The following is a 72,089-nucleotide window of genomic DNA, read 5'->3' on the forward strand; positions in this document are numbered from 1 at the left end:
CATCCTCTAGCCTACCTGTTTCACAATGTCCTCCTCTACAACGAGGTCCCTCTCAGTTGTGAATACTGAAGAAAAGTATTCATTAAGGACCCCTCCTATCTCTTTCGGCTCTGTGCACAAATTCCCTTTACAATTCTTGATCGGCCCTACCATTCCTCTGTTCATTCTCTTGTTCTGCACATACGTGTAAAAAGCCTTGGGGTTTTACTTGATGCTATCCACCAAGGGTTTCTCATGCCCCATTATAGCTCTCCTAAGCCTTTCCTTCAGCTCCTTCCTGGCTAAATTGTATATACCGTCCTGTGATGAAGGCATTCAGTTCTTGGAGGAGTAACAGTTTAGGCCTGAGAACGAGAAATGTTCTTGACTATGTAAGAGCTTGAGGTGAGTGTAAATGGTGAAGACCTGACTGATATTTCCTCTTGTATGGGAGAATAAAACTGGGGAAATAATTTTAAAAATAAAACCGTTTCTGAGGAAGGATCACTTAACCTGAAACATTAATTCTCATTTCTCTTCATGGATGCCGCCAGGCTGCTGAGCTTTTCCAGTAATTTTTGTATTTCTTTACGAATAAGACACATTCTTGTTAACACAGATTATATATGTATTAAACATATATTAAACATGTTATTTTTATATTATGCAGGCACATATAAACATACCTTTATAACGAGTGCGGTCATATGTGGCTCTGTGTATTACAGCAGCAATGATACATCTACATGGAGCAGGGAATGTGATGTACGCATATAATGGAGACAATGTTCAAGGAGACCTCACATGTTCCAGTTTGTGGGTTGGATAGTGTTATTGTGCGATTCAACTCAGAGGGAAAAAAAGTAACCTGCCTCGAAAGCAACAGCCTGTTGCTCCGTCTCTATTTCCTTGTTCCTCATCACATCAATGAATGAAAGCTGAAAACGCGCCAATCATCTTTAACACTCATGGAGGATTCATGATGAGGATTCATTGTAATCTCCCACCAGCTGTAGCAAAGGGAAGTCAGCCAAATCTAAGGGCTGCAGGAAGTAATCCCATTGCCAACAACTTGTACGAACAGAATAAATTTTGAACCAGAATAACATTTGTGAGAATTGATCACATTTCTTTGTGTGTGTGTGTGTGTGTGTGTGTGTGTGTGTGTGTATGTGTGTGTGTGTGTGTGTGTGTGTGTGTGTGTGTGTGTGTGTGTGTTTGTGAACTGCATGTGTCATTCTTCATTCCATCATAGTTTGAGTAAATTTGTTTTGATCATAAACATGTTGTTTTCGCAGATCAAAGAAAACTGCCTGACTTGCTCCTTACACTGACGCTGACACAGTCTGAGCCCTAAATCATCGGCCACATCACCAACCAGGTTGCATTTAAAATTTGCTGTGACCAGTGGAGGAGCGGGACTGGAAAAGGAAACAGTGACCAGCCAAGCCAGGGAACCATAGACCAGTGAGGCTGACATGAGAGCTGGGTAAGTTGTTGGAGGGGGTTCTGAGGGATAGGATTTACATGCAATTGGAAAGGCAAGTATTGATTAGGGATAGTAAACATTGCTTTGTGCAGTGAAAATCGTGTCTCACTAACTTGCTTATTTTGAAGAGGTGATAAAGAAGTTTGATGAAGGCAGTGTGGCAGACATTTTCTATATGGGCTTCAGGAAGGTGTTCGGTAACGTTCCGAATGGTAGACAGATTAGTAATGGGTAATCACATGGGATCCAGGGGGAGCTAGCCAATTGAATTCAAAATTGGCTTGAAGGTAGAGGATTGTTTGACAGACTGGAGACCAGTGACCAGCCGTGTGCTGCAAGTATCAGTGCTGAGTTCCCTGCTGTCCATCATTAATATAAAGGGTTTGGGTGTGAATATCAGAGGCATGGTTAGTAAGTTTACAGATGATATTAAAATGTGATGCAGTGGACATTGGTGAAGATTATCTCAGAGGGCAAATGGACATTGATCAAATGGGCCAATGGGCCAAGGAATGGCTGATGGAGTTTAATTTAGATAAATGAGAGGCTTTGCATTTGGTAAGGTGATGCTGGGCAGGACTTACACAGCCCTGGGGACTGTTGCTGAATAAAGAGACCTTTAATGCACACACATAGTTCCTTGAAGGTGGAGTAGCATGTGAGACAGGGTAGGGAAGGACAGTGATAGTGGGAACTGCAGATGCTGGAGAATCCAAGATAATAAAATGTGAGGCTGGATGAACACAGCAGGCCCAGCAGCATCTCAGGAGCACAAAAGCTGACGTTTCGGGCCTAGACCCTTCATCAGAGAGGGGGATGGGGTGAGGGTTCTGGAATAAATAGGGAGAGGGGGGAGGCGGACCGAAGATGGAGATAAAGAAGATAGGTGGAGAGGAGAGTATAGGTGGGGAGGTAGGGAGGGGATAGGTCAGTCCAGGGAAGATGGACAGGTCAAGGAGGTGGGATGAGGTTAGTAGATAGGAGATGGGGGTGCGGCTTGGGGTGAGAGGAACGGATGGGTGAGAGGAAGAACAGGTTAGGGAGGCAGAGACAGGTTGGACTGGTTTTGGGATGCAGTGGGTGGAGGGGAAGAGCCGGGCTGGTTGTGTGGTGCAGTGTGGGGAGGGGACGAACTGGGCTGGTTTTGGGATGCAGTGGGGGAGGGGAGATTTTGAAGCTGGTGAAGTCCACATTGATACCATTGGGCTGCAGGGTTCCCAAGCGGAATATGAGTTGCTGTTACTGCAATCTTCGGGTGGCATCATTGTGGCACTGCAGGAGGCCCATGATGGACATGTCATCTAAAGAATGGGAGGGGGAGTGGAAATGGTTCGCGAGTGGGAGGTGCAGTTGTTTATTGCGAACCGAGTGGAGGTGTTCTGCAAAGCGGTCCCCAAGCCTGCGCTTGGTTTCCCCAATGTAGAGGAAGCCACACTGGGTACAGTGGATGCAGTATACCACATTGGCACATATGCAGGTGAACCTCTGCTTAGTATAGAAAGTCATCCTGGGGCCTGGGATAGGGTTGAGGGAGGAGGTGTGGGGGCAAGTGTAGCATTTCCTGCTGTTGCAGGGGAAGGTGCTGGGTGTGGTGGGGTTGGAGGGCAGTGTGGATCGAACAATGGAGTCATGGAGAGAGTGGTCTCTCCGGAAAGCAGACAGGGGTGGGGATGGAAAAATGTCTCACATTTGTCATGGTTGCCTAATCAGTCAGAGCATTGGGTATAGGGGTTGGGATGGCATGTTGCTTCTGTACAGGACATTGATGAGGCCACTTTAAGAATACTGCGCACATATCAGTTGGCTCTGCTAAAGGAAAGATGTTGTTAACCTTGAGAGGCGCAGAAAAAACAGATTTACAAGGTTGTTCAAGGACAGGAGGGTCTGAACTGTAGGGAGAGGCTGAACAATTTGAAGTGTTTTCCCCGGAGTGTGGAGGCTGAGGGGTGACATGACAGATGTTTATAAGATCGTGAGGGGCATGAATAGCCTGAATAGCCAAGGTCGGTTTCCCAGGAGAGGGGAGGCCAAAAGCAAAGTGCTTGTGTTGAAGGTGAGAGGGGAACGACTTAGAAGGGAACTTCGGGCAACGTTTTCACGCAGAGAGAGGTGTGTGATCAGAAAGTGCTGTCAGAAGTGGTGAAGGTGTGTGCAATTACACAGCTAAAAAAGTAGCTTGGATTGGTACATGAATAGGAAAAGTTGAGGGGGATATGGACCAAATATTGGCAAATGGGAATAGATCAGATTACATATCAAGTCAGTGTGGGAAAGTTGTACTAAATGATCTGTTTCTGGGCTGTGTGACTTTCTGATTCCATCAGGTAGATGAGAAGAAATTTGAAAAGGGCATTTGGAGTGGGAATTCTCTTCCCTAGAGGTCTGCGGTGCCTTTGTGTTGACATTTATTCAGAGATGCATTAATGAAATAGTTGACAGATGTTAAACAAAACATGATTTATTTCAACACTGTGGTCAAAGTAGAACCAAAAAAAAAGGAATTTAGAATAACCTCGCTGTGGTGGATAAACTTATAGTATAATAGCTACAGCAAATATGACTACTTAACAGTTCCAGCATAGTAGCAGCCCATAAACAGACACTTTGGTCAGAAATAAAATTCAATGAAGGTTCTCACATGCGGTTCTCCAATTCAGGAGGAGAAAATAATCATCCAAAGAAAATTCTGCAGTCAGGAGACATTCACTGAAGCTTCCAACTCCATTGAGACACCAATAGCTTCTGATGCAACAGAAAAGCAAAACTCAGAAATTCTGATCTGTGAGAGCTCGTCGCACTCATTCAGGCTGCATTAAAAAAAACCCAAACCCTCTCAAGACTGTTTACTCAATGTTCTTAACTAGACAGATTTGTGCCTCTCGTTCAATCCTTCTCTTAAAAGAAACCAAAATAAAATAATATCTTGCAGTTACAGCAATGTCACATGAACACATCGAACTGTTCCTCAGGAGCCCAGGGTGGATCAATTCAGCATTTGGCCCTGCTGTACAGCCCCTTGAGTCCCTACATATGAAAAGGAGAAGGCCATTGAGACCCTACAGTCACTTACATGTAAACAGGCTGAGGTAACATGACAAGCAAATGGAGCTAGGCTGTACAGATAGTCTACTTCACGCTATTCAACATGCCTCCGTTGTTCATGGTACACATGCAGTACTTTAATGCAGTTTTACAGTAGTGTGGTGGGAAGACTAATGTTTTGTGCAAAATCACAAGTGGCATCCTCTGAAAAGACATGCTTCCGTTCTCTATGGAGATCAGAATCTGGTTGGTCCGGCTAATGTCACAAAGAGGGTATTTGGGCTGCTGTCAGGATTGTGAACAACATAGGGTTCAGTGTAGGGTCACAGATTAATGTGGGAAGAGTTCATTCACAGCCTGTGCTTCTCTCTGAATCACTGTGGGGCTCTATGTCATTTTACATGTAAAATCCACATGTATTTACATGGGTCACGTATGGGCTTTCTCACCCTATCAATTTCTTTTGTGGATATAAGAGTTCATCACCAACTTTGTAATTTTAATGCAGTAATCTCTGATTCTCTCACAGCACAACATATTAAACACTCACTTTCTTCACTCGCTCCTCATGGTACCATCATCTCAGGGATTAGACTGGTGATGACCATTTGTACCGTGTCTGTGGCAAGGAGTTCTTTCATTACAAAAGGGATCAAGCCTATGCACAGTGCCCATAAATAGTCTTTTATCAAGGCTGTACATGTGCAGACATATGGTTTTATTCATGTACATGAATCATCTTACAATGAAGGACAACATACCATTTACTTCCCACACGACTGATAGCGCTGCATGTACTAATTTTGGTGACCTTTGATCAAGGACATGCAGGCCCTTTCGTGACCACAACACTTCCCAACCTCACATCATTTAATCATTACAAAATGAGATGTATGCTGTTGCTGGCCACATCCAAATTGTTTGTATGCCTTTTAAATTACTGTGGTCCAAACACTGATTCATGTGATACCCCATAACTAGCAGCATTCAGCCTGGATAAGGGCTCCACTCTCTGAATTGCCTCAACTAAACAATTCTCAATCCATGTAGTATATTCCACCTTACCTCTCAACTCTAATTTTATTCACTCACCTGTGTGCAACCATATCAAAAGTATTCTGTAAATTCAAATACACCGCTCTCCCTGGTTCTCATGTGTGGATACTTCAACTATTACGTACATATTACTCAGTCGTACATGCACTGGGCAAAGGATCACAACACACAGGAATTGCCAAAACAAGTTGGAAAGTACATCAACTTCAGTCGATAATGCAGTTTTCTCTATTTTTACATCTCATCACCCATATTCTCTCTCTCTCTATCTCATACATGAATGACATAAATCAAGTTAATGAATACTCCAATCTTTCTCCATGTTTTATCTCTCAAAGCTCCCTCTTTCAGTTTAAATGTATTGTTTGCATTTGGATGTGACACAATTACAACTGAGTGATGAAACTAAAAAAACATCATGAGGAAGGAACTGGCTAGAGTTAATAGGAATACAATCTCAGGGAAGATGGTGGAGTAGCAATGGAAGACATTTCTGGGGATAATTTGGACACACAACTGAAATTTTTGGATGTTTCAATTAACATAAACTGCACAGGTTTACCAAAGATAACTTCCATTTCCTGAATCGAAGTTGATTCTGCCAAGTCATATCATGATTTCCCAAGTGTCTAGTTTTTACAGCCCTCAAAAAAGGTTCCATATTTTCCTCGTAACAGATATCAAGTTGTCCAAAATTTATTTTTATTTTGATTTCCCTCTCACTCCAGTTTTTTTTTGAATGTGCGTTACAACAGCTACTTCCATTCTGCAGGAACTGGCAATTCCTGAATCTGAAGAATTCTGAATGGTAATCAATAATTCTTTCTCGTAGTTACAAGTTTTAAATGACATTTGGACAAGTTCATGAACAGGAAACATTTGGAGAGATATGGGCCAAGCCCAGGCAGGTGGGACTGGGATAGTTTGGGATTATGTTTGACATGGACTGGTTGGACTGAAGAGCTGTCTGACCCTGTAACTCTTTCACAAGCACTATTCCCACCTCCATGTAGTCTCTGGGACATACCAGAGCAAAGTACCAAACTTCAGTTCAATTAGTTTTGAGCAGTTCCGCTTTATTAATTCTAATCTCCCACAGTTTCTCATTTTCACAGTCACGGTCCTGTAGAATTTCTGGAAGATTTCCTATATCTTATTCTGTGGAGACAGAGTAATGTATCCCACTCAGCAGTGGGTCAGTGGGGGTTGGGGTGAAGAGACACGGCCTCTGTCAACAAGTGAACACATCGGAACGCTGCACTGAGGAGATAATGGACATGGCACCACTGCTACTTGGAAAGTTCTAGAATCTAAACAGTTCAATGAACTGTCATTTGATGGCCATCGACGGGTTACGCTGAAACCACTGACATAAAGCTGTAACCTCCTCATTTTAGAATAAAACTGGCTTCACACTTTGCAACTGGCATAGGTCGAGGTAGAGATAAAAATAAGAATACAATCAAAATATTAGTAACTCCAAGTGTGGCCAGAAGAGAGCTGCAACTGGAAAGGAGCAGATTATGATTTAATCAGAAACAGCACTGAAGCGGAAGTGAAAACTGAGGATATTATTGGTGATAAAGGGAATATTGTGATATAAATCAGATCAGGACAAAATGGGCCAATGGTGGTTACGAACACTTTTCTTCCTCCTCGGGTGTTTGTAAGTGAAGGTGAAAAAAACCCTGGAATAAGAGTTGAGTTTGTAACTGAAAGTGAATACAATAGTTTCCTTCGTTGCCAAATACAGAGCTTAGAAATTGAGTCGCTGGTCACAGAATAAATGAATGGACAGAGATAGAGAGACTTACCGGGAACACCAACAATAGCAAGGATGGGATAGTAACCAGCCTGAATAATCATCAGGACAGCTTCTATCCACAATGTTAATGGTAACCAATTGATAGAAAGATAGTAAAGGCCAGAGGATAAACTCCTGTCCATTGTTGGAACATTCCAATCTATTCCTCTCAGTTTCTTATACATTGTTGTCACATTCCCGGCTGTGGTTCTGAGATTCTGATCCATAATTTGGAACATCCCAATCTGCTGTTCACAGATTCTGATCTCTCCACATCTCTGGAGCTGCTGATCCCAATTGTGTTGAATATGCCACAGCCACAGATACTGTGGGATAACGCATTGGGAGAAACCCCTTATTAATAGAAGAGGGAAACCCTCCAGTGACACAGTTAGTATCCATGGAGACTGACATTAATTCGAGTCACTGAACAAACAGCTCCCGTTAACCCCTTCCACTCTGACACTTTTAATGTAACAACAATACCTGGTTTGGGTGACATTGCCTGCTATTGGACTCAATGCCCATCTCCAATTCATCTCACAATGATAGAGACAGAGGAGAAAGTTGATACTTTCTCTGCACAGGCTCGATGATTCTGCCGTGTTATCCACATGTGATGACGTATGTAACCATTTTCCTGAGAGCCAAATGAGAGGTTGTTATTTCACCGAAGTCTCCTCCACCACAACAACTGCCAATCTAAACACTGTCTCTGGCCACAAGTGCCTGGAGAAAGGCAGGAAATGTGGGTTTTGCTGAACTTTCCTCTCACTGCACTAATAAATGAACATTTTATCTTTAACACAATATTTTCAATAATTTGCTTCTAAAGTTGCAAACAAATTTTTTGCAGTTTATACAGCCTTTCCTGACCAATTTTTTAGCCTGAGCCCAAAAGTAAACATTACATCTCCAATAGCTTTGCTTATTGGGAGGAAAGGGTCAGAGACAATATCTATGTGAGTGATTAAGAAACAGTAAGGAAGAGGGGACAGTGTCTGTGCAGACTGGACAGGACGAACTTGATATCGCCCAGTAGGCAATTTCTTCTTCATAGATGGAATAAAATAAAATGCAGAGAAAGAGACGGAATAAATTTGGCTGAAGGAATGGCGACTGACAAGGTGAACAAAACACGATAGGTTGCAACGGAACGGAGGAGAAATGATTTTATATACACTGTTTAATCAGCGTATGTGTGTAGACATATAAGATTGTTCACATATGCTCAACACATTCAGGGTTATTAATGGAGATATGATGAACACAATATGGCACAGATGATGTGACCTTGTCTTGTTTGTGTCTTGTTAACATTGCATTCAGTGGAGGGAACCCATCTCCCCCATTCACAACCTTATTTACTCTCATTGTATATCTGCTTCTCTTTCAACACAATTAAAAGCCCATTTGTATTTTGCACCGCACCCCAACACCCTCTGTTTTCTGTTAGCCCTCCTCCACCTCTGGAAAGGTATTAAAAAGGCCATTTTCCGAACCTGTTCATTTCTGAAGAAGGGCCTCACTGGACTTAAAGCCTTAACTCTGTTTCTCTGTCTCCAAAGATGCATCTAGATCTGCTGAGTTTCTCCAGAAATGAATCAGCACTGACTGAATTGTCAGCAAAACAAAGAACCGTGCATGCTGGAAATCTGAAAAATGAAAAATTGCTGGAGAAACTGGGAGCTTTGAAAAGGCATCACTGGATCCAACAGCTTAACTTTGCTTTCACTCTATAGACGCTGCCAGACCTGCTGAGTTTCTTAAGCAAATTGTGTTTTCGAATAAATCCCAAAATCGTGTGTCAAAGTTGCTCAAACACCCTGTCCAACATGGATCCCCAAACACTGAGAAGTGAGTGACAGCGCAAGGTGCACAAATGCATTGGTTCCAAACGACATAACGCTGGCATCACTGACACTGCAGAGCTCTTAATCATGGTCAGGGAGAGAAACGTTCACTTTAAAAACCTTCCTACAGAGTGGAAACAAGCCCACCAGCCTAACAAGTCCACACCGACCCTCAGAGCACCCCATCCAGACCCGGCCCCTATTACTCACCTAATCCACACAATGGGCAATTTAGAATGGCCAATTCACCTAGCCTGCACAGCTTAGGTCTGTGGGTGGAAAGTGGACGACCTGGAGGAAACCCACGCAAACACCAGAGAATATGCAAACACCACACAGACAGTCACCTGAGGGTAGAATTGAGCCGACATCACAGGGGCTGTGAGGCAGCAGTGTTAACCACTGAGCCACTGTGCCACCCAAAGATGTCCCTACTGGAAAGGAAAAGGTTCAGATGAATATGTTAAAGGGTTTTGAGCAATGTGACAAGTTGGAGACATGACACCATGGAGAGACTGTCAGAAGAATGTGAATATTAAAATGGAAGTGTTACCACATCAGAAAATAGAGTAGGTCACTGCATACAAGGGCAATGGGGACTCAGTCTGAACTGGGGAACATTACATTGCACTTATTGCAGCTCAAAACTGGGCATCCATGTGGTGAAGTAAACCACAGCAGCAGCAGCAGAATTGTATTCCACCAGAATCTGTGACTCTTTGTCCCGGATAATCCCTCAGTCTATGATTCCCATGAAGCTGATCAATGGCTCAGTGACGAGTGCGGGCAAACATGCCGGGGTCAGAATCATGTGTACTTGAAACTGATGCCAACCCGTTATAGCTACTGCATTCAACTGCTTGCATTACAGACAGCAGAACTGACACGTTACAGACAGGGTGGAATGATTGCAAGATCAACAGACCAACTATCCTGCTACAGCCAGTCATAAATGGTGATGGGGGCAGCAGGAACTGCTGATGCTGAAGGCTGAGATAACAAGCTGTGGAGTTGGATGAACACAGCAGGCCAGGCAGCACCAAAGGAGCAGGAAAGCTGATGTTTCAGGTCTGGACCCTTCTTCAGAAAATAAGTAGGGGAACAGAGCTCTGAAATAGAGAGAGGGGGAGGCAGTGATAGAAGGTAGATAGTGGAGCAGATAGGTGGAGAGAGGATGGACAGGTCAAGGAGTTGGGGATGAAGCCAGTAAAGGTGAGCTAGGTAGGGAGATTTGACGGGGGTTGGTCAGTGAGGAGGGAGGGGCGGGTAGTGGGATGGAAGACGGACAGGTCGAGGAGGCAGGAATGAGACTAGTAGAGGTGAGGTTAGTGTAGGTGGGAAGCGGGGGTGGGGGTTGGTCAGTGAGGGGGGATTGTAGGTGCTCCACAAAGCAGTCTCCAAGCATCTGAGATAACACGGTGTGAAGCTGGATGAACACAGCAGGCCAAGCAGATTCAGGGGAGCAGGAAATTTTGACGTTTCAGGTCGGGACCCTTATTCAAAAATGGGTGAGAGGAAGGGGATTCTTAAATAAATAGGGAGATAGGGAGGCGGATAGAAGATGGATAAAGGAGAAGATAGGGTGAAAGGAGACAGACAGGTCAAAGAGTTGGGCTTAGAACCAGTGAAGGTGACTGTTGGTGTGGCGTTAAGGGGAGATAGGTCAGTCCAGGGAGGATGGATAGGTCGGGAGGGTGTTGGGTGAGGAGAGTGGATCGGGGATGGTGGTGGGGCTTGAGATGGGAGGAATAGTTAGGGAGGCAGGGACTAGCTGGGCTGGTTTTGGCATGTGGTCGAGTGAGGGGAGATTTTGAAGCTTGTGAAATCCACATTGATACCCTTGGGCTGCAGGGTTCCCAAGCGAAATATGAGATGCTGTTCCTGCATCTTTCAGGTGGCATCATTGTGGCAATGCAGGAGGCCCAGGATGGACATGCCATCCGAGGAGTTTGTGGGCGGGGGGCGGGGGTGGAAATTGAAATGGTTCGCGACTGGAAGGTGTAGTTGTTTGTTGCGAACAGAGCATAGGTGTTCCGCAAAGTGGTCCCCAAGCCTCCGTTTGGTTTCCCCGATGTAGAGGAGGCCACAACGGGAACAGCGGATACAGTACATAACATTGACAGATGCGCAGTTGAACAACTGTTTGATGTGAAAAGTCTTCCTCGGGCCTGGGATGGGGGTGAAGGGGGAGATATAGGGGCAGGCATGGCACTTGCTTCAGTTGCAGGGAAACATGCCAGGGGTGGTGGGGCTGGAGAGCAGTGTGGAGCGGACAAGGGAGTCACAGAGAGAGTGGTCCTTCCGGAAAGCAGACAAGGGTACGAACGGAAAAATATCTTTGGTGGTGAGGTCGGATTGCAGATGGCAGAAATGTCAGACGAAGATGCGTTGGATTTGGAGGTTGGTCAGGTGGTATGTGAGGACGATGGGTATTTAATTTTGGTTATTATTGCGAATAGCGGGTGTGAGGGATGAGTTGGGGGAAATGCGGGATACACGGTCGAGGGTATTTTTGATCACTGTGGAGGGGAAGTTGCGGTTTTTGAAAAAAGACGACATCTGGGATGTTTGGGAGTATCATAGACCGAGACATCTTTGTCAAAGATCATCAGTCTCCTTTGCTTTGCGCAGAACATCTTCTGTTTCTCCAACCTGACCTTACAATTAATATCCCTCAGTTCCTGAATCAATCTGATCAATCTCCTTTCAATCACTCCACAGACCCTCACATCCTTTGTGCACACCACCTGTTTGTGCGGACCCGAATGCTCTGTGTTCAAGTGGGTGATGTTATCACACACGGGCAATTGCTCAGTGACATCACCCTGAATCCTGGGCATTTCATGAACTGTGGGTTTCCTCTGACCCCAGTGGTTCTGATATCTTTTGAGCTGCAGACTCCAGCATTTGATTTTAAAGTTGAAGACAATGTAATTATTTCATTATTTTTAACCAGTAATGTACACATTTTGTATCAGAGATAATAGGAACTGCAGATGCTGGAGAATCCGAGATAACAAAGTGTGGAGCTGGATGAACACAGAAGGCGAAGCAACATCTTAGAAGCACAAAATCTGACGTTTCGGGCTTAGACCCTTCATCAGAAAAGCGGAATGGGGAGAGGGTTCTGATATAAATAGGGAGCGAGGGAGAGGCAGATCAAAGATGGATAGAGGAGAAGATAGCTGGAGAGGCAAAGGCGGCAGAAAAAACTGCTCAATGTCCTAACGTGACTGCCATTCGTGGATGTGTGGGTGAATGAGGACAAAGGTGAGCCCCTTACTGAGGACTAACCGTTTGACCTCAGTCAGTGGGAGGTCTGGGGAGATGGTGGAAATTCGGCAGGGCTCAGCGTGGCTGTGTCCTCTGGGGCTGCTGACTGTGGACTGCTTGGCCTGCTGTGTTCATCCAGCTCCACGCTTTGTTATCTCATGTACATATTTTGCTTCACGTGCTGTTCTCAGTTATCTGACTCCGGTACTGGTGTGATGTAAATCACGTCCCACTAACTTGAGTATTTTGCAGAGGTGACAAAGAAGGTTGATGAAGGCAGAGAGGGTAAACATTGTTTGGATGCACTTCGGAAAGGTGTTCGAAAAGGTTCCTCATGGTAGACTGGTTAGATCACATGGAATCCAGTGGAAGCTAGTGGTTTGGATCCAAGTCTGGCTTGAAGGCAGGAGGCACAGAGTGACGGTAGAGTGTTATATTTCGGACTGGAGACCTGTGACCTGTGGTGTGTCACAAGAATCAGTGCTGGGACACTGCTTATCCATAACTTTATATAAATCATTTAGATGGAAGCATAGGAGGGATGGTTAGTAAGTTTGCAGATGGCCCCAAAATTCATGTTGTTGTGGACAGTGAGGAATGTTATCTCAGAGTACAACGGGACCTTGATCAGATGGGCCAATGGGCCAAGGAGTGGCAGAGTTCAGATAAATGTGATGTGATGCGATTTGGTAAGGCAAGCTCGGGCAGGACTTATAAGTTAATGGGAGGGCCTTGGGGAGTGTCACCAAACAGAGACATTGGGGTGCAGATGCATAGTTCCTTGAAAGCGGAGTCACAGTTCGACAGGGTGGCGAAGGCGGCATTTGGCATGCTTGCTTTTATTCATCAATGTATTGTGTATCGGGGTTTGGGTGTTACGATGCAGATGTACAGAACATTGCCACCTTTAGAATACTGCACTCAGTTATAATATCCCTGCTACAGGAAAGTTGTTTAACTGAAAGGTTTCAGAAAAAAAAAGACTTACAAGGATGGTGCTTTGAATGAATGGTTTGAGCTACTGGGAGAGGAGGCTGAATAGGCCGGAACTGATTCCCTGGAACGTTATAGGCTGAGGCGTGACCTTACAGAGGTTTATAAAATCATGAGGGGCTTGGATGGGGTGAATTGTCAATATCTTTTCCTCAAGGAAAGGAATCCAAACCTGAGAGCATGGGTTTAAGTTGATAGGCGAAAGATTTAAAAGGGACCTGAGGGACAGTTTTACATGTAGAGAATGCTGCATGTATTGAGGAGGTGGTACAATCACAGCTCTTAAACAGCATCAGGATTGGGAAATGAATGGGAAGGGAACAGAGGGATACGGGCCAAATGCTGGCAAATGGGACTAAAATAATTTAGGATATCTGGTTCGAATAGACAAGTTGCAGCAATCAGCCTGTTTCCATCCTTTATATCTCTACAGCTCTTGGATCTTAATTTGCAATTCGAAATTACCAGATTGTAATTGGAATGTTTGGAGTCGAAGCCAAACCATTTGTGACTTATTCAATGTACTGAACTTAATATCCAGCATCACGCTGCTCATTTCCATGAAGGGCGGGGAGTGACGTTCAGGATGTTGGAGTGGTTTGGGGACCAGAGTTCATATATTCCAGGTCAGATGGATTAGTCTAAGAAATTCTGTTTGTAACTGTGACCCAGTACTTCCTGACAGGGATATTACTTGATCAGAATTAGAATTTGTTTCAAGTATTTGATTTGATTTGAGAAGAGGCAGGCATTTATTGCTTTGCAAACAGTTCAGTTTGCTTAGTGCACAGAATAGAACAGCACAAAAATCAGACCCTTTTAGCAACTGCAGGCACATTGACACTGCAGGCAGTTACACATTCCAAAGAAACAGACAGGGTGGGATGGGTTTGGAGGGCAGGGGATGGTGATTCGCCTGTTTTTTGTGACAAAGAGTCACATTTATCAAGGGAGGTAGACCCACCATCTTCAGCGGGTGGTTCCTTGCGGCCGTGCACTGCCTGAGAGGGCGCTGGAAGCAGAATCATTCATGGCCCTCAGGAGAGAGTTGAATGATGAGAGATTTACAGGGCATCGGGAAGGACGGGTGAAATTACCCGGACAAACAGCTGATGCAGACAGTGACAGGCTGAAGCACCTTCCTCTGTGCTGGGACATTCTCTGAGTGTGCAGTTCTGTCCCGATTGTTGCTGCAATCTCACTGACCCGCTGCTAGTCATGGAGCTGGTTGATGAGGCTTGTTATTGACGTCAGCTCTGCCCTATCTCATCTGATTGGTACATTTCCGATGATCGACATTCACTACGAAGATTTTTTCACAGAAAAGTGATGCAAAAGCACTGGTGCAAACTGACTTGTTTGCCCTGGTTAAGAGGCCCAGGTAACCATCCCAACACCCACAAACGAAGCTGCATTAGAACATTATTCCAACGAGCCACCACACACTGCAGCACAAAGGAACTATGCAGAGCAGAGGAAAATCACCCACACAGCGTATTCAAAAAGAATGTGTACCCTATGAACACAGTCCGCCGATTTCTCAGCAACAAACCCAAACAAACAGACAAAACGGGCTCAGAAACCAGAACCACTCTCCCCTACATCAAAGACATTTCCGAAATGACTGCCAGACTACTCGGACCCCTTGGCATCAATCTAGCCCACAAACCCACCAACACACTAAAACAGCAGCTAATGAACTTAAAAGACCCTATACAGATAACAAATAAAACGAACGTCATCTACAAAATACCTTGCAAGAACTGTGACAAACACGACATTGGACAAACTGGCAGGAAGCGAGCCACCAGGGTACATGAACATCAACTAGCCACAAAACGACATGACCCACTATCACTCGTATCCTTCCATACAGATAAGGAAGGACACCACTTTGACTGGGACAACACATCCATCCTAGGACAAGCCAAACAGAGACATGCACGAGAATTCCTAGAAGCATGGCATTCCAACCGGAACTCCATCAACAAACACATTGATTTGGAGCCAATCTACCATCCCCTGAGAAAAAGAACAGGAAATGACATCACCAACCCAAGGAAACCTAACCAGATAAATAGAAAGCGGGACATAACACCAGCGCTTCGTCGGAGGCTCACTGATGATGTTACTAGAAAGGTGACGAAACGTCTGAAAACTAACCTTCCAGCTCAGCGAGCAAACTCACATCCAGGAGCTTTCTCCATCCTCTCCATGCATTGTTGTGGTATTGCAGTGTTCCCAGGAATGGTGCAATCTTATTAAACCAATTTTAAAAGCAGACTGATCAAAACTTTCAAAATTCTAGGCGTAAACACCTTGTTATCTCAGATTCTCCAGCATTTGAAGTTCCTACAATCCTTGAAGAACTATATGCTGGGATATGCTCAATGCTCTGGAACCATAATCATGGAATTCCTACAGTGTGGAAACAGGCTCTTCAGCCCAACAAGTCCACACCAAACCTCACAGCATCCCAGCCAGACCTATAACCCTCCTAATGTACCCCTCCCTGAATACAACAGGCAATTTAGCACAGCCAATCCACCTAACCTGCACATCTTTGGACTGTGGGAGGAAACCCACGCAGACACGGGGAGAATGTGCAGACTCCACACAGGCAGTCACCCAAGGCTGAAATTGAACCCGGGTCCGAGTGCTGTGAGGCAGCAGTGCTAAACACTGAGCCACCATGCCACTAAAATGCTTTCTCTCAGTACTTTCACCCAACTTTCTCTAAATATGCTTGTTTCAAGGTAAATGTTAATCTCTCCTTTTATGTATGTTCAGCACTTGCTCTGAATGTTATCACCTCATCCCTGGTACATACTGCACCTTCCCACCAACACCCTCCCTGAATATTCACACAGGGCATCAGAAGTAAAAGAAAATCACCTGCTAACACTACCTCACTACAAATAGCATTTCAGAAAAAAATGCTATCGAAGTATTCACTAGTTTTGAATTTGATGATGATGACTTGGATGTATTGAACGAGAGATTTTGGGAACACTGTGAGCCAGGAAAGGAAATGGTGCATACAATGCACATTTTTCATTTGAGTGCAAGAACAACCAATCAGTCAGGTGTGCATGTGACTGCTTCATTTTTCTCAAGTCGAGGCCTGTGAGTTTAATCAGATTACTGACTCACTGATGTGGGACACAACTGCGAATGACCAAGTCAGGTGGCATATTACGCCAAAAGCCAATTCTCACATTAGCCAGACCAATAGATATTTGCACATCTTGCAGAGTGAAATAAAAATGCTACATCAAGATGCAGAATTGCCTGTCCACAAAGTACATTCTTGCTGTCAGAACTCTACATGCTTTTCAGCACCTGAGACATGTTCTGCTCAGGGCCTGGCACAATATCTCTGCCTTACCCTGGCATTTTTGCACTTTGATGTCTCAACTAGAATTTAATGTCTCACAGTGCTCCTGTCTTGCCTGGTTGCTTATCACAGACATAAGTCAGGCAGCTTAGCATCGTTATTACCAGCAGTCAGTCAAGGGCTGGTCAGCAGCTGTGGCAACTAATGCATTTTTTTTCACCAAATGGTCACGTCTCCAAGTCTCAGGGAAACAGTTCTCAGTCAGGGCAAGGGAGACAGGATTCAGTCAGGGGATCCTGACACAGCATGTCCAAGGAATCATTCGATATCAGCCCAGGGACTTTGACACTGTCAGTCAGCCATTTGGGGCAATCAGGATCAGGGAATCTGTATCACTACAGTACAGAGAGGTGGCCACACTCACTACTAATTATTCTCAAAATGCTGCAATAGACTTGTTGAGCCTGAATTATGTTCATCAATCCAAGCTGACCCTCTCCATTCCTGCCATTGGAGGTCAGTTTGATGAAATTCTCAAGGTTTTCGGGAGTTTGGGAGGTTCAAGTCCATAGCTCCCTGAAATAGCAACACAAGTAGATAAGATGGTGAAGAATTTCGCTTTCATGGTACACAGCATCAGGATATGGTCAACTTGGATGCCTGGTTCATAAGTGGCATGTCAGAGCATGCACTGTTTGTACGAGAATAACTATGGTTTCAACCATGAAATGGCCACAACTTGATCAAAAGAGAAAGTGACCATCAAGCAGTTTGAACAGTCAGCTGTCAAATAAATTAAGAGAGAGTTAAACGTATTTGCAGGAGTTTTTGAAAATTTTTTTAAAAAATCATTCATGGGATGATCACATCACTGTATAAGAATGGCAGTTTCCTTCCCTAAAGGCCATCAGTGAACAGATGGGTTTTTCCAAGAAAGACAATGGATTGACAGTCATCATCAAATTCTTATTTCCAGATGGATTCACACCTAGGTCCCCGGACCAGTATCTCAGCCTCTAGGGAAGTGATGGACAGAATAAATAGAAAATATGTACTAGGAATCACACAATGTCTTGGTTTATGTTTCCATAATGAGATCCATCGCTGCTATGGACACCAGGTAAAGAGCTGAGGAGACTGCAATGCCCCCAGGCAGAGTCACAGCAGTCACCAGGTTTCACAGCCGACTGGGAAAATGCAATCAGGGATTATAGGACATGACACATCCCAATCCTATGTTTGGATTTAAAACTTTCCTTTGATTTTTATCTACAAAATGAAAGATTACCTTGTTTCCAATAAACAAACGTCTGTGGAGAGCAACAGAATCCGTCACTGTAAAGGTGCGCAGACCTATCTAACAAATAAAGGGCCATCGAGATCATCACAGAATTCCTGCAGTGTGGAAGATGGCCATTCAGTCAATACCAACCCTCCAAAGAGCATCCCAACCAGTCTCACACCCTACCCTATCCCTGCATTTTGCACACAAGATACTGTGGGCAATTTAGCATAGTCAATCTACATAATTTGCACATTTTTGGAGTGTGGGAGGAAACCAGAGCATCTGGAGGAAACTCACGCAGACAGTGTCTGGGTAAAACACTCTTCGTCAGGTCAGTGCGGACTTGATGGGCTAAGTGGTCTGCTCCCACAGTGGAGGGATTCTCTGATCTCCAGAAACAAGCCCAAAACACATGGTTTTTGAATCTACTATAACAATGTGTGGAGCTGGGTGAACACAGCAGGCCAAGCAGCATCTCAGGAGCACAAAAGTTGACCTTTCAGGCCTTGTCCCTTCTCTAGGCGCGAAAAGTCAGCTTTTGTGCTCCTGAGATGCTGCTTGGCCTGCTGTGTTCATCCAGCTCCACACTTTTTGTTATCTTGGATTCTCCAGCATCTGCAGTTCCCATTATCACTGATACTATTTTTGATTCTACTGTTAGCTATATTCAAACCAATCAACTTATTCAGAAATTTGCTGGTAGTTAACCAGTCCTGATGAACCGGGAAATCCCTTTTCACATATCGTGCAGGTGGATAGTCTTTAGTCAGTGTGAATGTGTCGATGTGTTGTGACAACGTGACTATTTCCAAGCTCTACCTTACACAACTGTTAGTGTGACATTTTATTCACAATACCAGCACCTTTAATTGAGCAGGGATCAGTAATATCTGTACAAACAGCCCAAAACCATGGTTCATTTGCTAGTGAGAGTGACAGCAAAGTCCGTCAACTGTGGTTGTCTGTGAACTCGCTGGTGTGTTAACAGTTTGGATGACAATGAATCCCTTCCCACACTCAGAGCTCATGAAAGGTCTCTCCCCAGAGTGAACTCGCTGGTGCATCAGTGGGGAATTCCAGTCAGCAAAGCCTTTCCCTCACGCAGAACAGGTCAATGGTCTCTCTCCAGTGTGACTCTGGTGGTCAGTTTCTAGCTCGGATCGATGAAGAAATTCCTTCTTGCAATCTGCACATTTCCACACTCTCTCTCAGTGTCACTGCACTGGTGTTCGGACATTTCAGATGAATCTTCACAGACTCTTCAACATACACACCATGTGCTTTTCTCCCCAATATGAGTGCTGCTTTTTCCTTCAATGTTCAAAATCCTGAGAAAATTGGGTTTGTGATAAACAAAGTGACTGTCAGACCTGGATGTGGAACAGTTTGAATTCTCCGACGGCAGACTATACTTTCAAACAGAAAGTAAGTGTAGCGAGTAAGAAACCAGAAGGGGACACACATTGTGAAACTGAGAAATTCTCTGGACATGTGTGGAGCAACACTTGGGGAATATGCTAGATCACCATTAGAACACATTCATTCACAAATATCCTCCAGGTAAGGGATCCAGTCAGTGTTTGCATCAAACTACCAAAAGAGAGAGGTGGGAGAGCCAGGGAGGAAGGACAGTCATGGTATAGATCTGTAACTCAACCTTTCGATCCCTCTGAAAGACTAAGAATAGTGCAGAAGTAAAATTGTGGAAATCTGAAATGAAAACAAAAAAAAATGCTTCGTCAGAGTTGTACAGCACAAAACAATCCCTTTGGTCCCAGTTGTCCACGCTGACCAGATATCCCAAATTAATCTAATCCCATTTGCAAGCATTTGACCTATATTCTGCTACACCTTTCCTATTCACATACCCATCCAGATACCTTTTAAATGTTGTAACTGTACCAGCTTCCACCAGTCCCTCTGGCAGCTCATTCTACACAAGCACCACCCACTTTCCCTTTAAAAAAAAACAAATTTGCTGGAAAAGCTCAGCAGGTCTGGTAGCATCTGTGGAGGAGGGAAAAAAAAAGTTCACATTTTGGGACTGGTGACCCTTCCTCGGAACCCGAAACTCTTCTCTCCTCCAGAGATGCTGCCAAACCTGCTGAGCTTTTCCAGCAACTTTGTTTTTTTTTCAGATTTACAACATCTGCAGTTCTTTTGGTTCTCGGCTTACCCTCTCAGCTTAAGCCAGTGTTATTAGTTCTAGTCTCCCCTAACCTGGGAAAACAATCTTGGCCATTCACCCTCCGCCCACCATAATTTTAACAACGTCTATAAGGTCACCAGTCAGCCTTCAAAACTTCAGGGAAAATAGACCCAGCATATTCAACTTCTCCCTACAGCTCAAAACTTCCACCTCTTGCAACATTCTTGTAAATCTTTTCTGCACCCTGCTAAGTTTAACAGCATCATTCCTATAGCAGGGAGACCAGAACTGAACACAGTATTCCAAAAGCAGCATCATCAATGCCTTGTTCAGCCTATAACATTGACCTCCCAACTCCTACGCTCAATGCACTGACCAATAAATGCAAGCAGAGCAAATATCATCTTCACTACCTTCTGTACCTGCAATCCACCTTCAAGGAACTGTGCACATGCACCCCAAGGAGTTTCTGTTACATAACAATCCCCAGGGCCTCATCATTAACTGTTTAAGTCCTGCGCTGATCGTCATTACCATAATGCAATCGCTCACATTTATCTGAACTAAACTTATTTCTATCACTCCTTAGCCCATCAACCCATCTGATTACGTTCCCATTGCACTTGGAGGTAAACTCCTTTGCTGTCTTCTACAACAATTTTAGTGTCATCTGCAAACTTACTAACCATTCCTCCAATATTCATTCCACATGATTTGCATCAATGATAAAAAAAGCAGTGGACCCAGCACCGATCCTTGCAGCACACTGCTGTTCATAGTCCTCTAGAATGAATCTGCTCCCCCCGACCCCACCATGATCCTGTTTCCTACCTTCAAGCCAATTTTGTTTCAAATAGCTAACTCTCCCTGGATCCCATTTGATCTAATCTTGCTAACCAGTCCATCATGTGGAGCTTTGGTGAATGCCTTGCTGAAGTCCATATAGACAGTGTCCACTGCTTTGTCTTCTTCAATCTTCTTTGTCACTTCTTCAAAAAAACTCAATCAATTAAGTGAGACAAGATTTCCTACTCACAAAGCCATGTTGACTATCCCTAATCAGTCTTTTCTTCTCTAAACACATGCAAATCCAGTCCCTCAGAATCCCCTCCAGCAATTTACCCACCACTGACATCAGGCTCAACGGTCGATGGTCCTCTGGCTTTTCCTTAAAGAATGGCACCACATTAGCCACCCGGCCTTCTGGCACTTCACTAGTGTCAGTGATACAAATACCGCAGCAAGGGGCCAGCAATTATTTCCCCAGCTTCTCCCAGAGTTTGTGGGTAACACCTGATCAGGAGCCAGGAACCTAACCACCTTTGTGCATTTTAAGACGTCCAGCACCTAGACCTCTGTAATATGGCCACTTTTCGCAACTCATTATTTATGTTTCCAAGTTCTCTCACTTTCATATCCTTCTCTGCAGTAAATATTAATGCAAAATACTTACTTACTATCTCAGCCTGCAGTTGGACACAGGCAGCCTTGTTGATCTTTAAAGGGGCCATATTTTCTCCCTAGTTGTTTTTTTTGTCCCAAATGAAGTTTCAGAATCTCTTGGGATTTCCCTTAACTCAATTTGCCAAAGATAGCTCATGTCTCCTTTTTGCCGTCCTGATTTCTCTTGAGTATACTCCTACTGCCCCTATACTTCGAGGGATTGACCCAATTCCTGTTGTCAATACCTGACATGTGCTGCCTTCTTTTTCTTGACCAGAGCCTCAACTTCTCCAGTCATCCAGTATCCCCTACATTTACCAGCCTTGCCCTTCACATGAACAGAAACATTGTGCCTGGGCTCTCCTTATTTTAGTTTTGAGGGCCTCCCACTTTCCAAGCATTCCTTGACCTGCATATTACCTCTCCCGATCATCTTTTGGAAGTTCCTGCCCAATAATGTCAAAGTTAGCCTTACTTCAATTTAATACATACTTAGAATTTTGAAATGTATCAGTTTTATATTTAAACTGATCACATCTGCCTGCATCTGGCATATACTCCTCTAAACCTCTCCTATCTATGTCTTTATTCAAATGTCTTTTAAACAACGTGACTGTACCTGTATCTACCACCTCCTGAAAGTTCGTTCCACACATGGGCAACTCCATAAGAATAAAAATATCCGTCATGTCTTTTTCAATATGTCTTTCTCCTCTCACCTTACACACATGTCCCCTTGTCTTGAAATCACCCAACCTTGGGAATAAACCCTTGCTATTCGCATAATCTGTGCCCTCATGATTTTATGAACCTCTAAGGTCACTCCTTAACCCGTTATGCTGCAGTGAGAAACGTCCTAGCTTTGGCTGTCTATGTGAGAATCAAGCCCTCCAATCCTGGCAACATCCCAGCAAGTCTATTCTGAACTGTCTCCAGTTTAATAATAACGTCCTTCCTGTAACATGGCAACCAGAGCTGCACACAATACCTCAAATGAAGCCTAAACAATGTTGTATACAACCTCAACACAACATCCCAACTCTGAGACTCAGAGGTCTGAGCAATGAAGGCAAGTGTGCTAAACAACATATTAACCAGCCTGACTACTTGTCTACATAAACTTCAAAGAATTATGTACCTGAATCTCAGCATTTCTCTGTTTCACAACTCTACCCTGGGTGCAACCATCAATTGTGCAAGTCCTACCCTGTTCATTTTACCGAAATACAATGTCTCACATTTATTCAAATTGAACTTCATCCTCCACTCAACTCATTGACATAATTCATCAAGATCTCGCTGTCATCTTAGATAACCTTCACTAACCACTAATTCTAGTATCATCTGCAAACTTACTAATCTTGTCCCTTAAATTCTCATCCAAATATTTAATCTAAATGAGAAACAAAAGTGGCCCCTGCACTGATTGCTGTGGAACACACTGGTCACAGAACTCCACTCTGAAAAATCCCACAACACCACATTCTCTCTGACAACTAAGCCAATTCCGCTTCCAATTAGCGAGCTCTTCCTGAATCACGTGTGATCTAACTTTACTCATCAGTCTACCATGTGGAACCCTGTCAAAGGCTTCACTCTCACTCTGGGAGGTGCTGCAAATCTGACCCAATTCCCCCGCCATTTGTCCATCATTCCTTGAAAAGTTAAATCCCAACTTTTTCTGAGAATAACTGCTAAATCTGCATCCAGCTGCCATTCAGGCTGTTCGAGATCCTGGGAACTTGCTGAGCCAAACAAACAATCTTCACATTTTCCCCCTGCATTATTTGCCAATTAGCTGAATGTTGTATTCTACGGTTACCAAACATTGCTACTACAATGGAAAATTATCTCAGCTTCTGTTAGCTCTCTCCAAACCAGAGACCCACCATAATTTTAATTGACTTATGGGATGTGGTCTATGCTGCACAGACAAATATTGATTGCCCATTTTTATTGGATATGGAGAAAGTGGTACTTTCTCTGACTGCTGCACTCCATGTGCTGTAAGTACACCACTGTGCTGTTTGGATGATAATCCACCCTGGAGCCTCACTACCCTCCCTACTGCAGGAATCATACCTCAGACCTCACTACCCACCCAATCATGCCCTCAAGCCTCACTTACCTGCATTACTGCAGGCATCACCCTCGAGCCTCAACACGCTTCACATCCCTGGAATCCCTCTCCAGCCTCACGACCTGCCTATCGCTAGAATCCCCCAGTAGCCTCATAACTCACACCATCTATTCAGATTCCTCCAGTCTCACAAACCACCTTATCTCTAATCTCCTCCAGCCCACAAACTGATCCCACGATGAAGCATTCCACTCTCGCACATCCCAGATGTCCAAGTTCTTCAAGGGCCGCAACGTTCCCCCGACAGTGGTCGAGAACGCCCTTGACTGCGTCTCCCGCATTTCCCGCAACACATCCCTCACACCCCGCCCCCGCCACAACCGCCCCAAGAGGATCCCCCTCGTTCTCACACACCACCCCACCAACCTCTGGATACAACGCATCATCCTCCGACACTTCCGCTATCTACAATCCGACCCCACCGCCCAAGACATCAGCACCACCCCTGTCTGCTTTCCAGAGAGACCACTCTCTCCGTGACTCCCTTGTTCGCTCCACACTGCCCTCCAAACCCACCACACCCAGCACCTTCCCCTGCAACCACAGGAAATGCTACACTTGCCCCCACACCTCCTCCCTCAACCCTATCCCAGGCCCCAAGATGACTTTCCACATTAAGCAGAGGTTCACCTGCACATCTGCCAATGTGGTATACTGCATCCACTGTACCCGGTGTGGCTTCCTCTACATTGGGGAAACCAAGCAGAGGCTTGGGGACCGCTTTACAGAACACCTCCGCTCGTTTCGCAATAAACAACTGCACCTCCCAGTCGCAAACCATTTCCACTCCCCCTCCCATTCCTTAGATGACATGTCCATCATGGGCCTCCTGCAGTGCCACAATGATGCCACCCGAAGGTTGCAGGAACAGCAACTCATATTCCGCTTGGGAACCCTGCAGCCCAATGGTATCAATGTGGATTTCACCAGCTTCAAAATCTCCCCTTCCCCCACCGCATCCCAAAACCAGCCCAGTTCGTCCCCTCCCCCCACTGCGTCACACAACCAGCCCAGCTCTTCCCCTCCACCCACTGCATCCCATAACCAGTCCAACCTGTCTCTGCCTCCCTAAACTGTTCTTCCTCTCACCCGTCCCTTCCTCCCCCCCCAAGCCGCACCTCCATCTCCTACCTACCAACCTCATCCCACCTCCTTGACCTGTCCGTCTTCCCTGGACTGACCTATCCCCTCCCTAACTCCCCACCTATACTTTCCTCTCCATCTTCGGTCCGCCTCCCCCTCTCTCCCTATTTATTCCAAAACCCTCACCCCATCCCCCTCTCTGAAGAAGGGTCTAGGCCCGAAACGTCAGCTTTTGTGATCCTGAGATGCTGCTGGGCCTGCCGTGTTCATCCAGCCTCACATTTCATTATCTTGGATTCTCCAGCATCTGCAGTTCCCATTATCACAAACTTCTTTAGCTCTATAATTGTCTTCAGCCTCACAAACCTCCCTTTGTCTGAGGTCTCCTCCAGCCTCACAATCTTCCCCATTTCTGTAATCTCTTCCAAGCTCACTTTTCCCTATTTTTGTAGTCTTCTCCAGTCTCAGAACCCTTCCTGCCTCTAATATCGTCCGGCCTCACAAATGGATGATACAAGAACGATATTTCTTTCCTCTAATACAATCCTTATTTTTATACACCCACTTGATGGCGGTGCTTTCACTTTCCTGGGCTTCAGGCCCCAGAATTGAGGTAAACCGCATTACGTCTATACCTCCCTTTTCTCCCGAAAATACTGACCAATCATGAGTCATTTATTCTAATAGCTCATATTCTGAAATGACTTGAAATATTGCTGGGTATCTTCCTATGTGAACTGCCTCGGAGGTCTACAGTACAGAAAAAGGCTTTGTGGCCCATCCAGCCAGTGCCGGTTAAAAACCACCTAACCGTTCTAATCTAATTTTCCAGAACTTGGCCCATAGACTGGCCTGTGTTGGCATCACAAGTGTGCATCTAAATATGCCTTAAACGCTATGAGGATCTCTGTGCCTACCACCCTCACAGACAGTGAGGTTCAGTGCCATTGTCACAGCATGATGACATCACAGACAGGAACAGAGACGAGCTGAGTCTGTGCAAACCAAAGATCCCCCACACACTGAAGGACGGGAGGGTCCCTGATAGGGGGCAGAGGAGATTTAACAGAATGGTTTGTAGGGAGAGGGTTTTTAGTTGCATGGTTAGGGCTGTTATTATAATTTCATGTGACTTAGACATTGCTGGTACATATTGAGAATAACCATCTACAATAGATGGACTCTCCTTCTCAACCTCTCCCCTCGCCTGGGGTGCAGTAATCTTCAGGTTAAACCAGCCCTATAGTCAGGTAGGACAATGGTGACTTTACCTTAGGCATAGTGATGCCACTGTGCCTCGGTGGTGCAGAGGGGAATGTTGCATGTGGTGGATGGGACACCACTCTGACACTGCTTCACCTGGAGGATGTTACCTTTCTTTAATATTGTTGGGGCTGTACTCATGCAGGGAAGTGGAAAATGTGCCAACACAATCCGGATGATCCACACACAGGAAACAAACAAACAGTCATTGGGGAATCAGGTGCTTGGAGAAAAAAAGATTGATCTCCTTTTAACAAAGGATTTTGAGGGGACCTTAATAGGCGGTGTTTCCAAAAGATAAACATTAGGACGGCAAAACGCACACTCAACTGGCCATAAGAAAGGACTACAGGACATATGTTGAAAGTCGTAGGAAAGATCTATTGAGAGAATGGAGTAATAAGAGAGAAATTTTACACGGCAAATGGGAACGAGCTGGAACACAATACTCACACACAATGCGAATATCCAGGTGCTGATGAATTAAGTAATTCTGTCAGTTTCGTGTTACAATTATTGAGCTTCCCAACTGAAAGTCCACTTGTAATATTCTGTAACACAAATTCATAAAATACATCACTGACAGTCAGGTTAGAAATTCACAACATCCCCTCCTCCTGGCCAAGGATAACTGTGCATTGTTCCTGCTGCACATTATTCCTTGTGGGGGTCCACAGTTGATTCAGGGGAATAGCACAGTGCTATTCCGACCAGATTATTTGACCTGGGAGTACTCAGCATTGACTCTGACGCCTGGAAGTCTCATGGCTCCTGCTGATTACGATGTACCATCCTCCCTCTGTTGATAAATCGGCAGCAGTATTATCGCTAGATTATTGATCCAGAGACCGAGATAACATTCTGGGGACCTGGGATCGAATCCTGCCATGGCAGATGGTGAAAATTGAATTAAATAATGATCTGAAATTAAGAGTCTACTGATGACCATGAAACTATTGCCAATTATCAGGAAAGACCCATCTGGTTCGCTTTTGTCCTTTCAGGAAATTTGCCATCCTTACCTGGTCTGGATGACATGTGACTCCAAAACATAGCGATGTGGTTGACTCTTTATTGCCTTCCAGGTAATAAATGCTGGTGCAGCCAGCAATTTCCACATCCCAAGAGTGAATTTTAATAAACAAAAAACTCCTCCATGTTGAACAGCTCTTGGAGAAAGCACTGAGAGTGTGAACAGCACTAAATGTACTCAATGTCCACCTTCAGGAGTAATTTGCAGGAGGATTACCAATCAGGCTAGTCGGGTCCTAAAGGACAAAGCTGCCTGGCTGGGACTGCAGCAGGTGGTGACGCACCAAACGGGGAAAACATAGCTGATCTCATCATCACCAATTTCCCAGCTGCAGAGGCATCTGTCCGTGACAGAACTGATAACAGCGACCACCGCACACTCCTGTGGAAACAAAGCCTCATCTTAAACTTGATAATACCCCCCCATTGCGTTGGGTGGCACGAACTTTGGCTGAAAGGAACAGACTTGGAACAGACACAGGAACTCCAAACCTGATATCTATGAGGCTTTGAGAGAGACTACAACAGTAGCAGACCTTCTCCAGCTAAATCTGTAACCTCATGGCCCAGCATACCCTACAGTCAGCCATTCCCAATGACCCAGGAGACAAACACTGGTTGAATGGAATAGTATCGGAGTACATGCCAAGAACAGCACAAGTCAGACTTAAAAATAAGGTGCCAACCTGGTAAAACTACCAAACAGGACTACCTGCATGGCAAATACCATAAGCAGCAAGAGTTAGAGCTAAGCCACCCCATAACCAATAGATGAGATGTAAGCTCTGCAGTTCTGTCACACCCAGTCGTGAATGGTGACGAACAATTAAACAACTCACTGGAGGAAGCATGCCAAAAATCCCCATCCTTACTGACAGAGGAGCCCAACCTATCCATGCAAAAGGTAAGAGTGCAGCAATCTTAAGCCAGAAGTGTCAACTGGATGATCCATCTCAGCCTTCTCCAGAGGTCCCCAACATCAGAGATGTGAGTTTTCATCCAATTTGATTCATTTCAAATAATATCAATAAACGGAAGAATTGTGCAAAGGTTATGGGTCCTGACAACACTGGCAATAGTACCGATGACTAGTGCTCTAGAGCTTGCTAGCCACCAAGCCAAACTGTTTCAGTCCTGCTACAGCGCTGGCATCTACTGCCAATTTGGAAAACCGCCCAGGTCTGTTCAGCACAAAAACACAGCAAATCCAACCCGACCAATTTCCCCTCAAGCAGTCTACTCTCTATCGTCAGTAAAGTGATGGAAGGTGTTGTCAACAGCAGTATTCAGCAGCACTTACTCAGCAGTAACCTGCTCAGTGATACCCAGTTTGGGCCACGGCGGGCACTCGGTTCCTGATTTTATTACAGACTTGATCCACAAATTCACAAGCAGCTGAATCCCCGACGTGAGGTGAGGGTAAACAGCAGAGCCCTGCACAAAAACCACTTATTTCCACTTCAGTGACAATGACCCAACAACAACACCTCAGTTTCAGCTCATTTGCTGAACCTCTCATCTATTCCTGTGTTACCTCTTGACTGAACTATCCAAACACACTGCCAGTCAGCCTCCCACATTCAACGGCCCGGAAACCTCAAGAATACCTAAAATTCTGCTGCACACAAGTTCATTTGTACCAAGACCTGTTCACCATCACTGCTGTGCTCCCTGACCCACAAAGGCTCCTATTTATAAGCAACAATTTAAAATTCTCATCTTTGATTTAATTCCTGGCTGTGATGAGCCCTATCTCCCTGCACCACACAACGTTCAAGACTTCGACAATTCATTTAGTTTCAGCTCCAACAATGCGCTTTGTCATTGCTTCACGACTGGAGGCTGTTTCCACAGTTGCCAGGCAACGTGGTCTGGAATTCCCATGATAAACCTCTTAAGTTTGCTTTCCTTCTTTAAGGAGTCAGGAAAACCTGCAAATTTGGTAACTTTTTGGTCACCTGATCTAATGTGGCCTTATGTCAAAAGTTTCTGGATAATATTTTTGTGAAATTCTAAAACAGGATAAAAATACAAATTGTTTGTTGATTTGGACACACCATCAGCTCTTCAGTATCGCTTGATGACCGATCTGTAACTTCTCAAATGACCGCATTGTGGGAGCACCTTCATCATACGAACTGCAGCAGCACACGAAAGTTAAATATCACCTTCTCCACAGGGAACAGGGCTTTGGCAACGATCGCTGGTATCTGTGGAAGGAGAAACAGTAAATGTTGCAGAAGTGCAAAATGAATGACAGAATAAAAATGCTGTCGAATTTGGTGGTCTGAAATGGAAGAAAAATGCACTCTCTTTCTGGGAAATATTTCCTGGCTGTGAAAGATACCGTTCAAAAATTAATCTGGTAAGAGAGCAGCACATGGTGAGCGGGTGGGGAGCAGTGGAAAATTTATTTACAAAAAAGGTATAAGGAATTAACAATAAAATACTGCAGAGATCAAATATACCCATCATTAGAGACCAACACCGACAAAAGTGATCAGGAAGCACAGAAGCGACTAAGAGCAGTGCGAGCTGCTACTATCCCACACTCTGGGAAAGAAATCCAGAAGAAACAAACACTTGGATAAGAGAAAATGGGAACTGCAGATGCTGGAGAATCTGAGATAACAAAGTGTGGAGCTGGATGAACGCAGCAGGCCAAGCAGCATCTTAGGAGCAGGAAAGCTGACGTTTCGGGCCTGGACCCTTTATCAGAAATGGGGGAGGGGAAAAGGATTCTGAACTAAATAGCGAGAGAGGGGGAGACAGATCGAAGATGGAGAGAGAAGATAGGTGGAGAGGAGACAGACAAGTCAAAGAGGCAGGCCAGGGAGGACTGATAGGTCAAGGCGGTGAGATGAGATTAGTAGGCAGGAAACAGGGATGCAGCTTGAGGTGGGAGGAGGATATACAAGAGAGGAAGAACAGGTTAGGGAGGTGGGGACAAGCTGGGCTAGTTTTGGGACGCGGTTGGAGGAGCGGAGATTTTGAAGCTTGTGAAATCCACATTGGCACCAATGGGCTGCAGGGTTCCCAGGCAGAATATGAGTTGCCGTTCCTGCAACCTTCGGGTGGCATCGCTGTGGCCCTGCAGGAGGCCCAGGATGGACACGTCGTCTGAGGAATAGGATGGGGTGTTGAAATGGTTCGCGACTGGGAGGTGCAGTTGTTTATTGCGAACCGAGCGGAGGTGTTCTGCAAAGCGGTCCCCAAGCCTCCGCTTGGTTTCCCCGATGTAGAGGAGGCCACAACAGGTACAGCGGATGCAGTATACCACATTAGCAGATGTGTAGTTGAACATCTGCTTGATGTGAAAAGTCTTCTTCGGGCCTGGTTTGGGGGTGAGGGAGGTGGTGTGGGTGCGGGTGCAGCACTTCCTACAGTTGCGGTTGAAAGTGCCAGGTGTGGTGGGGCTGGAGGGGAGTGTGGAGTGGACAAGGGAGTCATGTACAGAGCGGTCCTTCTGGAATGTCGACAAGGGTGGGGAGGGGAAAGTGTCTTTGATGGTGGGGTCGGATTGCTGATGGCGGAAGTGTCAGAGGATGATGCGTTCGATCCGGAGATTGGAGGAGTGATGTGTGAGGATGAGGAGGATTCTTTTTCGGTTGTTATTACAGGGACGGGCTGTGAGGGAGGAGTTGTTGAAAAATGCAGGAGACACAGTGAAGGGTGTTCTCGATTACTGCGGGGGGGGGGGGAGGGGAAGTGGGGGCTGGGGTTGCGGTCCTTAAAAAACAAGGACATCTGAGATGTACAGGAGTGGAACCCTGGGAGCAGATGCGGAGGTGAAGGAATTGGGAATAGGAGATGTCATTTTTGCAGGACGGTGGGTGGGAGGAGTTGTATACTCGCTAGCTGTGGGAGTCAGTGGGCTTGAAATGGATATCGGCTTCTATATGGTTGCCCAAGATGGAAACAGAGGTCCAGGAATGAGAGAGAGGTGTTAGAGATGGTCCAGGTGAACTTAAGTTTGGGGTGATAGGTACTGGTGAAGTGGACGAACTGCTCGAGCTCCCCATGGGAGCACAAGGCAGCGCCGATACAGTCATCCGTGTACTGGAGGAAGAGGCGGGGCTCAGGGCCAGTGTAGGTACGGAAGAGGAATTGTTCCAACAAAGAAGCAGGCATAGCTTGGGCTCATGCAGGTACCCATGGCCACCCTCTTTGTCTGTAGGGTGTGGGAGGAGTTGATAGAGAAGTTGTTGAGGGTGAAAATGAGTTTGGCAAAGCACCTAAGGTGGGGGAGGTGGGGGTGGTCAGTGGAGGGGTACTGATCAGACCGGCAGGACGGGAAATAGCGTAGGGCTTTTAGGCCATCTGTATGGGGAATGCAGGTGCTCATGTGGTAAACTACATACGCTCTACCCTTTCTGGCCTCCTCTACATCAGGGAAACCAAGCGGAGGCTTGGGGACCACATTACAGAACTTCTACGCTCAGGTCGCACGAAACAACTGCTCATCCCCACTTCCCTAACCTGTTCTTCCTCTCACCTATCCCCTCCTCTCAACTCAAGCTGCACCCCCATTTCCTACCTGCTAACCTCATCCCAACCACTTGACCTGTTGGTCCTCCCTGGACTGACCTATCCCCTCCACACCTACACTCACTTTTACCTGCTCCATCCCCATCTCTTTAACTTGTCTGTCTCCTCTCCACCTGCCTCCCCCTCTCTCCCTATTTATTTCAGTATCCCCTTCCCCTCCCGCATTTCTGAAGGGTGTAGGCCCGAAAACGCCAGCTTTCCTGCCCCTCTGATGCTGCCTGTCCTGCTGTGGTCCTCCACCCCCACACCTTGTTCTCTCACTTTCAGCCAGATGCGGCTGCGCATGCGCCCAGCTTGAGCTTGGCCCTTCGAAAGTTTCAAAGCTACCGCGCATGCGCCTCGCGGATCTTGCCCCCAATAAAGATGGTGGCGGTCACACAGGCCTATCGCCATCTGAGGCATTGATTTGTTTTCTGCAAACGTGAGTCTGGGAGTTTCAAACGTGTGTGTTTTCCGACGTGCACTAAGTGTTTGTAAAACTTCCAAACCCATACGAATATCACTCCCCTCCCGCTTTCTGCTGTTTTGCTTTCTTTACCGTGTCCTGCTCTTACCTCAATTGCACAAATCTTGGTCTCAGCGAAGGAGCTAGGCCCGAAACGTCAGCTTTCCTGCTCCTCTGATGCTGCTTGACCTGCTGTGTTCATCCAGCTGCACACCATGTTATCTCAGAGTCTGTGGTATCTGCAGTTCTGGTTATCTCAGCGACTCTGGACCGCTCTCGTGGATGATCACGTGGTTTTCACCGATCCCGCCCCATCTTCATTCCGATTGGCTAGAAGGGCAGGGACTTTCGCCCGGCCCTGCACTGCATCTCTGTGCTCATATTGGTCGCGCACTGACATCAATCACCCAGACGCCATTGTCAGCTGGAGCATGCGCAGTGCTTTGTGTTGTCATTGTCAGAAGCAAATGATCGTCGTCACAATGTTGCATTTTGAGACAAATGAGACTGAGAACCGGATGAGAAAGATTGTTACATTAGCGATCCTGGGATTTTAATAAGTCGCTCTGAGGAAGGGGCACTGCACCCGAAACGTTAACTCTGTCTTTTTACCCTCACAGATGCTGCCAGACCTGCTGAGCTTTTCCAGCAACTTTGTTTTTGTTCCTGATTGACAACATCCCAGTTCTTTTGTTATTTTTTAATAAGTCGCGATTGAAAATGCTTCCTGCAGCTCAAAGCTAAAGATAGCTCTTGATACCGCTCTGCCAGCGAATAGGGAAATGGCGGTGAAATAAGGGTAATAAATACAGGTATAACAGTCCTCAGGTAAGATGAAAGAGAATAATTATGAATATGAAGAACACCACGTGGTGAAGTGAGGTGAGTGTTGTTCATATGAACTGTGATTGGGCAGAGAGGGATGTTAATCAAAAAAGAACAAGCATAAAAGAGATTCTTAAGAAAGGTCTGTGCAATAGAAAACAAGGAGAATCAGAAGGTAAAAGCCCAAGACGGAGGAAACAGTTTGAAGACCGAGGCTGCAAAAACTTCAATAAGTTGTTTCACTGCTAGTTATTGACACTAGCAGTATAACCCACATTCAACTGGAAATACCTGTCTGAGTTGTCACTATAGTTTACTTCATAACAGATAAACTTCTCCACACTTTGTCTCAATAAGGCTGACAGTTGGTTCATAAATCAGTTCTTCTGCCAAGTCCATTCCTGTTTGAAAAGGGATGTAGATCACATTTAAATCGACAATGCTAAATGTCAGTCCAGGCTGGCAGCCAAACTCCACTCCCTCACCACTGACTCCATCCCTGCCCCTGGTAACTGGCTGGTAACACACTGCTCACAGTCATGGTGCAATATTTCACCCCAAGATGAGCTTCCAACCACATTTCTCACCCCCACGCCCATTACCACAAAGACCACGTATAATTTCAACCTCAACAAGATCTCAGTTCATCTGTTGCTGAAACTCTCATGCATTCCTTTGTTACCTCTCGACTTAACTCCCCAAACACACTCCCGGCCGGCTTCTTAATTCTACTGCCCTGAAATCTTGAAATGACCCAAAAATCTACTGCCTGTGTGTTTACTCTCACCAATTTCAACATCTTCGGGTTTTGCCATCCGGTGCTCATTAACATACACATTTTCTGGGTGGCAAAGCACCAAGGTATTGAAATTCATATCCTTATTTTGAAATTTTGTCATCAAACCTCCTTCTTTTGATAGTGCCTCCAGCTGCAAAACCCGCTGAGATATATCTGAAGAAGGGTCACTGGACACAAAACAATAATGCTGTTCTCTCTCCACAAGCACTGCCAGATATGCTGAGTTTTTCATGAATTTCTGTTTGTGTTACTACTTTCAAGCATCTACTGTTCTTTTTATTTTTCCGTCAAGATATTTGTTCTCCCTGACTTCCAACCTCCTGTGGATTTCTGGCTTTAACTTTCCCACCTTTTTCATGGCCTCAGTTTCCAAGGCCATAAACTCTTGAATTTACTCCCTAAACATCCCTGGTTTTCAAAGTCCCTTTGTTTGTTCAGGATATTCCTTGAAACCTACTTCATTGGCCAGTTTTGGGTCACTTGTCCTAATAAGTGCCTGGTATCAAATACTGTTTTGTGACAACCTTGTGTAATATGTCAGATCATTGGATTGAATCAAAAATGTGAAAACATTTAAATTGTTCTTTTGGAAAACATCACTAATCCTTCACGATCATTTGGTAACTCCTTACCTAATATTGTTGCAAGTGCGACTTCATTACATGGACTGCAATCGTCGAGAAAGGTCAAACATCAAATTCTCCAGAGGTAACTGAGGATTGGCAATAGTTACTGATACCTGTGGAGAGTGATCCAAAGTTCATTTATCAGGAAATGTTGAATGAATGACATGGTGCAGAACTTGTTGGTTAATATAAGCTCAGAACAGAAAAGAAAAGGACTGCATTAAGAATAATTCCTGACTACAAAACATACTGTGGGAAGACAAAGCTTCTGAAACCATAGGGTTCAATGAAAGAAATGTGGTGGAAAGCTCATCTGGACGTCATCTGATAGAGTAACAGAAGCATTCAACAGACAGGTACTTCCACATTATTAGAGACAGAGGTAAGGCAGAAGTGAAACAGAGCAATATACTGAAATGGATTCAGATCCATACTAAAGGAGACACACCAGCCCTAAAGCTACAGCACATCTCACAGGTAACAGGCACAGCACTAAAACTCAACATTGTTGACGAATGGTCAAAAATACTCCACCACGTCACTGTTGACAATTTGAGATTCTCCTGTTGCACCTGCAGCTGGAAAGATATCAGAAATACTGGAGTTAGAGAAAATTCTGTCAGTTGAGGAAATCCCTAAGGAACAGGTGGTCTCACTGTGCTACTGTTGCTGCAGTAGGATCTTCAGAGGAGATAGATTCATTCATAAACCAGAAAGTTTCAGGACTGACGGAGTTGTGAAGCGATGGACCACCTGGAGTTGGAGGGAGATTTTATGAATGCATCTATCTCCTCTGATGATCCTCCCCTCCTTCACAATGTATGACAATGTCTGTTCTGAGTATACCTGGTCATCCTCGGCCAGGAGGAGGGATGTCGTGAATTCCTGAAATAAAAGAGAGGTGTTGGAGCACCCCATAAGCCTGGCAACATCTAGGGAGAGAGAAATAGTGCTAATGTTTAGAACCAGTTATTGTACTTTTATCTCTGCACTGATAGTGATTGATTTTTGAAGCTTCTTTCACTGAGGCTCATTTGAGGACCTACATATAAAATATTAAATCAAACAAAAGGAATAATTTGTGTGTCTGATTTCCAACCGAGACTGACAGTGTCCTTACGAAACTTCTTTTACAGAATATATTAAAACAAATCACAGACAGGAAACTTTAAACAAACATCAAATCAAAATTTGGCATGATCAATCGATTAATCAGAAACTGGACATTATTGGCCTTTTGAGTGTAAGTATTCGGGTCCCTGTCATTACCATTCACTGCAGGTAATTTAACCGTTATAACCTTCATGTTGATCTAAATCTGACATTTGTATCCCATGATCCATTTCTTTTCAGTTAATGTGAACCCCTTGTTTTGTCTACGTTGCCTCAACCAACAGTAAACATTATAGTTCCGTCAAATCTCCCTTCAGCTTCAGTTAATCCCTGACATCGTAAGCCTTTCCATTTTTAACCTTCCTGGCAAAGGAACACGTCTGCTCCCTCTCAGCGACCTACGTCCTTCCCAATGTGTGGGTGATCTCTGGTTTGCACAAACCCAGATGCCCTGTGTTCCCATGTGTGATGTCATCATGCAGCAACAGTAGCACAGTGACATCGCCTGTTCCTTCAGTATTCCCTCAATTGAGAGATTTTTCTCTAACTCCAGTATTTCTGATATCTTTCCAGCTGCAGGTGGAACAGGAGAATCTCAAATTGTCAACAGTGACGTGGCGGAGTATTTTTGACCATTCATCAACAAGATCTTGGACAAAATCGATAAGGAAGATCTGACGAAGAAGCTATGTGAAAGGGCTTCTATAGCCTGGCTGCAGTAATTGTTTGTAGATAGTTTGACAGAGTGGTCAAAATCACTACATTTAAGCTCTAGTCTCTATCGAGTCATGGGTATGAATCTTACCGGTAACCAAAATCACGAGTGATCTACCTCAGGCAGTCACATTGAAGGAGCTGGGCAACTTCAAGTTTGCAATGTTTACATTTCTTCTGGGTAACTGTGGCTGCTTGGGCCTCTGATACTGTCGGTGCTGCAAGTGGGAAAATGGGCAACAGACTCCGAAAACAGCAAGAGCTCTGGCTTCACAACGGCCCTTCAGAACTCCGCTAACACCCTGCTTCAGCGGATTTTGCATGGCTTGTTGATGCCAGTTTTTATGGCTCAACCGGTCAGCATTAGGTGTAAACTGAAAAGTCGGGTGTTTGAGACCATCCAGGCACACAACTTTAGTTATTTTGGATCAAGCAATTTGAGTGACCACCGACCTGCATTTAACCCATGAAAAAGCTACAACAAGATTGGATTCAAAACACATCCATCAATGATTCTCTCTTCCCCAGCTCCACACAGCGTGAGACTGGGGCAAGCAGAGGGTTTGACTTCGCTCTCCAATCTCCATTGCCAGATTTTATGGGCAGAGAGATCAAAAGATCGTACAAATGGTTTGAGTGCAGTCTCCTATAAACAGTCTCTGCAGGTGATCTAAAGTGTTAAACGGTGTGAGTAAAGTGTCAACAGCTGAATAACAGGTGAAGGGATGACCTGTGTTCTGATTAAATGAGGCAGAGAGATAATTACAAAAACAAACTAAAAATAAGGTTGTGGTTGGCACAAACCAATTTCTGATGAAGGGTCTAGGCCCAAAACATCAGCTTTCCTTCTCCTAAGATGCTGCTTGGCCTGCTGTGTTCATCCAGCTCCACACCTTGTTATGGCTGGAATTATGTGATAGGTATAAGAATCACTTGCTGATAGTCTAACCAAAGTAATAAATAATCCAAAATTGTACTAACTAATCAAGAGAGAGATGTCATAACAATTTATCAAGGTGATGGTGTTGAAATAGGACAATAAGGAAGATTTTATAGATGCAGAACAGTACAGGGGGATCACATGTAGACATGAACTTAAGATCATGATTGAGGCTGTCTTCATGGGCATGGAATTTGGCTATCAGTTTCTGCTCGGTGATTCTGCTTTGTCGTGTATCTCAAAGGTCACGTTGCATGTTTTCCCGAAGATTGGACGCTTAATGTACTTTACTGCTGAAGTGTTCCCCAACTGGGAGGGAACATTCTTGTCTGGCAATTGTTGCACAGAGTCCATTCATCCGTTGTCATAGCGTCTGCATGTTCTCACTAATATACTAAGCCCGGGGCATTCTTACCTGCACTGTGTGAGGTCGATAATGTTGGCCCAGTCACATAAGTATCTCCCTTTATGTGGTGGGTGGTGGCTGCATGTGTGATGCTAGTATCCATGTCAATGATCTGACATCTTTCAGAGGTGCCAGTGGCAGGGTTGTGTGGTGTTGTGGTCGAATTTGTCCTGAAGGTTGAGTAGCTGGCTGCGAACGACAGCCTGATTAAGGTTTGGAGGTTGTTTGAACAGAGAAGTGAAGGTGTATGGATGATCTTGGTGAGATGCTGGTCATCATCATTGACATGTTGAAGGCTGTGGAGAACATGGTGCAATGTCTCCGCTCTGGGGAATTCTTTATGATGAAGGGCGCTCTCTAGGTTGCATCCTGTGTCTGTCTTCTGAGGAGGCCATTGTGGGTTTTTGCTGTGGCACGTCGGAACTGATGAGCCTCTGTCCAAAAATAAGTCTCTGTCAGTGATCAAAAAGTGTTAGATGGTGTGAGTAAAATGTTAACAGCTGAATAGCAAGGGAAGGGTTGACCTATGATCCAAGTAGAGGAGGAAGAGAGATAATTACAAGAAAATTTTAAAAAGACGGTGCTGGAGAGAAACAAAATGACTTTGTTTTTCCTGCAGAACATTAAAATCAATTTTGAGCACTTATTCCAGGATTTTAAATGAATATTTTAAAGCTATTGCCCTCATCTTTGAGCAGCCCACATGACTGCAAATTACACTGTCAGACGCTGGATAAATTTGGGAAATTGCTTCAATAAACCCATTCATTTCTGTTACAGATCGTAAGGAATTCTCATTCGGCTGAAGAGACACGATCAACACTTTGTTTGTTCTGCGTGCAGGGTCTCAGCGAAGATCTGAAGAGACTTTATACAACTGTTTCAGAAACTGTCGCCAATTTGACTTCTTACATCAGCCAGTGCATCGAAGGCCTGCAAAGCTGGCAACTGATCGAATTGGGGGGAGCTGGTTACATTGAAAATACATTTAAACTCTCTCCCAAATGAGAAAGGCCTCAAATATTTATCACAGTTTCAAGCAAACTACAAAACACATATAGAATCGTGAATTAAATTATTGATAATGTATAATCCATGTGTTAGGATTACAGAACGAAAGAACACTGCTGATGGTTCAAATCTGAAAGACTAAAAGTGAATGTGAGAGACACCCAGCAGGACAGAATCTAATCTATCAGCAGGGAATCTCTCCGCCCCCAGAGACTGGGGTTAGATTCTTTCGAGCAGCATAGACTGAGGAAGGGTCACCAGACCCAAAAGGTTAACACTTTTTTTCTTCACAGATGCTGCCAGACCTGCTGAGCTTTTCTTGCAACTTCTGTTTTTGTTATACACTGAGAGACGGGGGGCAGGGGAGGGTGGCGAGGACATGAGTGTGATGTGTACATTTATGAGGGAAACAGACAGAGTAAACAAGATGAATCTTTGTGCTTGGCGGTGGAATCAGTATCGGGGAGGGGGGGCCTAGGACAGACACATTAGATGAGATGTAAGGATTTTTTTTCACTCAGATAGTGGGAATCTGAAACTCACAGCCTGGAAATGTGGGAGAGGTGAAAACCATCATCACATTGCACTGGTCTTTAGCTGTAAAAAATAAGCGCTGAAAGAACTGTGGATGTTGTATATCAGAAACAAAGCAGATATTGTTGACAAAGTTCATAATAATAAAGTGTGAAGCTGGATGAACACAGCAGGCCAAGCAGCATCTCAGGAGCACAAAAGCTGACGTTTCAGGCCTAGACCCTTCATCTGAGAGGGGGATGGGGTGAGGGTTTTGGAATAAACAGGGAGAGATGGGGAGGCAGAAAGAAGATGGAGAGAAAAGAAGATAGGTGGAGAGGATGGTATAGCTGGGGAGGTCAGGAGGGGATAGGTCAGTCCAGGGAAGACGGACAGATCAAGGACGTCGGATGAGGTTCGTCGGTCGGAGGTGGAGGTGCGGCTTGGGGTCGGAGGAAGGGATGGGTGAGAGGAAGAACAGGGTAGGGAGGCAGAGACAGGCTGGGCTGGTTTTGGGATGCCGTGGGGGGAGGGGATGAGCTGAGCTGGTTGTGTGATGCAGTGGGGGGAGGGGACGAACTGGGCTGGTTTTGGGATGCGGTGGAGGAAGGGGAGATTTTGAAGCTGGTGAAGTCCACATTGATACCATTGGGCTGCAGGGTTCGCAAGCGGAATGTGAGTTGCTGTTCCTGCAACCTTTGGGTGGCATCATTGTGGCACTGCAGGAGGCCCATGATGGACATGTCATCTAAAGAATGGGAGTGGGAGTGGAAATGGTTCGCGACTGGGAGGTGCAGTTGTTTATTGCGAACTGAGCGGAGGTGTTCTGCAAAGCGGTCCTCAAGCCTCCGCTTGGTTTCCCCAATGTAGAGGAGGCCTCACCGGGTACAATGGATACAGTATATCACATTGGCAGATGTGCAGGTGAACCTCTGCTTAATATGGAAAGTCATCTTGAGGCCTGGGATAGGCGTGAGAAAGGAGGTGTGGGGGCAAGTGTAGCACTTCCTGCGGTTGCAGGGGAAGGTGCCGGGTGTGGTGGGGTTGGAGGGCAGTGTGGAGCGAACAAGGGAGTCACGGAGAGAGTGGTTTCTCCGGAAAGCAGACAAGGGTGGGGATGGAAAAATGCCTTGGGTGTTGGCATCAGATTGTAGATGGTGGAAGTGTCGGAGGATGATGCGTTGTATCTGGAGGATGGTGGGGTGATGTGTGAGAAGGAGGGGGAGCGTCTTTGGGCGGTTTTGGCAGGGGCGGGGTGTGAGGGATGTGTTGCGGGAAACGCGGGAGAAGCGGTCAAGGGCGTTCTTGACCACTTTGGGGTTAAAGTTGCGGTCCTTGAAGAACTTGGACATCTGGGATGTGCGGGAGTGGAATGCCTCATCCTGGGAGCAGATGCAGCGGAGGCGGAGGAATTGGGAATAGGGGATGGAATTTTTGCAGTAAGGTGGGTGGGAGGAGGTGTATTCTAGGTAGCTGTGGGAGTTGGTGTGCTTGAAATGGACATCAGTTACAAGCTGGTTGCCTGAGATGGATGCTGAGAGGTCCAGGAAGGTGAGGGATGTTTTGGAGATGGCCCAGGTGAACAGGAGGTTGGGGCGGAAGGTGATAGTGAAGTGGATGAACTGTTCGAGCATCTCTGGGGAGCAAGAGGTGGCTCTGATACAGTCATCAATGTAACGGAGGAAGAGGTGGGGTTTGGGGCCTGTGTAGGTGCGGAAGAGGGACTGTTCCACGGAACCGACAAAGAGGCAGGCATAGCTGGGGCCCATGCGGGTGCCCATGGCCACCCACGTTGTCTGTAGGAAGTGGGAGGAATCAAAAGAGAAGTTATTGAGGGTGAGGACGAGTTCGGCTAGGCGGACGATGGTGTCGGTGGAGGGGGACTAGTCGGGCCTGCGGGACTGGAAGAAGCGGAGGGCCTTGAGGCCATCTGCATGTGGAATACAGGTGTATAGGGACTGGACGTCCATCGTGAAAATGATGTGTTGGGGGCCAGGGAATTGGAAGTTCTGGAGGAGTTGGAGGGCACGGGTGGTGTCACGGACGTAGGTGGGGAGTTCCTGGACCAAAGGGGAGAAAATGGAGTCCAGATAGGTGGAGATGAGTTCGGTGGGGCAGGAACAGGCTGAGACAATGGGTCGACCAGGGCAGGCAGGTTTGTGGATTTTGGGAAGGGGATAGAAACGGGCCGTCCAAAAATCCACACCCCAAACCCGCACTGGCCCGTTTCTATCTCCTTTTCAAAACCCACAAACCTGCCTGCCCTGGTTGACCCATTGTCTCAGCCTGTTCCTGCCCCACCGAACTCATCTCCACCTATCTGGACTCCATTTTCTCCCCTTTGGTCCAGGAACTCCCCACCTACGTCCGTGACACCACCCGTGCCGTCCAACTCCTCCAGACCTTCCAATTCCCTGGCCCCCAACACCTCATTTTCACAATGGACATCCAGTCCCTATACACGTATATTCCACATGCAGATGGCCTCAAGGCCCTCCGCCTCTTCCTGTCCCGGAGGCCCAACCTGTCCCCCTCCAGCGACACCCTCATCCGCCCAGCCGAACTCGTCCTCACCCTCAACAACTTCTCTTCTGATTCCTCCCACTTCCTACAGACAAAGTGGGTGGCCAGAAGCAACCGAATGGGCCCCAGGGATGCCTGGCTCTTTTTAGGTTATGTGGAACAGTCCTTCTTCTGCACCTACACAGGCCCCAAACCCCACCTCTTCCTCCGTTACATTGATGACTGTATTGTTGCCGCCTCTTGCTCCCCAGAGGAGCTCGAACAGTTCATCCACTTCACCAACACCTTCCACACCAACCTCCAGTTCACCTGGGCCATCTCGAACACATCCCTCACCTTCCTGGACCTCTCAGTTTCCATCTCAGGCAACCAGCTTGTAACTGATGTCCATTTCAAGCCCACCGACTCCCACGGCTACCTGGAATACACCTCCTCCCACCCACCTCCCTGCAAAAATTCCATGCCCTATTCCCAATTCCTCCGCTTCCGCTGCGTCTGCTCCCAGAATGAGGCATTCCACTCCCGATCACCCCAGATATCCACGCTCTTCAAGGACCGCAACTTTACCGCACAGTGGTCGAGAACGCCCTTGACCGCTTCTCCCGCATTTCCCGCAACACATCCCTCACACCCCGCACCCGCCACAACCGCCCAAAGACGATCCTCCTCGTTCTCACACACCACCCGACTAATCTCCGGATACAACGCATCATCCTCTGACACTTCCGCCATCTACAATCCGGCCCCACCACTAAAGACATTTTTCCATCCCCACCCATGTCTGCTTTCCGGAGAGACCACTCTCTCCATGACTCCCTTGTTCGCTCCACACTGCCCTCCAACCCCACCATACCCAGCACCTTCCCCTGCAACTGTAGGAAATGCTACAATTTCCCCCACACCTCCTCCCTCACCCCTATCCCTGGCCCCAAGATCACTTTCGATATTCAGCAGAGGTTCACCTGCACATCTACCAATGTGGTATACTGCATCCATTGTACCCGGTGTGGCCTCCTCTACATTGGGCAAACCAAGCGGAGGCTTGAGGACCGCTTTGCAGAACACCTCCTCTCTGTTCGTAATAAGCAACTGCACCTCCCAGTCGCGAACCATTTCTACTGCCCCTCCCATTCTTTAGATGACATCTCCATCATGGGCCTCCTGCAGTGCCACAATGATGCCACCCGAAGGATGCAGGAACAGCAACTCATATTCCGCTTGCGAACCCTGCAGCCCAATGGTATCAATGTGGACTTCACCAGCTTCAAAATCTCCCCTTCCCCCACCGCATCCCAAAACCAGCCCAGTTCGTCCCCTCCCCCCACTGCATCACACAACCAGCTCAGCTCATCCCCTCCCCCCACTGCATCCCAAAACCAGCCCAGCCTGTCTGTGCCTCCCTAACCTGTTCTTCCTCTCACCCATCCCTTCCTCCCACCTCAAGCCGCACCTCCAGTTCCTACCTACTAACCTCACCCCACCTGCTTGTCCTCTCCATCTTCTCTGGACTGACCTCACCCCTCCCTACCTCCCCACCTATACTGTCCTCTCCACCTATCTTCTTTTCTCTCCATCTTCGGTCCGCCTCCCCCTCTCTCCCTGTATATTCCACACCCTCACCCCAACCCCTCTCTGATGAAGGGTCCAGGCTCGAAACGTCAGCTTTTGTGCTCCTAAGAAGCTGCTTGGCCTGCTGTGTTCATCCAGCTTCACACTTTATTTTCTTGGATTCTCCAGCATCTGCAGTTCCCATTATCTCTGATACAATTGCTGACAAAGTTCTGCAGGTCTGGCAGTATCTGTGAACAGAAATCAGAGTTAACATTTTGTGTCAAGTTTCCCTTCCTTAGATCTATTCTCTCCGCAGATGGTGCCAGACATACAGAGTTTTTTCAGCAATTTCTGTTGAATTGTGATGACATTTCGGACACATCTCTGGGAAAAGTGCTGGAAATGACACTTGAATAGTTATTTGACCAGCAATAATTCGATGGTCCAAAGGGCCTTTTTCTCTGCTGTGGACTCCGAAACTGGGAGATTGGTTCAGATCAGTGAGCAAGGGCATAGAAAGTGGGCGGGGGGGGGGGTGTGGACGGTGAACAGAGGGAATGAGCGGGTGAAGGCTGGGAGAATTTCGCCGATAAAAGCTGTCAAGTGAAGGGGATTGGTGATGGAGAAGAAGAGACAAAAGAAGTGTCTGATATAACAAGGTGTGGAGCTGGGTGAACACAGCAGGCCGGGCGGCAATGGAGTATCAGGAAACTTGACGTTTCAGGTCTGGGCCCTTCTTCAGAAATGGGGAGGGTGAGGGGTCTCTGAAATAAATGGGTGGACAGTGATAGCAGGTAGATAGTTGAGTGGATAGGGTGGGAAAGAAGATAGACAGGTCAATGAGGCGGGTATGAAGCTTGAAGAGGTGAGTGTAGGAAGGGAGTGGGGATGTGGGTTGTTCAGTGAGGAGGGAGAGGTGAATATGTTCGAGAGAAGATGGGCAAGTCAAGGGGCAGGGATGAGCGGGCGCTGATCTTGGGATGAGGTCAGGGTTTGGGAGATTTTGAAGCTTGTGAAGTCCACATTAATACCACAGGGCTGCAGGGTTCCCAGGCCGAATATGAGGTCCTGTTCCTCCAACCTTCGGGTGGCATCGTCGTGACACTGGAGGAGGCCCGGGATGGTCATGTCATCAAGGGACAAGGGAGCAGGAGGGGGAGTTGAAGTGGTTTTACGACTGGGAGTTGTTGTTTGTCACAAACTGAGTGTAAATGCTCCCTGTGATCTCTCAGCCTGCGTTTGGTCTCCCTGATGTAGAGGAAGCCACATTGGGAACAGAGGGTGCAAAAGACCTCATCAGCAGATGTACAGGTGAACATCTGTTTAGTGTGGAAGGTTTTCTTGGCGCCTGGAATGGAAGTGAGGAGGGAGGTGTAGGGGCAGGTGTAGCACTTCCTGCGGTTGCAGGGAAAGGTGCCAGGGCTGGTGGGGCTCGTGGGAAGTGTGGAGTGGAAGAGGGAGCCATGGAGAGCGTGGTCCCTCCAGAAAGCTGATCAGGGTGGGGAGGGAAAAATGTCTTTGGTGGTGGGGTCAGATTGTGGGTGGTGAAAGTGATGGAGAATGATGTGTTAGATCCGGAGATTGATGGGGTGATACGTGAGGACAAGGGGAATTCTCTATTTGTTTTGATTGTGGGGAGGGAGTGTAAGGGCTGAGGTGTGGGAAATGCAAAAGATGGGGTCAAGGATATTTGCAACCACTGTTGCGGGGGGGTTGTGCGTGTGTGTGTGTGTGAGTGTGTGTGTGTGTGTGTGTGTGTGTGTGTGTGTGTGTGTGTGTGTGTGTGCGGCCATTGCCGTCCTTGAAAAACAAAGACACCTCAGATGTCCGGGAGTAGATCACCTCATTTTGGGAGCAGAGAGGTCTAGGAAGGACAAACAGGTATCAGAAATGGCCCAGGTGAACGTCAGGTTGGGGTGGAAGGTGTTGGAAAGGTAGATGAAATGTGCAAGCTCCTCGTGCGAGAATGGAGCAGCATTGATACAGTCATCGATGTAACAGAAGAAGAGGTTGGGGGATAGGGCCAGTGTAACTGTGGAAAAGGGACTGTTCCATATTTCCCACAAAGAGGCAGGTACAGTTTGTGCCACTGTGGCCACCCGGTTCATCTGCAGGAAGTGGCTGGAGTTAAAGGAGAAGTTGCTCAGATTAAGGACGAGTTCAGTTTGGTGTCTATCGGTGAAGGGGGACTGGTCTGGCTTGCGGGACAGGAAGAAGCAGAGAGCTTTTTAGGAGAATGCAAGTATACAGGTATTGGACATCCATGATGAAGATGAGGTGTTGACGGCCAAGGATTCAAATGTTTTGGAGGAGGTGGAGGGATTGGGTGGTGTCCTGGATGTAGGTGGGGAGCACCTGGACCGGGGGGAGGAAAAAGAGTCGAGATAAGTGGAGATAAGTTCGGTGGGGCAGGAGCAGGGACGCTGGGTCGATCAGGGCAGTCAGGTTTATGGATTTTGGGAAGTGCGTAGAAGCGGGCCGTGAGGGGTTGGCGAACGCTGAGGCATGAGGCTGCTGGTGATGAGGTTATGGGCGGTCTGGGAGATGCTGTTTTGGTGGTTGCGGTGGGGTTATGATCATGGGGACCGTAAGAGGAGGAGTCAAAAGCTGACACTTGGCTTATATATAAGTTATCCGTGTAGGAGAAAATTACATAGAATACTTGCACACACAGCAACAAATGTCCCCGAGAATATCAGAGTCAATGTGTGAGCCTCTTCAAGAAGGGCAAGGTGCCTGACTGTCTTTGTTCAGTTGTACAGGTTCACACTTCATTCTCCCCTCCCTTCTAAAGGTTCATAATGCTCAGCCTGGGTTTTTGTGTTTTTTTTTTCATTCCCAGCAACTGCAGTGATTCGGTCGGTGGGGTTCATAAATTGGCACATACCCATGGGCAGCTTGTGGACTATTTCAGCTTCCCCTCCCCTTTGCTGTTCTCGGTGAGACCTTCAAATGATTTTCGTTGCCTGCAGATCAAGAATTCAAAGCTTATTTCACTTTCAACGCCATGAGAAAATTTAGTTTGGAGTTCCAGCAAATGGCTCACCGCCTCACCATGGATATCCCTGCAAGTTTATATCCGAAAACACGTTAACTTTTATGAAGATAACAAAGTGTGAAGCTGGATGAACACAGCAGGACAAGCAGCATCTCAGGAGCACAAAAGCTGACGTTTTGGATCTAGACCCTTCATCAGAGAGGGGGATGGGGAGTGGGTCCGCCTCCCCTTCTGTCCCTATTTATTCCAGAACCCTTACCCCATCCCCCTCTCTGATGAAGGGTCTCGGCCCAAAACGTCAGCTTTTGTGCTCCTGAGATGCTTTTTGGCCTGCTGTGTTCATCCAGCTTCACACCTTGTTATCTTGGATCCTCCAGCATCTGCAGTTCCCATTATCTCTGATCACAACTTTTATAAAGGTTTGGTTTGTTTGAACATGACCGGCAGAGATTTGCCTTTTCATACCATTGGCAATCTCAGTAAAAAGTCTTGCTGGTCCTGCTTTGACTCCTGTCATAAACAGCCTTTGCGTTTCTACTCAGCTTTCAACCGTAGTCAGCAGGATTCAAACCTGCGCAGGAAGAACCCAATGGATTTCAAATCCATTGCCTTAACCACTCGGCCATGACTAATGGGAGAAATGCCCTGCTGTTTGTCTTTTCAGGTCACTTTCCATGACCAGTCACACTGTGGAGGAATTATTGCAGTGTTTGTTTGAATCCAATCACTTTGCAGATTTCGAAAGTGTTTAATGCAATACATGGTGATTCCGGTTGTTTAATTCCAATAGATAAAATAAACGTTCACTTGCAAATGAAAATATGCATTGCAGGAAAAAAAAACTCAGCAGATCTGGTAGCATCTTTGGCCCAGGATTTGAGTCAACATTTCAGAACTTCTTCAAAACTCTGTTTTCTCCTTTCTGTAGGGCAGTTTAGGTTTTTGATTCTGATTCCAAGCATTCCCAGCTCTTTATTGTAGCTATTAAAGCAACATAGAAATAACTTTATGGTCACGCCCCAGACAAGATTTCCGTTTGGTGAACATTTTCCTGACTGCATTAAAACCCGTAACTGTATACTCAAAAGGGAACTGGTGGAGGGAGAACAGCACTTGTTCCTTTCTCAGTGACCTCAAACCACCAACTTCACATTTCACAGTCGAAAGCACCCGCCAATTGAACCACAGAAAATGGCGAGCTCTTGCAGCAGCCCTTAAAGCGGACTTGTAGTTAATTCAAACTTCCAACTGCCTCACTTGGAATGACAATTGTTTTGTATCAGCTGTACTTTTCCAAAATAAAACCTGGGACATTCATTGGGGAGACATGGGATCAGACTGATCTTACCCTCTGCAGACCCATCCACATCACTGGGAACCAGATCTTCTACAACCGGGCCCGTCTCACTTTGACCCTTTCAGTGTCTTGTCTATTTCTCAGTTTTCTCATTGTCCCAGAGCTGAGATGAGATTTGAATTCCTGATGCACAGGAAAAAGAATTCTTCCCATGTCTCAGCTCAGTTCATGTCCCAATAACACCTGTGTCAATGCCCGGCCTCTTAAAGAAATGGCAGGTGTTTGGACTGTTTGTGCTCAATCAGAAAGTTCACTCTTCATTGTCCTGTGATTCCAGTTCCCAGGACATTCTGGCATGTGGTCAGGGGTGGGGAGATTTTGAACCTTGTGAAATCCACGTTGATACCCTTGGGCTGCAGAGTTCCCAAGCGCAATATGAGATCCTGTTCCTGCATCTTTCGGGTGACGTCATTGTCTTAATGCAGGAGGCCCAGGATGGACATGTCACCAAAAACAGCCCAGCTAGTCCCCGCCTCCCTAACCATTCCTCCCATCTCAAGCCCCAACCCCACCCCCTACCCACTAACCTCATCCCGCCCCCTGACCTGTCCATCCTCCCTGGACTGACCTAATCCCCCCTTAACTCCCCACCTACATTCACCTTCACTGGCTCTCACCCTGACTCTTTGACCTGTCTGTCTCCTCTCACCCTATCTTCTCCTTTCTCCATCTTCTATCCGCTTCCGCCGTCTCCCTATTTATTTCAGAATCCCCTTCCCCTCCCCCATTTGTGAAGAAGGGTCCCGACGTGAAACATCAAGCTTTCCTGTTCCTCTGATGCTGCTTAACCCGTTGTGTTCTGACAAGGCGAGGTATGTTCAAGGCTGAGATAGACAGACATTTCGTCATTTTGGGAGTGAAGTCAATTGTTGGGAAAAGCCTACCTGGTTCACTGATATCTTTTCAGAAAGGAAACTGCCATCCTTACCTGGTATGGCCTATATGTGACTCAAGACCCACAGCAAGGTGGTCAACTCTTTTCTGCCCTCTCTGGAAATTGGAAACGGCTGATAAATGTTGGCCTCTCCAAACATCCCCCTCATCCTGCGTATGAATAAAGGATCTGCAGTTCTTGCTATCACCAGTTAACAGAAGCTTTTCTGCAATACATCTACTGAACAACATCAGATTATTACAGCCCCGTTTTCTCCGCTTTGAAACGCAGGGCAATAATATGAATCATTTCAAAACTTGGAGAAAGACACTTCGCTGGTGAAGGTGCTTCTGGTGTAAGAACAGACTTGGGAGTGTGTGCAAGTCAGGTTGCTTGGATTAGTGTCAAGTAAATTGGTTGGCTTTTAGTGCTTGCATCGCTCAGGCATGGATGCAATTCCCACTTAGGAAATGAAGATTTATATCTCTTCCTGTTAACCTCAGGAATGAAAATGAGTTGCTGGTTATGCACAGAACACACACCCTGGATCTAGCAGAATCAGTCCAATGAGAGCTTGCCTTCACATTGAAGGGTAATGGCAGCAGTTTCATGGGAATTTGACCACAACAAACTCCCCTCCAAGTATCTCACCATTCTGAGTTTGAACTGTGCCACTGTTCCTTCAGCGTCGCTGCTTCTAAATCCAGGAACTCCCTTCCTAATAACATCAAAGCTGTACCCAAGTGCTAAGGAGTTTGAGTGTTCAATAAAGTAACTCATCACCTCCATCTGTGGGTTAATTAGGGAAGGGCAATAAATCCAATCCCATTGAATGAAGTCCTATCCCAGGCATTCGGGTTCAAGTTGTAGTTTCTAACTGAACACCTACAATTGGTCAGGAACACGTTCAGAAGCAAAGTGTGGGAGTGAAGCAATGGGAAAAGCAACAATGGCTGTGAGGGGGGGGCGGGGGCATGAGGCAGGAAGTGAGTGTGGAACTGTTGGTGCAAGGATCAATGTCGGCTCCAATGGGCCAGGCTTTACATTTGCTCAGTAACCAAAATGAACCTATTCTTCTTGTTAGGTTCCCTCAGTGTGTGTTAACGTTGTTCATGGGCCCCAAGAGGATGGGCCCATGCTCTTTATCTTGTCAGCTGAAACAGGTGAAATTGTCGGTTTTAAACCAAAGGGTCCAGGCCCAAAACGTCAGCTTTTGTGCTCCTGAGATGCTCGCTGGCCTGGTGTCTTCATCTAGCTCCACACTTTATTATCTTGGATTCTCCAGCATCTGCAGTTCCCATTATCTCAGGAGAAAATTGTCTCATTCCATGTATTTTCACAGGAGAATATTGAGCTGTCAACAATCCGTGTTGAAAAGTGGTGGTAGATTGAAATTCACACTGAGTAACACTGATACAGGAAAGTTCCCCAAGTTACTGTGATTGCGTGGTGAAGGAAATGCCCTAATGGATGGGTAAAAAAAATCAGTGTGCAGTAAACAGGCGATCTTGAGTTAAAATCCCAGCGGTGCCTGAGCTTTACATTGAAGATTCCTTGTTTCAACGCTTCTGAAATGCCATATAACAACAAAGTTACTTGCCCCCGCTTTATTCATTCACAGACTGAAGGTGTCACTGGCTCGGCCAACATCTATTGCCCGTTGCTAATTACCCACCATGTTTGCTGTGGGTCTGGAGTCAGACGTAGGCGCGATCAATAAGGATTAAGGATGCCTGAAGGACATTAGGGAACCGCATCGGTTTTGGTCCCCTGATAATGGATGTATGGCCATCATTGCATTCTAAATTACACATATTTATTGAATTGAAATCCCATCATTTTCTGGGGGTGATATTTGAACTTTGGTCTCCAGAACGTTACCTGACTTTCTGAATAAACAGTCCAGCGACAATACCACTCAGCCATTACTTGCCCTGTTGGTGCAGAGAACTGAGCATGGTTCCTATGTTTTAGTGCAGACAGTTATCATTTGATGCTGGCACTCCTGTCGCCTGTTTTCTCCCCATCAGGGAATGGTTTCCTGCTAACAAATAATTCATCCTGAGGTTTGGTCGGGATAACAAGGTGAGGCAGAATAAACTGCAGCCTTCCTGCGGAATATTGTGGTAATGAGACAGGCACCACGAGCTGATCACACTCATTCTCTGCTGTCACCATTCATTCATTTTACACCAACAGTAAAAACATCACAGCAATCATATAATTGTGGCATTTTGTTTCTTTTCTGGTGGATTAGGAATTCTATTTAGAAGTCGAAACACTCATCATGTTTTGAGGGAATAAATGTCTCCTTGGCTCAGTCCTAAGTAACAGAAACACTATTTGGAGAATGTGAGCCCAGTTCCAGGCTTTACAATCGGGGTGGGAAAGTCTCTCAGCAGCTCCAGTCTCAAACACTGTCCAGTCATCAGACTTTTCAAAGAGCAGCAACGGGAAATGAGGGATATAGATAGAGAATCCCTACAATGTGGAAACAGGCCCTTTGGCCCGACAAGTCCACACTGAACCTCAAAGCATCCCACCTCCCTATAACCCACCTAATCTACACATTCCTAAACACGACGTGCAATTTAGCACGGCCAATCCACCCACCCTGCACATCTTTGGACTGTGGAAGGAAACCCATGCAGACACGGGGAGATTACACAAATTCCACACAGACAGTCGCCCAAGGCTGGAATTGAACCCTGGTGGCTGGCACTGTGGGGCAGTAGTACTAACCACTGTGCCACTGTGCTGCCCTCAATATAGATGGACAGAGTTGGAGAATATAAAATTTGGTGAGGTGAATACCCAGAGACAAATAGAGATGCATATTGAGGCAGACACTAAAAGGACCAATTCTCCATTCGACATCGCTGCTAACTAACTGAAAGGAAAAGGCAAATAAACCCTTTTAAGCAGAGCCTTTTACCACCTGAGGGCCACGGAAGCAGCATTACAGGCGATAAAAGTCTGTTAAAGTAGTAAAGTTGACGATGGGAAATTAATGTGATATTTTAATAAATATGCTGATTTGACAGATATAAGTGATCATTTCCCTGGCATTATAATATAAAAAGGCATAACTGACCTGGTTCTGATGAACAGTCAGTGGATCTGAAATGTTAACTGTACCTCTCCACAGATGCTGCCAGGCCTGCTGGGCCTCTCTGTCAGTTCCTGTTTTTGTTTCAGATTCCCAGCATCCACAGTTCTTTGTTTCACGTGAGCTTGAGTATCGTTTGGGACACAGTTAGTTACCTCACAGCCCCTTTCCTTCTCCTCATAGGGAGGCGATGCAATCCATGCAATCGATTGTCGGAAGAACCCTCCGGTTCACTAATGCCCTTTAGGGACAGAAACTGCCCATCCTCACCTGGTCTGGCCTACATGTGACTACAAAGCCCCAGCAATGTGGTTGATTGAATAAATGCTGCCGAGCCAGAGACGCCAGTTAATGAATAAAAGTACAATGAGTCAGCAAAGCTGTCATCGCTAAAAGCGAGGAGGTAAGATCTTCCACTCAGTATTTCAAACCAGGGCCGTGGTTCCAAAAGCGCCAAATCCGAACCACTAGACAACCAAAGAACATGCCGGAGATGCTTGTATCATTTCTCAAAAACGTTGTTTTTGCCTTTCCATTTTCGATCCTTTTGGTGACAGGTCAGTTTCTCCCAGTCTGAGTTATTATCGCGTGGAAAGAGACTATCAGGGCCATTGTGTCTGTGTGTGTCATCAGGCATCTATCCTACTCTAATCTCATTTTCCAGCATTTGGCCCACCGTGTTGTGCATTCTGACACATCAAAGGCAAACGTCATTGAGATTAACCCTGTAATCAAGGTTTTGTGACTGTAAAACAGTGGTACAGCCTACTTATGGAACTCATCCTCATGTTTAGCCACAGAGGGAGATACACAGGCACATTGCTCAGGATGACACTAACTCCAGGCGCTTCACGTTCACTCTCTGTCCCCACACATGTTTTGCCCACAACAGGCAGATTTATATGGAGCACAAGCAAGTTCTCCAAGCAATGAGACCTGTTGTTCTGAGCTCAGAAATGAAGCCAACAGTGAGCTGAAAAGGTCCCCAAAACTGCTCAACTTCCAATTTCGTAGTTTAGCTTCAGGGAATTGGCAACGAAATCACCCACCCTATATTCCAACTTCAGGTGAACATGTCATCTTGCTAGCCTTGAAAATGGGCAGGTTGCACTCAAGCCAGGCAGGACTCGAACCTGCAATCTTCTGATCCGAAGTCAGACACGTTATCCATTACGCCACTGGCTCGCAATGATGAACTGGCTTCTTGTTGAGTTGAGATGTTTACAGGGTCCAAGGTGGAAATGTGATACATGAGGTGAGCAGCAGCAAAGGCAATCTCTGTCACTGCTTCATTTCAATGGGCCTCATTTTGTGAAGCAGAAAATTTCACTTGCAAAACAAAAACAAATTTGTCCTCAGATGACTGCTTCATTGTCATCTGTTTCTCTGCTGAGACTTGGCATCATTTCATTCAGTTATTGTGCAAGTTTACCGACCAATCCAGTGAAACATAATTTCATACGATTACTAACCCTAAACCTTGGTCAGGTAAGTGAATGCATGTGATGTGTTCGCAGCAAACACCCTTTTTGATCATAGGCTGAAATTGATTTCATAAAGAACCACCCCCAAGCTCCCCCAAACATTAAAAAAATACATCAGAGGCAACAACGGCTCATGTAGGATTCAAGCCAGCAACTTGTCACATTTCTAACAGCCACCTGATGTGAGAATCAGACCACAAGGCCAATGACGCAGTCTGAGGACACCCCACTTAACAATAAATGAGGTGCCACTCAGGCAGTGATAGTCTCCCTACCTTGGATGTAGGAGAAAGAGTTCAAGTTTTATCTGCTCCAGAGGTATGTAATAAGATATCTGAACGTGTTGCTTAAAAAAAATCCTACTTCCCAATGCAGCAGTGAATATTTTCTTTTTGTTCTGTCTCTCTACCACGGAGTCAGAGCTCTCTCCATCAACAAATGCATTAAGCCATTTAGCCACGGGCAGGCAGTGCTGGGAGTGGTATACACTTTGTCGCTGTCTCTTAAACACTGGAAGAAGGAAGGAGCAGAAGGCATGGAATCAGACTTGTGTAGCAAATTTTAAAGGCGATTTGGAACTTTCATCAAATGACTTTTATCAGATGAAGACAGAAAGATGGAGAGCTGCTGGGAAAGATAGAAGTCGAAACTAGAGATTAGTCTGTACAGCAACTTAAAATGCAATCTTTCTGTACAGCCTGTTTGATGTTCAGAATTTGTCTGGACACAGGGCGTCCTTTTGTTTGTGACCTCCACAACAGGAGTTAATGTCTGACACCAACAGTCCCGCGTTAAGTGAATCTGAGTGAAACACTCACGCACTGAGAGACGCCCCCAACGACCCTGAGTTGCTGGGCTGCAGACAGTACAACGTGGAAGGGAGGGTTAATAATAAGCCATTGTTTCTCCCCAACCCGCTCCCTCACAGAGACAGGGAGAGTGACGTGATAAACCCATGGTGTCATTCACATTCACATTCAGCCCATCGAGTCCACAGCGACTCTCTGCCTCTTGTATTTCTCTGTAGTTATTCACAATTTTTGATATCTGTCCCTAATAATGGTGAACTGTGTATGTGTCATGATGCAGTCTCTGGCATCCTGATCCTTTTGTCATTCATGTCTGAAACAGCATTGGGAATTACTGCCAGGCATGACAAAAGAGACGGCAAGTAATACGTTCAGAGATAATGGGAACTGCAGATGCTGGAGAATCTGAGATAACAAAGTGTGCAGCTGGATGTGCTCCTAAGGTGCTACTTGGCCTGCTGTGTTCATCCAGCTGCACACTTTGTTATGCAAGTAATGTGTTTCTACTTGACCGGATTATTCTCATCTCAGAGAGGAAGTTTGACGATTCAGCTCGGAGCAGACCAACTGAGAACAGAAGACCATTCAGACCTTCACAAGTGTATCATCTCACCTGTATGAACTTGGCCACAACAAACTCTAAACATATTCATGTCGCATCTCTTTCTGCTTCTGTCCCTGCCTCATCTCTAGCTTCCTCTGACCGCCCAGATCTGAGGTCAATGAGCTGCTCGAGACAAATGCAGTCAGATCGTGAAGCCAATCTTTACCTTGGCAGCAGGTCCAGGGAATGTCAGGCACAAGGAACGGATTGAGAAGCGATGGGTTATCACATGGTTGTGCGAAGAGACACCAGGATTCCATCTTCCTGTCTCCCAGATACTGATTCCAGGAACATGCACAGTGCCAGTTATCCCCAATCCCAATGGATGACGTGTCTGATCGCCAGATGAGGGGACAGTCAGACCGACACCTTCCTGGCTCGGGTGCATTTTGAAAACGCTGTCCTGTCACTTCACAAACGAAGCTGACCACAAATGATCATAGAGGGCTCGAGCACAGAAAAAGACCCTTCATCCCATCCGGCCTGACCAGTTGAACTCAAGACCTTGACTGTTCTCGGAACAAAATCAAAATTGCTGGATAAGTTCAGCAGGTCTGGCAGTATTTTTGAAGAAAAATCGGGATTAACACTGTGGGTTGGCTGACCCTCTCTCAGGGCTGACTGTTCTAGTCTTATTTGCCAGCAGATGGCTCACGGCCTCACCACGGCTGGCCCTGCAAGTGGATATCTTCAAACTGGTTGACGTTTATGAAGGTTCGTGCCTGTTCTGCAATGACAGGCAGTGAGTTGCCTTCTCCCCACCACTGATGCCCTGAGTGAAAAGTTTGTTTCCCACTGCTTTGATTTCTGTCACATGCAAAATGGAGGGAACAAACAGCCCTCATACTTGTCTCCAGTTTCCCCCCACCCCCGCCACAGTCAACAGGATTTGAACCAGCACAGGGATGCCCCAACAAATTTGGAGCCCTTTACCTGAACCACTTGGCCATGATTACTGCAAGTAGTATGATGCTGTTTATCTTTTCAGGTCGCCTTTGGTGGTCAGTTGAGCTGTGGCAGAATGAATTCTTGCCTGGTTTGTTTGAATCCAATCACTCTGCAGATTTTTAAAGTATGAAATTTGGTTCATGGTGATTCTGGTTGATTTATTCCAACAGATAAAATAAACATTCATTTGCCAGCAAAATATAAGCTGCAGGAAAATAGCTCAGCAGATCCGGGAGCATCTGTGGGCCAAGAATTTCAATCAAGATTTCAGAACCTCTTCAGAACTCTGTTTTCTCCTTTCTGTAGTGCAGTTTCTGTTCATCGTTCTGACTCGAAGCATCCCCAGCTCTTTATGGAAGTAAGGAAAGCAACATCAAAATACCAGTCTGGTCAATCACCGGACAAGATTTACGTTTGGGGAATATCTTCCTGACTGCATTAAAGCCTGAAACAGTACAGTCAAAAGGGAACTGGTGGAGTGAGAACAGCTCTTGTTCCTTCCTCAGTGGCTTCAAACCCCCAACATCACATTTCACAGTCAAAAGTGACAGCCATTTGCATCACAGAAAATGGCAAGCACTTGTAGCAGCCCTTAACACGGGCTCGTAGTGAATTCAAACTCCCACCTGCCTCGAATGGAATGATAATAGTCTTGTGTCAGCTGTACTTTTCCGAAATTGGAGATATTTCACGAAAAAAACAGCAGTGTTGCAGAATCAACGCACAGAATACTGCAGAAACTCAACAGGTCCAGTGATATTGGTGGAAAGAAAAACAGAGCTGAGGTTTTGAGTGCAGCTGGATTCTTGTTCACAGCATGTGTGCCCTGAATGTCAAAGCACTGCCAGAACTGAGAAAACATGACCTTGTTTTGACAGAAATATAGCTGGCAGGATTTGACCCTACATGGGGAAACCCCAAGGCATTTCTAAGCCATTGCCTTAACCACTTGGCTACAACTACAGGCCACTGAGCATCTGTTAATATTTCTCATGAAATGGTTCTAACAGGAAAGGTGAGTGCTCGATTTGTGATGTCTGCACCATGACCCTAATATCTCCTGTCACCCTGTACTTGATCAGAACAGAGTCGGCTGTTGTGGGATTGAACTGAACTAAACACATTGATGAACGATAGAGTGGATGGAAAGGATCTATCTCCATGAGCAGAGAGATTGATTGTCAGGGCAATGGATCGAGAAATAATTATGTCCTTTTATTTTAATCACGCCTTTCACCACCACCTAAATCGCAGCCACCGAAGTACGCTTGGAACAGATTCATCTTTGGGAAATCTAACGTGCAAATCAGGGCAGTTGGTTCAATGAGAGGCCTAGAAACAAAATACTTTAAATACTTACAACTGGGGCTGGGGACGCCAATGAGTTCACATCGAACTTTGGAGGCTTGTTGTGTTCTGATTTATACCCGAGTGAGTTATTTCAGGGAAGCGAGTTGCCCATTTAAATCAAAGATAACGTGGGTGTTCTCACACTCAGGGAGAAGCAAATCTGTGGAAGTCTTGAAAACAGAGGCTGTGCTGGCTTGATATATTCAAGGCTGAGACAGGCAGACATTTCGTCATTTCAGGAGTCAAGGGCCACGTGGATAAGGCAGAACAGTGGTGTCGAGGATTACCAGATCAGCCTGGACCTCATTAAAATGTATAGCTGACCTGATTGGCCAAATGGCTTCCATCTGCTCCAATTGCTTATCTGTCATTTGGAAAATGCTAGGGAACAATGTAAAGGAAAAAATAGCAGAACATTCACCAAAGATGACCGCAGTCAAACTGAGTCAACATCGTTTGATGAAAGGAAATATGCACTTGACACTTTTCCAAGATTTGCTTGCTAATGTTAAAAACAGAGCTCATAAAGGGAGCCCGTGGATGAAATGTACATGAATAAGGGCCAAATGCTGGCAAATGGGGCTAAATTAATTTCAAGTATCTGGGCAGCATGGATGAGGTGCACCAAAGTGTCTCTTTTCACGCTGTCCATCTGGACAAAGCGACACTTGCTCATTCCCAATTTAATTGTTTGTTGGCAAATGCCAGTAGAACCAGTCTCTGTGGCGCAATTGGTTAGCGCGTTCGGCTGTTAACTGAAAGGTTGGTGGTTCGAGCCCACCCAGGGACGCAGTGCTTTTTCACTCTTAACCCAATGACCCATTTTCCAAGGCGCTTTTTGGCTGCCAGAAAATAACCGTGTTTGCTCATCATGAATCGAGCGATGCCCACCCAACATGGACAGGTCTTAACGTGCAGCCGAGGCTAAAATGACAAGGCGAACACAGTTGCAGACACACCAAAGCATAAATGCTGTCTGTGAGACACCTCGGCTTGCTTGTGTCGTGATCTACTTGCACAAGTGGCAGCGGGGCAATCCCAAACTGTGCTTCCACTATACTGGGAGTTTAGTCCAACGCCACTTTCCAGAAAATGCTCTCATAAGGAAAATGAAAGAAAGGATGAGAATGACCCATGAAAAGTGATGATTAACAATCACAATCTCAAAGAGAATGAAATGTGAGGCTGGATGGACACAGCAGGCCCAGCAGCATCTCAGGAGCACGAAAGCTGATGTTTCGGGCCTAGGCCCTTCATCAGAGAATGATGAATGGTCTCGGCCTGAAACATCAGCTTTTGTGCTCCTGAGATGCTGCTTGGCTTGCTGTGTTCATCCAGCTTCACATTTCATTATCTTGGATTCTCCAGCATCTGCAGTTCCCATTATCACTGATACAATTTCAAAGGGGCTGGGTTTCCCCTCTGATCAACAGTGGGGTGTGCCTGCACAACAACGATTGCAGCGGATTGAGATAGCGGCTCATCAGTTCCCTTCTCCAGGACAGAAATGGGTGAACTGAGAGAAATTTAACAAAATTTCACATCGCAATTATCCTCCTTTTCACATCACAGCAAATAACTGCGTTAAGAATTAATGCAGGATTTGATTTCACAGCAGCAGTCGTGTAACGATCTCCATTCGCTTTCAGTGAAAAGAGTGAACAATGCATCTTGTCTGGAACATGAAGCAGCAGAGCAGCCTGCGTGTTCCGGAGATCATGCTGGGGACATTCCATGCTTTAATGGGCCGAATGGTCACTGTGTATGCATTAGGTTTTCTGTGATCTCTGACTCTGCGTGTTTTTTTTCTTATTTAGAATTTTGAAATTGTCTGCACCAAAATGTGCGGCTCATTCACATCTGTTCAGAAGAGAGGTGGTCTCAATAGGACTCCATTTAACAACATTGTGCACTGTTCTCAAATCTGGAAAACAAATCCTCATGGACAATTTTACATCCCCGCTGTCATGGAGCTTTTCGTTCTATGACATGACCCACACTACACCAATTATAATCACCGTTTCTATGTTTAAGAATACACAGCTATTTACATACATCTCTCAAAGAAGAGTGAATATCTAAACAGATACAAATTTTCAGCAAGAAACAACGGATTATTGTTGATGGTTGTTTTTGTCACTGCTAACCTGTTTCCAGTGTTGTTTCAACAGGCTCTGTGCTAGGTCACGTGATATATGTGGCAGACACAGAAACATTATGGCAGGAAGAGGCCAGTCGGTCCTTCCAGCCTGGTCCACTATTTAATATGATCAGAGACATCACCCAACTTAGTTCCCTGTTTTACTTCTCATTCCATATCCTTTTGTCCCATGAGACCTAAGAACCATAACTAACTCCGTCTTTGAAAAATAAACAATCTTTTAGCTTCAACCGCTTGTGACGAACAGAATACTTCAGATGTGTTATTTTGTGGTGATGACGTTCCCCTCACCTCATTCCTATATGGCTACAGCTTATCCTCAAGCTGTGGTCTCTGGGTTTGGACTCTCCAGTGATCGGGAACATGCATCTTTTGTTTACCTTGCCTCGTCCTGTTGGTATTTTATAGGTTGTTTGGAAATGTCCCTCATTGGCCTACAGATACGTTTAATGATTTGTAGATCAATGTCAGAGGCATGGTTAAGAAGTTTTCAGGCAACACAAGACTTGGGAACTTCATTGAAAACGAAGAGTGTCGGTGTAGTCTGCAAGAAGATATCGATGGACTGGTCAGGCGTGCAAAAAAGGTGACAAATGGAATTAAGCCCAGAAAAAAGTGGAGTTGTGTTTGGGGCGATCCAACACAGTAATGGATTGCACAATTTAGAAAACAATACGAAAAGATGTGTAGGACATTTTGAGGATGGATATATGCGAAAGGTATCAGAAAGATTTATGGGGCGAGGACATGTTTTCAGACAGGGGGTGGTTGGTGTACTGAACACACTGCCGGAAATATATGAAACAGAAGCACTGAGTGCGTTTGAAACCTCCCTGGGTTTTCCAGTCGTGTTCTATAATTGTAGATCTACAGCTGCAATTGTGGAAAGTGGGCTGAGGTAAGTGTTCCATTTCTCCTTCAGCACAGAGAAACTGGGCAGAGTGACCTCCTCCTCGTCTGCACATTTCACAAAATTTTCAAATAAATTGATGTCACCAAGAAGGGCCCTTTACATAATTGAGCACTGGCTGATCTCAGTGAGTTGATGGCTCTCTCTTGACAGCTTTGTCGGTCCTTCATTGTGCATCTCCTCAACAAGTCTTGTTGCTGCTGTGTGGAATGAACATGTGAATATTTGTCTCGTTCAGTGAGCCAACACTAAACAGCAGGCAAGAGCATTCCTTGTGAAGTGGAAGCAAGCTGGACCCGTTAACCAGGGATCAGTGTTTTCAAATGGTCCAATGCTGTTAACATTTTCTCCAGTGATCCACAACATCAGATCCTCTCTATGCTGACCTGCCAGTTTCATTTGTTTCACCGAAAGTGATTTTCCACAAGCTGACAGTAGACCCCTCAATCTAAATGCAATCTCTCAAACTGTTGCTATTGCTGGTTGGACGCTGTAAATTGTTGGATTGTGCAGACAAGGGCAGTTTCCCAATACGCATTCGCTTGTTCAAATGCAAAGCGCTGCGTGCCAGAGGAAGGAAATGGCTGAACACATCTGGCAATGGACCAACGCTGGTCCAGGAGAAAGGCCAGAAACAGTAGGCTCCTGGGAGCATAGAGTCAGAATGGGAAGCAGCTGTTATTGAAACAGTTTGCTGCCTTTTCTCCCGAAGCAACAGGGAATTGACTTCGTTTAGAAAGAGGTACACTAAATTTGTTGTTAAAACTGTTGCATTGCCAATGCCTCAAAACCAGGGCAGGTTGCCTTCCATTTTGTCAAATACCCTGAACAGTTTTTCGAACAGAGCTGCACTCGATGATGTCGGACTTCCTGATATCGCGGTTTGAGCCACAGGGTTCATTGAGGCAAATATAGCACAGCAACACACATGGAGAAAGTGAAAACAAATATTTTGGATGTTTGCCCACGCAGTGGGAAAATAACCACCTTGCGGCGAGGCGTGGGTCGAGTGGCATTATCGCCAGGCTATTAATTCGCAATCACAGGTGTTGTTCTTTGAATTCAATAAAATTCTTCAATTAGGAGTCAAATGTCAGGAAAATCCCAACCCAATAGACTTTCGAGAAGGCATTAAATGCATCCCAAGGCAACGCGAATCCAGTCCAGTGATATGAGCTAACCAACTTTCCGTAATCTAACATTTAAAACACAACTCCTGAGATGCTGCTTGGCCTGCTGTGTTCATCCAGCTTCACACTTTATTAGCTCAGTTCCTTTACAATTTTCAATGAGTCACATGGAATAATAAGACACACCTTCAAAAACCATGTTTTTTTTAATAACAATAAATGTTAAGTGCTACACTTCTCCATGCAACTTCATTACAACTAAAGACAAGCAAGTGGAGGCTGCTACCTTCCGAATTCCTTAGTCAACCCAGTCTTGTGAAAGGATGCTGGTCACATCAACCTGTATTCAATGCAGCAACATTTTCTGTGTGGTACAACCTCTTTTGTACTGCAAGAAACGAATTTGTTGTTTCTGCTCTCAGAGCTGAGTTGGTTTCACCAATATCTTGCTCAGCTCCCTGCTTCCAGTGAACACTTTAATCAGGAAAAAATCTATCAAATTCTTTACAGTCTAATACAGACTGACCCTGCAAACTTGCAGAAGTCACACATTTCCACTTTCACTATCTCAATCATTTAACACAACATTTAAAAAGCTTAATGAGATGAACACAATTTTTTTCCATCATTGGAATGACTTGTACGAATTTGCACGTGGGAAGTTGAATACTATGAAACAGAGAAACCGTTTTTTTTTCAGATTTTATCACACAACAGGGTCAGCGATACAGCGAAAACATCACCTCCGTTTCTTTCTCCTCAGATGATCCTTCTCCAGTTGAAAATTAATGCTAATCAGTTGACAGTTGAGGTATATCCCCCAGGTATGGATCATTATCCGAACACAGAGAGTGATCTTCTCCAATAAATTCTGTTTTGATTAACAACTTTTTTTTCCCGACAAGCTGATGTCAGCATCTCAAACAGCTGGTCACCGCCTCCTCCCCTCCACCTAATTTGTTGTGTCAGAGCACACAAGGCTATGGGCCAAGTGCTGGGAACTGGGATGCTGAGCCTCTTTCCGTGTTGGAAAAGCACAATGATTCAATCATATTGGAGGAGAAAGAATGCCAGAGGAAAATGAAAGCCAGAAGCTGTGTCATTAAGAAACAATGCAGCTCCCCTGTCAAGTGTCCCTGGTGGTCTAATGGTCAGGATTTGGTGCCCTCACCGCTGTGGCCTGGGTTCAATTCCTGGTCAACGAATCAAGATTTATCATTCCTGATAGTGGTAACAGCAAAAGCAGCGCAGCTCTGAGTGGATTTGTTTGAAAGCCTCAGATCAGTTAATGTCCCCAAGAACATCAGAGTCCATGTTTCAGCTTCTTAAAGAGAGGAAAGGTCCCGTAACTGTCCCTGCTCAGTGGGACTATTCACCTTTGTGCTCTGTTTTTAACAGGGACATGAGCAGTAATAGTAACACTCACAAGATGAATAACCAGCAATGAGAATCATCATCACGGCTTCACCTACATAGGCTTCCTTTCCTGTTCTGGTGAGTTTCAATACCAAATAAAACATGTTTGTCGTCAGGAAGCAGCCAATCAATGAGATCACCACTGATCTGAAAAAAAAAATCACCTCTGCTTTCCTGCTTTTCCTCCACAACCTCAGTTAAACTTGAGCCTAATCACAACATTGTATATTACTGACAATTTTCAGAAAGTTGGATAACATTAATGACCTGTGCAGGCTGGCAATAAATCGAATAATATGAAATGAGCTAAAAAGGCTTCCCACAATTCAACCCAGTGCAGGGCTAGCCACATGAGAAAGGTCAAAGCGCGAAAACATTACCTCCATTTCTCCCTCCACATATTTCTCTCCTGACAACTTGAATATTTGCATTTTTTTTCTTTACAATTGAGACATTTTCACTGACAGACCTGTGCTGCAGAAAACTACTTTGCTTCAGATTAAAATTGCTGAGTACCCTTTCGCACAGACCAATTCTCAATAAGCCCTGATTCATGTCAATAAAAGCTGCTCTGGGAGAGGTTGGAGCTCACAGCCTCAGCATTGCACGCACCTCGACACCGTCATAGAAGGACGGCGTGCTCACAGATTGTGTTGCTTCTATCTGTAGCACCCTGCTTACTGCTGATACAGCACTGCATTCTCTCATCCTTCTGCACATGATCCCCGCGGCCCTATCTCGGTTTTGTCACATTGTCTCAGTTATAATGCACAGACTATCCCGTCGTCTATTACCACAGAGGAGCTCCTGCACTGATTGCCATCCCCATTTCCGGTTCTATCTTCATGGCTGGGCAATTGAGTTTCTCTGATTCCAGCCCAGGAGCTGGGGTTGTATGGTTGTCAGCAGCAGTGGTTGCTTCCATGTGTGAGGGATCTGGTGAAGTAACCAATGCTAAACTGCATTGCTTGCCTCTTCTCGCAGACATTTCTCCCTACTACTATCACAAACCCTCTGTTACATCCTTCCTCCCACATTACTGAGGCACTGCACAATCTAACACTCGCTCCACATTGACACATTGACAAGTGCGTGTTATTACTATCTGCCCTCCCATTCACGGTGGGACATGTCACAGGAAGGACGGTGCTGTCTGAACCAGCGCCGGGCAGATCTGCAGCTCCAGGGGAGACAGACTATCACTGAAATTGCCAACATGCACCTTCTGCAAGGTGCACCTTGTGTCTGTTTTGTAATGAAAGCGCTAAGATAGATTACTTCTGGATTGAAGTGTTTAGTGGAAGCAGGAATTTGATGAAGATACAGGGGAAACAGATTGTGATTTGACTGAAGAAACAGCAAAAAGCTTCAACATTTTAGTGTAGATTTGTAGTTTGAGTTGTGGATGTTGTTGCTGGTTGTCTCGCTGAGCTGGTTGGTTGTTCTGCAAACGTTTCATTACCCTATCGGTTAGCAGCATCAGTGCAACCTTTGATGAAGCGCTGTTGTGTTTTCCCGCCTGTTATTTAAACTCTGGTGTCTGTTGAGCTGGAAAACCTCACTTACGGTTTTCTTCACAATGGAGTGCATTTGGGGTCGAGCTCTATTTGTTTATTGACGGCTTTCTCAGTGTAGTACCAGGTTTCTTGGAATTTCTGTGCTTCTCTCTGCTTTGCCTGCTCCAAGATCCTGGCATTGTCCCAATCAAAATGGTGGTTCTCCTTATTCATGTGGATGGAGATGAGTGAGTATTAATTGTGTCATTTTATTCCCAATTTATGTTTGTGTACCCTAGTGATTAATTTCCTTCCTGTTTGTCCAATGTAGTGTTTGCTGCAGTCTTTGCAGGGAAGCGTGTGTGTGGCATTGGTCTTGTTCATAGTGAGTGGTGGGTCTTTGTTCTGGCTGAGTGGTTGACACAGGGTTGACGTGGGTTTGTGTGCTACTCTGATGCCCAGTGGTCGTAGGAGTCTTGCAGTCAGTTCAGACGTGTTCCTGGTGTAGTGTAACTTGATGAGTGTTTCAGGGCGTATAGTATCTTCCTAGTGTTGTTCGTGTGATAGGTATCTTCTGACCCAGTTTTTCGGGTATCCATTGTCTTTGAATACTTGGAAGAGGTACTCTCCTTCTTTCTGGTGTAATGCAACATCTGCAGAACAACGAATCAGCTCGGTGAGCCAACCAAACTCAAGAAGATGGTATGTCACTTCCTCGAAGCATTGTGCTGTAGTGAGGCAAATATTTAGCTGTTCATCATAATTACAGACAGGAAATTCATTTTTCCAACATGATAGGAGTCTTTACGTATCAGACGTTATGTAAGTAATCCTTTCTCTGAAATAATTATACTCCGTCTCGTGTCTCCTCAGCACTTTATCTGTCATTGTACATGCACTGCTTTCATAGAATCCCAACAGTGTCCAAACAGGTCCTTGGCCCAACAAGTCCACACTGAACCTCAGAGTATCCCAACAAGACCCATTCCCTTTAACCCACCGAATGTACACGTCGCTGAACACTATGGGCAATTTAGCATGGACAATTTACCTAACCTGCATATATTTGGATTGTGGGAGGAAACCAGAGCACTCTGAGGAAGCCCACGTAGAAACAGAGAGAATGTGCAAACTCCACACAGTCGTCCGAGGATGGAATCAAACGCAGGTGAGGCAGTAGCGTTAACCACTGTAGCTACTCTAACGTCCTTTGTTCCTTCTGCGTGTCTAATTGCCTGACTCTTACTTTCAGGGTGATGTGATGCTTTGGGATTGTGAAGCGAGAGTCAGGCTCATGTGCTCATCTTCAAAAGTGAAGGTAAACAGGCAAAGAAAATTGAGCGGAATAATAAAATGTGAGGCTGGATGAACACAGCAGGCCAAGCAGCATCTCAGGAGCACAAAAGCTGACGTTTCGGGCCTAGACCCTCTCTGATGAAGGGCCTAGGCCCGAAACGTCAGCTTTTGTGCTCCTGAGATGCTGCTTGGCCTGCTGTGTTCATCCAGCCTCACATTTTATTATCTTGGAATTTTCCAGCATCTGCAGTTCCCATTATCTCTGATACTATCAAAGAAAATTGAGCTTTCTGTTTTGAATATTCCGAAATATCTCCTTTAACCACTGCTGTTGCAGCTGTACTGAGCCGACTCTTATCCTAATTTTTCATTTCACATCAGTCCTAATTTCAGTCTGATAATATTGCACTTTTAAGGTTTGATGCACTGATCTTGGATCCAACATTTGCTCCTTTGGACTGAATGGAAAAATCAGATCACTGCTTCTGAGTTGCATTATCACTCTAAGAAAGAACTGCAGTGGGCTCTTTCTTGCTCAAATTAGTAACCAGTAGGCTATGAGGCACAGGTGGGGATTGAACCCACAATTTTTGGTTTACGAGACTAAAGCCTTCCCTCTTGGCCACTGGGCCCTGCTTTCTATTTTCATTAAACTGATATACTCTATTGGTTCGTTAACTAAAAGTATGATTTTTGTTTTTAAATTGTTGGAAAAGTTAGATAAACTGACAAATTACCTGATGTTAAAGTACAAAACAGGATGATCAAGAGAGAACAGTAAATGATTGAGTTCAGACAAATTCCGAAGTAAGGAGAAACAGGCAGCTTGGTAGCCACGTGTATAATGCAATGTAACCATGTAACCATGAGTGATTAGTACTGCTACCTCACAGCACTAGGAACCCAGGTTTGATTCCAGCCTCGGGCAACTGACTGTGTGGAGTTTGCTCATTCTCCTCATGTCTGTGTGGGTTTCCTTCGGGTGTTCTGGCTTCCTACCACAGTCCAAAGATGTGCAGGGTAGGTGGATTGACCATGCAAAATTGCCACAGAGTGTTCAGGGAGGTATAGGTCAGGTGGGTTATAGCAGAATGGGTCTGGGTGGGATGTTCTGAGGTCTGGTGTGGACTTGTTGGGCTGAAGGGCATGTTTCCACACTGTAGGAATTCTAATTCTAATTTGGGTCAACCAATACAGGAATCAGATTGCAAAAACTGAATGTGAATTTCTTGCTGAAATTGTCTTGGTTTTAATGAGCACACAACTGCAGATCTTTGCAGTAATGATTTCCTAGCACAGAGAAGGAAATGCCTGCTTGCGAAGTCGCGTCAGGAATGTCCATTGGATTCATCCCAGGGATGTCAGGATCCACGAGCATACAAATAGATTCAGTCAGTGCGCTATAAGTTTAGAATGGTGAGAGATGGGGAATATATATTCATTCACAAAATAATCATTTGGTAGAATTCAATACAGAGAGGCACAAAGTGATGCACAAACAGAACATCTACATGGAGAGACGATACACAATAAATAGGAGATTCCTTTTTTAAAAAGTGTTGATTTCAGTTTCACTCTGACATTTAGTGAAGGATATGATCTGCCCTTACCCAGTCTGCAATGGAAGTGACTCGAGCCTCACAGGGAGGTAGTTGAATAACAGTTACATTCCGAAAAAGCTGAGAGTCAGTTGGGTCACAGGGATTTAGGGATGTTGGCATTACAAGCCTTTCCCACATTCCATGAAAGTACCAAAGAAGTGAGTCAAGAGCTTTTGGTCCCCATAGAGACGATGTCCATGATATGGTTAGACAATAATTTGGGTTAGTTGAGTTTATAAATGGAGAAATCACGTTAGTTAAATGAATAGATCATTGTACAACTGCAATGCCTGTAGTTCAGTCTCAGTTCGAGCAACCTGTGTAATCCTTGTCCTTCATCCTCACCAAAACGCCAGAGATTAGACAAGACGCAGACGATTTTGTCGGGATTGTGGACAGAATGCAGGATTACAATCACGAGATGTTGGAAAAGTTGAAAAAGCTGCACCTGAGGTTGGGAAAATTGGGAAGTAAACTAACGGAAATTTTCCTGACGATGCGAGGTTCAGTGTGTTTATATTTGTAGAAGATCCCCTCTTTCGGCACAATCAAGGACAAGAAGTCAGAGATTCAAAAATAACGGTGAATGACAAAGAATACATAGGAGTCGAATTTCTCTTACTCAGATAGTTATTTTAGTGGGCAACGATTTTTCAGAGATAAAAGTAGATACTGATTCCTGAGTGTTTTAAAAGATACATGAGCTAACATACAAGGAGTGAATTTAACAAGGGGACAGAGCCAGTGTCCAGGTCTAAGGGGAATGGGTGCTGGATACTGGGTGGCAGGGCAGGACGGGGCAGGGAGATCAGTTCGAATTTGAATGACTTCAGGTGCAAAGAAATTTCATGAACATATGATTAAGACTGAGTATGAAAACGCTCATGGTTTTGAAACGTGCGGCATTGCATTCAAAGGGAAGCCCGTTGTAAATTGCGACACAACTGATCATGATTTTCAAAAACAGATAAAGGAAATTTCAATGTAAATACATTGTGTGAAAGCGTGTGAATAGCATTTGAAATGTTTGGCATATGGTTCCCCATGAAGCATTTTCAATGAAATTGAGCTGTTTTTTTTTCAATTGGTAAGGAAAGTCATCCCCTCATAATTACGGAGTGAACCAACTCTTGGAGACACAATTCCTGCTTTTAACTATCAGGTTCAAATTCCGCCAGACTTGTGTTTTCGTTCCTTTTCCATGTAGATAATATTCTAACGTCAAACGGAGACGTGAAAAAGCGGGAGTTTGACGAAATTAAATCAGAGAAAATATTCATGCAAATATAATTGATTCCTTCCCGCTAGCAGTTAGGATTCGGCGCTTTCACCATCTTGGACTATCTCCGTTCTTGTTCAGGGAATCAGGATTTATTGTTCTTGATAGTGACAACAGCAGAAGCAGACCAACTATGACAAGAATCCTTTCAATGCCTCAGATCAGTTAATGATTACGCGAACATGAGTCAATGCCCCAGATTCTTAAAGACAACCATCTCTGCTCAATGGGACAGTTAATATTTAATTCTCCTCTGATTCCACTTCCCAAAGTGTTTCTAAAGATTCACAAAGCTAAGACTGGGTTTTCCATTTTGTTTCCTTGCCATTGCCAGGAACGGCATGATTGGGTTGGTGGTTTGGGAAATGGAAAGGGCCGCATGAACAGCTTGTAGGACTATTTCAGCTTCCACTCTTTCATGATGTTGGGACATTCACTCTGATGTTCTTGTTAACATTTACTGATTTTCTACTGTGAAAGGATTCTCGTTCATGTGCAACAGAAGTTCAAACCTCATTGCAGCTTCAGGCCAATGAGAAGTAGTAATTTGGGAGTATAAAGAAGCCATGAACTGCACAAGACTAGAGAGAAAACTACAATCTCTGGATCCCTAAACAGGTTTCATTACGTTATACATTGTGTTACCCCGTATAGAGCTTAAGAAAGCGAGTCAGGTTTACTTGAAACCAAGAACATTAGGTTTCTAATAATGCAAATGCAGGAGTACAGTCAGTGACTTGTTTTGTCGTTTACTCACAAGAACATTTGTGGAAAATGCCTGAGCATATCTGTATTGGAATCAAAGCGTGTGTGACTCCAGGTCAGAAGGTTGTGCGTTCAAATCATGTCAGGCTTGTGGCCTCTTGGCTCAACAAAGTGTTTCTCCTTTATATGCAAGCAGAACGTGTTGTTTCAGAGTGTTGTCTGGTAGTGTTTCTCTTATTCAGTGGCTGTTCAATTACATGTGGTCCTTCTCTGTAAGTTTTATATTGGGAACACTGCTGCAGAGATGTTGTTTGCCCAAACACAAATTTTTCATCGTAGGGTTTAAATGCACACCTGCCTCCATCTGGGCAGCTGCTTCATTCAGTCAGTAACAATGCTGTGCTGCTAACATTATAGAGGTATTTTCTCACAATTCGTAAACAGACAACTTTATGTTTCAAACTATCCGGAGATTTCAGCTCCTCCTGTTAAAGCAGATGGTGCTGAGTTCAGGAAGAAATGTTTCCAATCAAAAACAATTCCTTTTACAGTTGGAATGATCGTTATTGAACAGCAGGAGAGGAAACTGCAGTCCCACAGCCACTCTTCACATTAACGGTGAGGCTGAATTTTATAGACTGTATCGATAAAATCCAGTGGTTCAGGTCCAATGCTGGTTGGTGCTGTCCACTTCCTGATTGTTGTGTGAGTGACAGGCAAAATCTCCAGGAAGTATGTATCATGTGGATGTATTACCAGGACGACAGAACAACGAGCCTAAAGTCAGCAAACTGAAAATCGCCTAATTTTGAAATTCAAGAAATAGAACGCACTGTAGATGCATCGGATCTTCACGCTGTCCCTGAACTCTCTGTGATGAACAGAATCCAAGTGAGAATGATCTTTTTTGCTAAGATTACAGAAGAAATCTGAGAGGACTCCTCCTGAAGGTTTTGCAAGACACTGAAGATTTCTTCTTCCTGTGTGACATGTTTTATTTTGATCAAATAAATGATTATTGTCAGATGGGGGTGGGGGGGGGGTAGGATTGTGAGTATTCCCAACATTTTCGAAGTTCATAGGCACAACTCTGGAAAAAGAACAAAGGTGACAGCCTGTGACAGACTGAGAGGCACATTTAATTCATTGACACAAGGAATAAGGAACAAGGCAAAAGAAATGCTGATGAACCAACTTTTACTGTTAAGTTGTAGCTTCTTTAATGGTCTCGTTGTTCGGAACAAGCTCCCTCCACTGTAACCTTGATTTAAAATTCAGACAGAGAATGACTCTGTGTTGCTGAGATAATGGGAACTGCAGATGCTGGAGAATTCCAAGATAATAAAATGTGAGGCTGGATGAACACAGCAGGCCAAGCAGCATCTCAGGAGCACAAAAGCTGACGTTTCGGGCCTAGACCCTTCACCAGAGAGGAGGATGGGGAGAGGGAACTGGAATAAATAGGGAGAGAGGGGGAGGCGGACCGAAGATGGAGAGAAAAGAAGATAGGTGGAGAGGAGAGTATAGGTGGGGAGGTAGGGAGGGGATAGGTCAGTCCAGGGAAGACGGACAGGTCAAGGAGGTGGGATGAGGTTAGTAGGTAGCCGGGGGTGCGGCTTGGGGTGGGAGGAAGGGATGGGTGAGAGGAAGAACCGGTTAGGGAGGCAGAGACAGGTTGGACTGGTTTTGGGATGCAGTGGGTGGGGGGGGAAAAGCTGGGCTGGTTGTGTGGTGCAGTGGGGGGAGGGGACGAACTAGGCTGGTTTAAGGATGCAGTAGGGGAAGGGGAGATTTTGAAACTGGTGAAGTCCACATTGATACCATTAGGCTGCAGGGTTCCCAGGCGGAATATGAGTTGCTGCTCCTGCAACCTTCGGGTGGCATCATTGTGGCAGTGCAGGAGGCCCATGATGGACATGTCATCTAGAGAATGGGAGGGGGAGTGGAAATGGTTTGCGACTGGGAGGTGCAGTTGTTTGTTGCGAACTGAGCGGAGGTGTTCTGCAAAGCGGTCCGCTCAGTTCGCAACAAACAACTGCACCTCCCAGTCACAAACCATTTCCTCTCCCCCTCCCATTCTCTAGATGACATGTCCATCATAGGCCTCCTGCACTGTCACAATGATGCCACCCGAAGGTTGCAGGAACAGCAACTCATATTCCGCCTGGGAACCCTGCAGCCATATGGTATCAATGTGGACTTCACCAGTTTCAAAATCTCCCCTTCCCCTACTGCATCCTTAAACCAGCCTAGTTCGTCCCCTCCCCCCACTGCACCACACAACCAGCCCAGCTCTTCCCCCCCACCCACTGCATCCCAAAACCAGTCCAACCTGTCTCTGCCTCCCTAACCGGTTCTTCCTCTCACCCATCCCTTCCTCCCACCCCAAGCCGCACCCCCGGCTACCTACTAACCTCATCCCACCTCCTTGACCTGTCCGTCTTCCCTGGACTGACCTATCCCCTCCCTACCTCCCCACCTATACTCTCCTCTCCACCTATCTTCTTTTCTCTCCATCTTCGGTCTGCCTTCCCCTCTCTCCCTATTTATTCCAGTTCCCTCTCCCCATCCCCCTCTCTGGTGAAGGGTCTAGGCCCGAAACGTCAGCTTTTGTGCTCCTGAGATGCTGCTTGGCCTGCTGTGGTCATCCAGCCTCACATTTTATTCTCTTGGGACTCTGTGTTGCTGTTGTGTTCGAAGTCACAGTGGGCAGGGCTTCTTAACAAAGATAAACAAGGTTGGTGAGTGTTTGTAGGGTGGTGCTGGCAGTCAGTCTTACTTAGAATGACTTTCGATGCACTTGAAGAATCCAAAATGTTCTCAGTGGAAAACAAATGCAGAGGAGACAGTGTGAAAGGGCTGTGATTAGCTACAAGGCATGACAGCGTGAAACTAAGACTATAATTTTATCTAAGTTCACCCTGCAATAATGTTGGACCTATCGATTAAATAAGACCATGGGCAAAATGATGGAGGAGAAATATGAATAAATTAGGAGCAAAAATATTTGACCCAACGAGTCTGCTGCATCTTTCAGTGATAATCTTCAACTCCATCCTGCTGCCTGACCTGGATAGTGCTTGACCATCTTGCTGATTAGACATCTGTCTAGCTCAGTTTGACAATACCCAACAATCCAGCATCAACAGCTGTCTGTGGGAAAGAATTCCACAAGTTCACTGACCCCTGAGTGAAGAAATTCCTCCTCATTTCTGAATTAAATGGGCTGAACCTTATTCTGATATGATGTCCGTTAGTACTTCTCTCTCGTGCTCAGGGAAACCATTTGTCCATAATCTACGCTGTCAAGGTCCCGAAGAATATTGA

At 45.5% G+C, this 72,089-nt stretch overlaps 1 long non-coding RNA gene and 3 other non-coding genes across 4 annotated transcripts; 1 reads left to right on the plus strand and 3 right to left on the minus strand.

Annotated features, from left to right (window-relative positions):
• Positions 1-18,647: 18,647 nt before the first annotated feature.
• Positions 18,648-32,519, minus strand: LOC132209841 (uncharacterized). The gene is made up of 4 exons (XR_009445983.1): positions 32,324-32,519; positions 29,279-29,431; positions 26,643-26,740; positions 18,648-19,821 (listed from the first exon to the last, which is right to left on the minus strand). It is a non-coding gene; the product is annotated as an uncharacterized LOC132209841 (long non-coding RNA).
• Positions 32,520-46,783: 14,264 nt separating this feature from the next.
• trnas-uga (transfer RNA serine (anticodon UGA)) lies at positions 46,784-46,865 on the minus strand. Its single transcript has one exon. It is a non-coding gene; the product is annotated as a tRNA-Ser (tRNA).
• A 5,820-nt stretch (positions 46,866-52,685) lies between these two features.
• Positions 52,686-52,758, minus strand: trnar-ucg (transfer RNA arginine (anticodon UCG)). Its single transcript has one exon. It is a non-coding gene; the product is annotated as a tRNA-Arg (tRNA).
• Positions 52,759-57,484: 4,726 nt separating this feature from the next.
• trnan-guu (transfer RNA asparagine (anticodon GUU)) lies at positions 57,485-57,558 on the plus strand. Its single transcript has one exon. It is a non-coding gene; the product is annotated as a tRNA-Asn (tRNA).
• Positions 57,559-72,089: the final 14,531 nt, after the last annotated feature.

The sequence above is a fragment of the Stegostoma tigrinum genome, chromosome 7 (assembly GCF_030684315.1).
Source record: "Stegostoma tigrinum isolate sSteTig4 chromosome 7, sSteTig4.hap1, whole genome shotgun sequence".
Taxonomy (NCBI): domain Eukaryota; kingdom Metazoa; phylum Chordata; class Chondrichthyes; order Orectolobiformes; family Stegostomatidae; genus Stegostoma; species Stegostoma tigrinum.